Consider the following 72,089-nt stretch of genomic DNA (forward strand, 5'->3'; position numbering starts at 1 on the left):
CTGCATGGATCAGAACCGATGCATCGCCTTCACAACCTCTCCTCTACTTCTTGCATCAGATCCTCGATGCTGATGCAACTCTCCACACAAGGTACTGATTCAGCAGGACGAGGTTGTTCCATGTTGCTGACCCATGCTCCATTGCATTTGGCTTGAACTTTAAATTTACCCAGGTCTAGTGCGGTCAGCCCCAGTTGGAGCTTTTTGTTTCCTAGCACTATATTTGCAGATATTCTCTAGAAAAATCATATTTCAACTTCTACTTATTGGATTTTTGTTGTTTTGTTCATTAAATTAAGTTCTATTTTTCTAGCATGGCGTGGATTATTTTTGTTTGATGCTTTCACTGTTTTACTGTTTTAATTGTTGCACAAATACTTTATACATTGCCTCCTAAGTTAAGCCTGTCTGCTCTGTGCCAAGCTACCAGAGGGTGAACACACGTTAATGTAGGGTATGTATCTGACTTACCCTTACAGAATAGATTACTGCCTACTGTGGCTTGACAATGTACGCATCAAGAATTTAGGATTTGGTGGAACCAGGATTGTATGACATTTGGAATTGTTGATTCACTGTTTTTTTTACTCTTCATAAAACTTCAGAGTCCTGAAGATGGTCTCATCGACACTTGCAACCGGTACCAAAGCGTAGATGCACAATCCAACTCAGTATTAATTTCATAAAAACTATGGATCATTACCTTATCAACAATCTTTTCAGACATATTTTTCTATGGCTATGCTTACATGAATATTTGGTGCACTGGGTGCACAACAAGACTATCTATGTACCTCCGAAGCTCTTGGTTTCTGTACCCAGTTAAATTGATTTTGGATATTCTCATGCCTTTGAATTTTTTTCATTTATACATCAGTTGCGTTAATTTGTGTGATTGATTTCTATACATATTATTAATTGTTTAAATTCATTTTGATATTATGTCTGAGCATTCCAAAATCATTAAGAAAACATGTAAAAAACATCTTAGTTTCAAATAAGTCCCTTGTTGGCACCTTCTTACTTGCTGTAGTTATGGTAAGTGATTGTAGCATCTTTATTCAGCAAAATTCCGTCAACCTAACTGTTGGACTTGACCCTCTCTGCAGTCACTCTCAAACTTTTTGCCTTCACCCCTCCTGTTTTCTGAACCCAGTTGGCTTTTAGGACCCTGCACACTTTACTATTGCTAACCAGTGCTAAAGTACACTTGCCCTCTCCTTTAACCATGATAAAATTGGGTTGAACTCAATTGCCACATTTATTTACTCATACTTCCCTAATAAAGTAGCACTACATGAAACCAGGGCCTGTAAATTAAAAGCTATTAATTGGCCTGTAACACTTATTGTGCCACCCACACCATAGGCTCTTTTAAAACATTTCTTAAGCCTGCAATTACAGCCTGGGAGCAGTTTTAAACTGCCATTTCGACCTGGCAAAACAGAGCAGGAGTTGAACCTTTAAGATTTACATGTCCTGGTAGTGAGAACCTCTTGAATCCAGTTTTCACTACTCAAGGCCTATGTCTCCCATAAGATAACATTGAGTAATTTATTAAATTTCAAAAGTGATATTTTTGTGGTGAACAAGTAGAAATACCATGTTTACACTGAAATGAATTATATGCAAAAACTCTTAAGGATTTTAGAAAGTTGGCATTTTCTTGTCCTAACCATTTGGTGCCTGCAGCCTGTATCTTGGTTTACATGACTAGGTGTAGTTGGCAGTTGCCATCCTGCCAGGATATGAGGCGTGGAACTATGCACAGCTCCACTTACATTCCAAAGGAGCTACATGAGCATCGTTCACAAAGGACTTCGCACAAACCTTTTGTCAGCCCAGACATTTTGGAAACAGGCAAGGGATTCTAGAACCATCTATGGGGGAAAGCTCCACCAGTTTCTTCAACGTCAAAATACAGGGCAGTCTGACTGACCTGAGGGCAGAGGACTGCCAGCTGCTTGAGGCCTGCCTTACTCTCTGTGAAAGAACAGTGGGCCTAGTGGATAATATGTCATTTTGGAGACCAAAGACCCTTTAACATACACAAACCATGTGCAGAAAATAAAGACTAATTAATTAAGAAAGGCCACACAGAAACCCATAGTAAGTAAGGCTTGTACTAACCATAGTAAAAAGAGTAATAGAGAAATGGGTACCTAAGTTCTAAAGAGCTTGTACAGCATGGATATATCAGTCAGAAGTTGGAGATAGTCTTATGGCCAATTATTATGGCATGTTAGTTGAAGTAAGAAGGTGGACTTCATCCAGTCTTGGGTTAGAAAAATCTTTATGCAATTTAGTCATGATTCTTGTCTCAAACAGACAGCATATGTGCTCCTCCAACCGAACTATTGTTGCCTTCTTACTTCAATTTATTTAGTTCTCACACTCATCATTCTCAATAGAAAGGTCTCCAATCGTTGAATGATACATATTACTAACTTAAACACTGCGTCAAAAGTTTACTTTTCCACTACTGGATGAAGCCCGCTTTTGCAGCACAAGATCTCTAGGACCTAGCATGCCATCTCACCCAGGTAAGCCTTGGAAAAGCCCCAGGCTTTTTAGCAAAACGTGCTGGCGGAGCACAAACCTTTTCCAAAGGTGAGGACGAACAGAGAAAAGACCTCTCCAAAGGCAAATGTACTTTAAAGAATGAACTATATCATTGGATTCAAGAGATGGGTTTGGGGATTCAAACTATTACATGAGATGTTCTACTATATTTTGTATGCACTTTGTTGGACCAAGCTTTAATAAATAATCATATACACTTAGGTATCCTACACTCTCAGTTACTGAAATGCAGGTTGAACAGAGACCACTGAAGTCAACAATAAAACTTGTAAGGTATCCAACTGGGGCCTATAACCTGCAGGCCATGCAACCTCTCTTTGTATATACCACAAATACCCCAATTATTAAGTAGATTTGATTAACGTCAAGAGTATTTTTTTGCTCTTGAGAATATCATCCATCTTCTGACTTTGCTCCTTTCACACTTCTGCTCACTGCTTCATCAATGATGAATTGCATTTGTGCCCTCATGTACAAAGATTCCATTTAACTGAAAATTGTGACAAGTAATGATCCACAATTTGTGATTCCTTAAGTGCACTGTGAAAAAAAATGATTTGCTAAGAGTGGTTCCAATTTGTGTGCCAACTTCTAAAGAAACACTGATATTTTGATTACCAACCTATTTATTAATAGGTTAGTTCTCAAAATACCAATCCATAGTGGGTCGCAATTTGACCTGCCTCATTAAAATGCATGAGGTAGGTCACCAGTTGTGACCCACTACCATTAGCTACAATGATAGGTTTGGTGGCCTTCTGTTTTTTTGTTGTTTAGAGCAGCTCATGTTCGGTAAAGGGAAATGGTACGAATGTAAAAAAAAAGAACAATTATGCAAGTGTTTTTTATGAGAAGATAGTGGTCTCATGTACCACTGCCTGCTCCTAACATTTTTTTTTGTGAATATTCACAAAGGGGAAGGACTTCTTTGACCTGATCCCTTCGTCTTTGTGAATGGCTTAACACCTCCTTTGAAGAGATGGTAAAATATTAATGTTTTGTGACTGAAATTCTGTCACAAAATATTAACAAATAGCTTAAAGATGTAGGCCCTCATTACTAGTTTGGAGGTCCCATGACTGCCATGGTGGCGATAGGGGCCTACAATGCCCAGTAGCACAGTACTTGCCACACTACATAGATATACCTTGTACTCCTTACCCATACGATTCCTGCATGGCAAAGTTGCAATCCTTTCAGAATGTGCATAGTAATATCTTGGCCCCCTGCAGCCATCTACACTTACAGTATGAGGCAGCTGACTCACCAATGTCCTTGGTCATAGTGGCAGTCTATTACTTTTTGCAGTTCCCTGACACCTCAGGTATACTTTTGTTGATGGAAGGATCTGCTCACTCAAAAGATGTGTCATATGTCCTGACAAACTCTAACAATGGTTTAAGCCCCCCATCAGTCACTGTCTGCATGGTATTGGGAGACAGCATTGAGAAAAATGCTTCCAGGGTGGCTCATACCCATAGCCAATGTGTAAGTACCAATAATCTACACCACATCCTCCCACTAGTAGCCTACCCAAACTCATACATGTCTACCATTAGCCAGTGTGAGTGTGTGTTTACCCTCATGTGGCTGCTGTGCTGCCCTCAAGCACCCATCCACCTCAGGGTGGTCAGGGTCTGACAGGCACACCTCCCTCATTGGGAGGCCTCAGCAGTCCTTCGGGCCCAGTGTCTCACGACCTCCCACCGCTTTCTGGAGTGGGTGCTCCGCTGGGCATGTACCCCCAGGGTACGCACTTGCTTGGTGATGGCACGCCAAATACCCTTCTTCTGATGGGCGCTGACCTGCATGGGTGACAAAGACAGAAGGACAAAGTCATGTAGAGTGGCATCAGAACAACAGCAGTGGACTCCACACATCAGACACATCTCATGACCACACAAATGTGCACGTATGCCACTAACACACCAAATCCTTTGCCGTCTGCATCCACTTGGTGTGCATTGTCACAACACCATTCATACCCACACACATCACAAGCAGACAGGACAGGAACATTTGACTCACCTGTTGCTTTGGTGCCCCATAAAACTGTCCATACAGGGGTAGTATCCTGTCTACTAGCTTCTCCAGATCCTCCTGGGTGAAGGCAGGGGGTCTATCACCTGCAGGACCTGGCATATTGGCTTCCAGAGTCTGAACACAGCAGCACATGCAGCGGAGGTCTTGCTTGCATGAGTGTCAGAAGCCAAAGTGAGGCATGCAGCAAAAAATTGTAACGTCCGCTGCGTACATGACAGTTACCACCGGCAGTGATCATCATTGGCCCAAGTCTTCCATAAGCAACAATGTTAGCCAATGATGAGTTGCATGACGGTTGAGAGGGCCTACCCCCATGACGACAAATGCTGGCATAATTAGGTCACTTCAATCTGTCCTGTGCTTGCAGAACAGGCGGCTGCCATTTTACATGTATGTTGTGTATTGTAGGGGAATGATACGTGCGTCATGGATGATTTTAGTGAGATGTGTACAGATGACCTATGTTCACACATGTCAACATGGTAGACACATTTGATATTCATGCATAGTGTTGTTGGATGTACAGATACCTATGACACGACATGTGCAGTCACTTGCTGTCTCATAGACTAGGTAACTATATCTATATGTTCAACTTTGACATACACCTCATTACCTGTGGTACATGGAAGTTTCAAATGTATTGTGTCTGGCAAACTGTCTGTCTGGGCCTGGAACTGTCATCAACAATGGCATACAGGGTCACTCAATATGGCCATAAGTATTCAGTGTACTTCAGCGTTATGTTCATACTAGTCTTGTGTGCTACGGGTATTGTGGTTAATGGCTTGTGAATGGACAACATCAATTTGTGGCTATTCCTCTTTCCTATTCCTAGATTCAATGCAATGTAATCCTAGTAGTGACAAACAGCTTATATCATTTTACAATACTGTGAGGGCTGCTCCTCTCATAGATTAGCAATGGGAATTCCCTTGTATATTGTTAAGTGGTAATTTCTGATCTCAAAGGAGTATCATTGGCATGTTTAGTATGTTGGACTGGTAGTAAGAAATCCTGCTTACTGGTATTGTTGGATTTTACTTTAGTATTTTAAAAAAGCCACTGCCATTTGTCTGTGCTTATAACTCTAGTGTTTTGCAGCCTGACCTCAATCCATGTGAACAGCAGAGTGACAGCTCACTTTGTGCATACTTTCCAGACAGTCACAAAAAAGTAGGGGCTGGGAGTGACAGGAGAGGCATCTACTGATAGTCATCCTGGCCTGGGAGAGGGAGAGGTCGTTCACATCTTACATGTCCATAGGCTGTGTCCTGCCCTCAATCAAAGGGATGATTTACCCCCTAATGATGTCAGGAGCGGGGAGGGTTGGAATAGGTTATGCTACACTTCAAAGGGTCCCTTTGAAGTCACACCTCAAACAAGGACATTTTTTTAATACAGGGGCTCTGACTCCAAATGTTTTAGAGCACTTTTGTAACTGAATCTCTGACACAAGGACTGCTGAGCAGCACAACCTTTGGACTGCTCTTCTGTTGTTGCCCTTCTACCTACTACTTGCTGCGTGGTATAAAGGACTCACTGGATTGCTTTTCTGCTTGTTGCCCTGCTGCCCGCTGCTCTTTGACTGTGGGTCACCAGGCACTGTTGGACTACCTGGAAGAATTGCCATTGTTTGTCCTGATGTGCTGGCCTGCTTGTCCCTTGGTGTCCCCAAGTGTCCTTCTGGGACAGGACTGTCCAGAAATGGCCCGTGGGACTCTGAGTCCAGCCAACCAAGCCAAAGCCATCACCTCATTATTATTTCATCAGTGTATAGGGAGTGTTGTTTGCTACTCCCTGTCTGCCTCAAACTATGCATGGGGAGCGCTATACGCTTTCACTTCATTCTCAGGAATTAGAGCATGGTGTGCGCTGATTTCAGTCCTTTCCCTGTCTTCCAAGGCATGGTGAGTGCTTGTGCTATCCTGCAGTGTGAACAGTGTGAACTGGGAGGGGAGTGGCGCTGGAGTGCTCCTTCATTGCTGACTCCTGTCCTTTGCACATGCTGAGCGCTTGGTATTAGTTCAGCATCTGATGCAATATCAGTCAACTGAGGGGGCTCAATATTGTCCTTGGGGACGCTAACTGAGAGGAAGACTGCAAGGGTGGTTCCACCCTCCCCACAACACAGTGCTGCCCCTGAAGGGCGGGTCAGGCACAAGGACTATAATTGTGGCTCTACCCCAGAGTAGCACCACAAGGAACCAGCCTGGCGAAGCTGGAATTGGGAGAGGCTGGCCGCTGGTATGCCTGCAGTAAGAGGTCCTCTGGGACCTGAGAAACCCTGGAAGTCCCACTCTTGAGGACCGCCAGTTGCTGCACTGGCCAGCTGAGGAAACTGTGAAGCATTTCCCATGCCCCTGGTGAGTGCGTGGGGTGAGTAGGGTTGGGGGAGGCTGTGAATACATCCCAAAATCCTCTATTTCTGGCCAGGAGGACCCTATCCATCCCTGGGGGCACTATGCTACGTGGATATTGCCTCCATCAGGAGAGCGACCCAATTAGCAAAAGATTTACCTATTGAATGCCTACTGGTTCTTGAGCATGCAGAGCCAGCCCACAGTACTATACATGTTTAATAGGCACACAGACGTTCCTGTGCCCCATGTTTTTGGTAGTGAAAGCACTCACTGGAATGGGATCTCTGAAATTACCATTTAGGACTTAATAGGGGATGTTTTTGGGATCCTTGTGTTCTTTTATTTTCTTGTTTCGGTGACATAGGACACGCCATATGTTAATTCCTTAGTTGGTCGCATTTAATGCTCTAACTACCCACAAAAATTATTATGCCTATCAGGTTGTGATGTATATCAGGTTATGATGCACACCAGGTTATGATGTATATCACGATGAAGCTTGTCTTCTCAGGACAACCAGTACTATCTCCATAACCACGCAATATGCACAGTACTGATGATTCATGTCATTTTTGGTCTATGATATATATATATATTTGCAATATAAGAAACATATTTTTATATATAATCCTGTGTGGCTTTCTTTTGTATTCTATTTATTGCATCACTGGTGTGAGTGTATTGCACAAATGCTTTACACATTGCCTTTGGGGATAAGCCTGACTGCTCTGTGCCAAGCTACCAGGGGGTGAGCACAGGTTATCTTTGATGTGTAATGTACTTGCCCAGACTAGAGTGGTGGGTTCTGCCTGGCTCAGGTGGATACCCTAGCCAACCAGGAACCCCATTTCTAACAGTCTTAGTGGTGAAGGATTGTTTTTGACTCTTTCTACTGTGAGTGGGTCATTTGATGGGGTGGTGTCACAGACGTTTTGGAACTCTGGACTGCAAAATTCCTCTAGAATCTTGTGAAGTTTCTAATGAGGGCAGTCAATGTCAGTTATGCATGTAGAATAGGTTTGTCTTTCTGTGATTTCAATGGCTCTTCAATAGGCTCTGTGATAGTGGTGTATATTGTCTCTTTCATCTCTTTGTTTTCTTCACTTGTTTTGTAGTATGTCGAGTTGTGTTTGTGTATGCATTATTTTGCTGTTGTTATTAATCTATTTCGTGGTTAATGGTAGCTGTGGCTTTATGAGTATGTGTTTGCCCAATACAATGGAGAACTAGCTGTCTAAGGTGTGTATGTCTTGAAGTTGCATATTTACTGGGGTTCTTTCGAGATGGAAGTAGAATTTTTGGAGTTCTAGTTTTTGAGTATTTGTTGTTGTTGTTGTTGATATGTGTGTTAGTCCTAGAGTGAATTATATTGTGGTAATTTCAGGTTACTAGGGAGTTTTTGTCACTGTGGCCTATCCCAAAGGAACAAATTTGATATCCAGCGGAGTGAGTAGGATTAGGAAAATATTTTTTTGGAGGTTGAAGGCCTTAAGGTTAGTTGTGATCATCCTGACAGGTTAATAATTCTTTAATTTAGAACATGTTGTGACCAAAGTGTACACATTGTTAATTTCAAACACCTCTAAACTAAATGATAAATTTGAACCAAAATGGGATTCAATCCATCACGATACTAATCCTTGCCATGTCCTCATAAATACTGAATCTCCCCACCTGCCAAAAATGATCCTGGCTCTGGCTCAATATAATCCACTGATGATACAGACTATACATATTAGGCTTACTATACATGAAATTATGTTGGAGCTGTGTGAATGACAATGGAGACGTAACATATGCCTATTGACTGTAAATATTTACAACCACATTGAAATGACAACAAGTCACATATATGCAATGTATGTAATGACCAACTCAAGCTAGACATCACTATGAATGCTTTAGGAATATCCAAGTCACCTTCATTGCCAACCCTGGCTGCATCAGGCTTGTCCTGTTGGATCTAATCCTGACTAAGGGGATAAAACAATACTATGAAAATGAAAAAATGGAAAAACACAAAAAACCTTTTTAATATATAGTAGGAATCGCTGTGCTTCAAAATGAAAGCTGGCATTAAGAAACTCAATATTTCTTGCAAGGCATCCTCCACCAAATGTTTATGGAACAAAATTCATAGATGTTTGTAGAAAGCTGGTCCAACACAACAGCATCAGAATTTATAATTAAGTGTGGCCATTCCCTGCACATTCGAAGTTACACTGACTCTTACTTATTACTATAGCTTAACTATACCTTAACTTTATACTTCTTACCAATATGCTCTCAACTTTTAGCTTCTTTAGGCAACCTTGTCAATTGATATTATAAAATTAGTATTACCCAAGCATAGGTTTTCATAGGTCCCAAATATTGACCCTTAAGTAGTTAGCAGTTTATGACTTGCAGTATGTATATTAGTAGATATGTCGTCCTGTATCTATAGTAGTGTTATAGAGGGTGGTGACTGAATGTGCCACCAGGCAAACAGACACTTGATACGCTTGCTCAGGTTCTATGGCCTGTCTGCATTGTCTCATTCTTCTGGACTTTTGAACTTGTCACCGAACTGGCACCTTACAAATTCCTTTCTTTCATAGTTTTTTTAGGGTCAGACATCAGTGGATAGGCTGGTCGGGACAGGGTGTTTACATATTGGAAAATACCAAATGCATTACTTTTTTTACACAGCAGTAGAGAATGTACAAACAAGAAATAGGTTTTAACCACTTCCTATGAGTTATCGATAAATATATGCAGAATGCCAGGGCACACCGTAAGTAGTCCTGTGATCCAAGTGGTAGTTCAATCAGAGTCGAAGCCCAAAACGTCGATGAAAGTAGGAATTTATTCACAAAATGAACGGGTATGGTCAATTTCAAGCCAATGACCCTATGTATCACAATCAGTTCAATATACAGCCAACAGCCGACACGTGTTTCATCTCCTAGACTTTATCAAGGCTGTGGAATAGATAGACAATGTATACATATTGGTATAATAGTACAGTGACTAGTACAGGATGTGAAAACAAAGTCTATCAAAGCTAAAAACTTAGGGGGATGCTGAAAGAAAGACTATATATATATAAAAAATAAAAAAAACATGTGTGATTGCATAACCAGCATATAAGGAGTATGTGAAGGTATATAGAGAACAGGATGCGCATAGAGCGTGTAAAGAAACAGGAACACAAAAATCTTGTGCAAGATGTAAAACCGAGAATAAAGGCAATCATACCAAAGAGTGAGCAACATTCAATGCGATATATTGTGCAAGCACTAGTGTGACCTGATCCATGCAGCGAGTGTAGTAAATAGACCACATGTGATAAAAGAAAAAATATCAAGGAGAGCCATAAATTATAAACGGTGTGTGTATAATCAAACCAAACGGTAACTAGAATACCTTAGGCGAAAATCGATGAATATGTAAGTGGGCGCTGTGGAAAGGTGTGCCTTCCAGAGCACATAAAGTTTTGGCCTCAGAAAGGGCCAATGACATCCAAATAGTAAAAGTGAAGTTGGCCCTGATAAGCCTGAGGAAAAAGAAAACATGAAAGCGACAAAAAGATTGAAGGAGGTCCAAGGAGTAAGGTTAATTGGGTAAACGGTGGTGACTTAAGTGATACAGATACAAACAAAAACCGTATGGAACGTAAGTAGTGCTGGTACGGTCATAATGCATGGAGTGCATCAAACTGACTTAAACAGTTCTATAAGGAAAAAAAATGATAATGTAAGAAGAGCGATTCCATTGTAAGTATGGATGGCCAGGGCTTGAAAAACTATAAAATAGATTGCATGGAATCGTCTCCAAGCGTGTCTATATGGGGACCTGTGAGAATAATATAGAGCGTGCTGAATAGTGTGAGGGTGGGATTGAGAATGAGATTCTGAAATTAAGGCGTAGTGCCTTGAACCCTAATTCAAATACATTAGAAGAAGTGCACCGCTGCAGAAGGGGTAACATGTGCGGGTGTAAACCGTTATGCACACACAATGTACGGAGGGACGGTAACGCATGTGGGAGTAACAGTAAACACCAAAGTTTGCAGCACGGCAAGAGGTCATGAAGAGAAGCAAAATAGACAGCCATAAGCTTGTTTCTTACCGGTTGTCATGAAGTAATGCCGTGCTGATAGGCGTCGGTGAGTGAAGTAATCCACAAGCAGTGTGAAGGTTGTTCCTTAAAACACATGCGGGCACAGAGATAGAAAGAGGACTACATTAAATGGAGAGGATGTTTGAGAGGCAAGCGTGGGTGCCATTTTGAAGAAGGTTACAAGTAAGTCACCAGTGTATAGAAACACATACACCAAAGTGGGATGCATTATAAAGTATAAGTAAACCTATGATTATCATGGTGGAAAATAGATGCCTGGATTTAAAGAAACCCAAAAGGTTAAAATGAAGTAAAAAAACAAACAATTTGTATGAGGTAGACACATTGGCCCATATTTATACTTTTTTAGCGCCGCATTTGCGTCATTTATTGACGCAAAAACGACGCAAACTTGCAAAATACATTTGTATTTTGTACGTTTGCGCCGTTTTGCATCAAAAAGCGGCGCAAATGCTGCGCTAAAAAAGTATAAATATGGGCCATTGTCCGCAGTACAGTAACATGCCCAAAATTGACATGGGCATGAATGTCCCCCAATTAAGTCAAAAGTAATGCTTGTTAGAAACTCAAAAACTAGAATATATACCAGAGAGCATAATAAATATGTAGCATTCGTGGAATGTGAACACAATATGTTTCATACAGAATTCTGGAAAATAACAGAAGAGAATATCTAGAGTATAACACAGTGTGAATCAAAATGATAGGCCATCAGAGAGGTACATTACAGGAAAATATTTAGGTCCTTTTCAATGTTAATGCCCTCCTCCACTGCTCTGAGGCTAATGATACAACTACTTTCCAAACGTCTTAGAGTGAGAGTCCTGTTACCACCTCGGGGTGATGGGTTGGCCACATCTATCCCATGTGCGGTTATGCCTAGAATTTCCCGCTGCCAGTGATTTGTGTTGTAATGTACCGCAAATGGGTAGTTGGCATTGTTGTTGCGAATAGCCCTGACGTGTTCCTGTATTCTCTCCTTCAGTGGTCGAATAGTGCTACCAATGTAAATGCGGTTACAGATGCAGACCAGACAGTATACAACAAATGTAAGTATTAAAATTGATAAACTTGTTAATTTTGTATGTGACTGGAGTGTTATATTGGAAATTCACCATTTTATCTTTAATATAGCAGCAAATGTTACAATGTCCACATTTGTGTGATCCCAGTGGGGGTGTGGGTAGCAAGGTATCTTTAGGGTCTTGTGGCACAAAACTGTGACAAAGGCACTTGCGTAGAGTGGGACCCCTACTGTAGGGAATGTTGGGTTTCAATGTAAGATTCTTGTTAAGGCAGCTATCTGCTAACAGAAACGGCCAGTGTCTCTGTAAGAGTTTGTGTATCTGGGAACTCAGTGCATTATAGGGAGTAATAAAAGCAAGTGGCCTATGTGTCTTCTTCTTATTGGGTGGCACCAGTAGGTCTGACCTTTTGACATGGCTAATTCTGTTGTTAGCTTGGATCAAAAGGTTGCGGGGTAACCCCTTAGGGTAAAACGGGTATTTATTTGTTTTAGTTCTTCCAGGAAAACAGTATCTTCGCTGCAATTCCTTCTAATCCGGGTAAGTTCCCCAAAGGGTTTTGCATTAACTTGTGGGGCAGGGTGGGAGCTCTTGGCATGTAAGATGGAGTTGCATGCAGTTGGTTTTCTATAACGTTTTGTGCAGATTTTGTCCCCCTTGATATAGAGAGTGAGGTCTAGAAAGTTGACTTGGGTCATGCTGTGTTCCCCAGAGAGAGTAATGTTAAAGGTGTTGGTGTTGAGATGATGCAGAAAAAGACCAAATAGGTCCAGACTACCTGACCAAAATAAAAGAACGTCAGCTATATAACTGCCCTAGTAAAGGATGTGTTGTGTCAAATCTGGTGAGCATTCCTTCCATATATGTGACAGTTAAAAAAAAACCATGTACAGGTTGACAAAGGACGGGGAAAATTTGGCCCCCAGGGCAACTCCTTGGATTTGTCTGTACCATGTCCGTTGTGGACAAATATATTGTTGTCCAAAACCAATTTAATTAAGTCGATAAGCATATTCGAGTGTTCCAAGAGGGTGGCATCACGAGTATCCAAAAAATGTTGAATGGCAGTCAGACCGATCCCTCTCGGTATGCTCGTGTAGAGTGAAGTGACATCTAAAGTAACTAGATAATGTCCCTCAGTCCATTCAAAGTCACTTATTTTACTGAGTAGGTCCTTGGTATCCCTGATTATGAGGGAAGGTTGGTCACAAACAGTTGTAAAAAAATGTCTATATACTCTGAAATTCTCTCAGTGGGTGAACCTGTAACTGAAATGATGGGTCTGCCAGGCGAAAAAGAACCTGCTTTGTGTATTTTAGGTAGAATGTAAATGCAAGGGGCACTTGGATTAGGGTTAAGCATGTATCTGAATTCCATGCCTATAATAAGGCATCTGTCCCTCCAAAAGACTAGTCTCTGTTGTATAAGGTCACTGACATCACTCAGTGGGTTGTGTGATGAAGACAGATATGCATTAGTATCATTAAGCTGTCGATCTATTTCACCGATATACTCCAATTTATTCATAAGGACAATGTTTCCCCCTTTGTCGGCTTCCTTAATGACTATGTTTTTCATGATAGTGAGGGAGTGAAGGGCATTCCTTTCCAGACCAGTAATATTGTGCACAATATTTTTGCGACCTGTACAGTATTGATTTTGGTAAGCTAGGTGTGAATATGGAGGAAGTTTTTAAACCACTCTCTACAGCCGGATAAGGATCAATCTCTAGATCAGTTAAAATATCCATCAGAGAGGGAGAAAAATCGGAGATGTGTTCCAAGGATAGTAAAGTTTGGATATCTTTTACATCTTTAATGGCTAAATTACTGACTGGTAATGGAGATGGTGTGTGAGAGCCAGTCACAACAGTTTTACCTTCAAAAAATTTACAAAGCTTGCATTTGCAAATAAATTTAAACAAGTTGACATGTAATTCAGTAAAGTTAGGTAATGATGTAGGCACAAAACCCAGACCTTTGCCAAGGATTTTATTTGTTGTTCACTAAGTTCCACATTGGTTAAGTTAACAATTGCAATGTCATTGTTCACATCTGAGCATCCTGAATGATCAGTGTTAGTTATTTCTGATTGCGGGAGGTGGATCTCGTGATCAACCCCTCTCGTTCTTTTGTTGTATCTATCGATAAATGATAGTTATACCTCACTTTCATTTGTTTCATCCCTCAAGCACACATACCCCAGGAGACTGCAGAGAAATCATATTCATACACCACATAATAATTGTCAACTCGTATCTGACAATGTCCTGTACATTCCACCACACATAGTCCAGTCCTTCAGTATGCAATGCATAGCTTTAAATTAGTCATCAGCCTCTTGTAAGTGGAGAAACTTTGGTACTCACAGTGATCTATCATATTAACTATTGTACACCAGGATCGAGATAACATCCCACTCTCTAATCCTCTATCACGCATTACTCTCCTTTGTCAAATGTGTCAGTGCTTCAATTTCAGCACCCACCCACTATTGCAATTTCTTTTCCCACTCTGCCAGTGATGTGGTCTTAGAACTGACATCCTTTGCGTAGTCTCCCCTATGTTTTTTGATTCTGCTTCCCAAGGTTTTACTGTGTGCTGGACTCTGTTTTTGCTGGTTGTGTTATTCTGGGCAGTTTACCACTGCTGGCCAATGCTAAAGTGCAAGTGCCCACTGTGTGAAATGTATGCTTGATTGTCTTTTCCATGGTTGGCATATTTGATTTACGAGTAAGTCCCTAATAAAGTGCACTTCAGGTGCCAGGGCCTGTAAATCAAATGCTACTAGTGGGCCTGCAGCACTGATTGTGCCACCCACATGAGTACCCCTGTAGACATGGCCCAGACCTGCCACTGAAGTGTCTGTGTTTTGCTGGGTTAGCCTGCAGTTGCTGCTTCTGCATGTAAGAGGACAAAGACTGGACTTTGTGGTATATTCCTGCTTGTGAAATATCTCCAAGGGCTTGGATGGAGCTTGCCTACTGTTTTGAAGTCTCAGGGTCATCAAAAGACTTCCTCTGCCAGCACTTGGACTCTTTGCTTAGACACCTGCCCTGCCAAGTGGTGCCCTATCCAGTCCCTTGGCCCGTGAAAGGTGAGGATGTTAGAATCGAGGTGGCAATCCATTCACAGGAGCAGTGCGGGGAAAATGTTGATGCACCACCTGCAACGCAGCTGTAAAAATGATCCACCATCTGCATCGTGACTGGGAAGTTGATGTCCCACCTGCATCACAGCAGAGAAATCGACGCATCACCTGCATCACGGCTGGAGAAACGGTGCAACATCTATTTGCGGCTGCCGAAAACAATGCAACCCCCACGCAGCGTGAATTTCCATCACAATGCGGCTGGATTTCACACACATCATCACTGGGTATCAAAATCAATACAAACCTGAATGGATCCGGGGTGCCTGTCAGGAAATCAAAGCATTGCTCTCTTGCAAAAGAGAAAAACTATGCATTGCCTAACCATCTGGAGAAGAAACAATGCACGGCCTCACTTGAGACTAAGAAATCAACGCATCGCTAAGTTTTCTGACAAACGCTCGCCCATGAGGCTTTATTTTTGACGCAAACCAGTTACTTTGTGTAACAACAACATTTCCATGTTTGTCTATGGAGTAAGATTCTATTATTTTAAATCTTCATAACTTTACTTGTGTATGTTGAATTTTTGTTTGATTTTGAGAAATATTGGCTATTTTTCTCTACTGGTGTGGTATCCATTTTGTAGTGTTTTAACTGTGTTATTGTATGTGCTGGTACAAATACTTCACACATTGCCTTTGAGATAAGCTTGACTGCTTGTGCCACGCTACCAAGGGGGTGAGAAGGGATTATCTTATGTGAGTATCTCCCTTGCACTGACTAGAATTAGGGTCCCTGCTTGGACAGAATGCAAACTGACTGCAAACCAGAGACCCCATTTCAAACATGGGGCTTCCATACTCCACCAACACATCGATATTAGCTGCTTAGTTAACAACACAACAAGGTCTGCCAAACAACTGAGCTCTTGATCCAGTTACAAAACCTAACAAGGAGATTTAATGGCCTCTTTCCATCTTTCCATTTGCAGGTCTGCAAACTGCTCTTTGCAACTGTGAATTCCAGCCCAGTAGGAAGGCAGCATACTTCCCCTAAAAATGCGGAGCAGGCCTGCATTCCCCCATTGTACATCTGTACTGCCATTTGTTAAATTTTGTTTTGACCAATGACTTTGTGTTTCACCACTGCGCATATTAGTTGCTCAATGTTCACCAGTAGCACATGGTATGTTTTGTTCAGATTAGCCGCCTATGGGCTTTGACATTGCATTAGTCATTACATTCTGTATTCTGCCTATTGGCTTTGACATGGCATTAGCCATTACTTTCTGTATTCAGTTGAGCCGCCTATGGGCTTTGACATTGCATTAGCCATTACATTCTGTATTCTGCCTATTGGCTTTGACATGGCATTAGCCATTACTTTCTGTATTCAGTTGAGCCGCCTATGGGCTTTGACATTGCATTAGCCATTACATTCTGTATTCTGCCTATTGGCTTTGACATGATATTATACATTGCATTTTGTATTCAGCTCAGCTGCCTATGGGCTTTGACATGATATAAGACATTGCATTTTGTATTCAGCTTAGATGCTTATTGGCTTTGACATGACACTAGACATTGCATTTGATATTTAGGTTAGCTGCCCATTGCCTTTAACGTGGAGTTAGATCTTGCAGTTGAGAATCCAAGCTGTATTTTTCCAAGCTGTGTTTTTGCACAAGATGTTTTTCTCACAGTAGACTAGACATGATAAGAGAGGGTACATGGGTGTTGTTTTTCTTCGCTTGAGCTTGGGAACAGGAGTAGTCTTGGAGACCTGGCCAGTCTCCAAAAGGCTTGCTCAGTTTCCCAGGTCTGAGAGGAGGGGGCACACCTTTGTAACGAATGTAACAGGCTGCAGAGGGTCAGATTCGAATCTGCCGGACCTCGTGCTGGAGCTTGGCGCCAGCTGCCAGCAATCCCGTGTGGGTAAATGAATCTCTTTCTCGCGGCTGACAAGGGGTCATCAGCTTGCAGACCTTAGAAAGATGAAGCTGTAAATAGTTTCCCACACGGTGAAGTATTTGTTTTGCTTTGCATTCAATATCTTATAAATATAACCTGCTGTGTATATTGCAAACTGATATATTTTGTTTGATTAACGAGGACTGGAAAGCTACTAATTCATCATTCATAAATATTGTGGTTGGGGAAGAATTAACAAAAATAAAAGTCTTCTTTGACCTCAGAAGTGCATTTTTGTTGTGTTATGTTAGTGCTTAGAAACCAGCTAAGAGGAAAGCACTACAATTGGTACCAGGAGTGGGGTCGGTCATTAAGAGGTGATTAAGAGGGTGTTGACGAGTTGGTAGATTTCTAAGTGCACACTTTAAAAGTGTAATTGTTTTTGTTGTTTGGAGAATTACAGAAATTGTTTTTTTTTTGGAGAATCACAGTAGCACGGCAGACCATGTCTGAGAATGCATGTGTTGGTAAACTGCCCGATGGTGGTAAGAAAAACTGTGAATTGTTTTTTGTTTGGAGAATTACAGAAGCACAGCAGACCATTTTTGAAAATGCATGTGTAGCTAAAATGCCTGATAGTGTTTTGAGAAATAATTTCTGTTGTACATATGTAGAAAAAGTGTCTTTTGGAAGTAATGATGACAGAAAGGTCTGGATACCTTTATCTGCTTACAGAGAAATGCAGGAGAAATGTAGGAAGTTGGAACATGAAAATAGGAATTTACGTGAGCAAATTAGCCAGGATACAATAATTCAAAATAATGCTGAAAGTTATAAAAATGTTGGTTCTTTCTTTTCCCATTCCAGTAATGAGGGGGTTAAGACAGCTCTGAGCTGCACTGAGTTTTCGTGTGAGCCAGGGTTTTTGGCAGCCAAAGCGCATTCCTTAACTGATAACACGAAGAGAGCTCAGAATGTGATTTACGAGTTACCGTTGCAAAATGCACAAGTAAAACGAAAGATTTTAGAGAAAGAGACACCGAGTTTCATTAGCTTGTTTGATTTTTGGAAAAAGAATAGCTCTCATTTGAGAGAAATCCTAACACTTTTGTATATGGTCACTGTGAAAAATTATATGCAGTTGCGCGCTTGTGATTTGGCAAATGAAATAATGCAGACTTTAGGTTTCTGCGCAGTGCAAGAAGGAAATACTTATGTACATGTAACTCAAGAACAAGGAAAGAAAATAGTGCCCCTAGCTAGAATCATACAATGGATCTGGTACTTGCAAGACAGGGCTAGAGTACCACAGATAAAAGAGTTACCGGTGAAATTGTGTGCACCATTTGAATTCGTGTCTACTGAAGATAAAAAGCATGTTTGTTTTACTAATGATTCATTGACTGAAATGTTGTTTTCTGGCACAGGAGAAGGAATGGAGTTGTATAATGTGTGTCAGATTTTAAAGCAAGAGCTACGTGAGATGTGTCATTTTTACGCTGATTTTTGGTTCATTGCTAATGTTTTAGCACCTAACTGGTTCAATTACCTTGCAGATGTTAATGAGAAAAATGCAGAGAGAGAAGTGTACACCCAGAATTCTGCCTTAGTGGGGATGGCTAAGTGGGTGCCCCAGAAATGTGAACAGCTGAGAGAAAAAGCCACTTACAGGTGGGCAGAGATGAGAGAGATGCACATTTCCCTAGATTTGATAAAAACTGTGCAGCACGCACAAAAGCAATCTGTCATGCAAGCAGTCACAGAGCAGTTGGGGAGAGGAAAGTTCCCAGAACAGAAATGGCAAAGTGATCAGGTTTTAGGGAGAGTGATTGCTGCAGATTACCAAGGAAAAATCGAAATTATGCTGATACCTAGAAAAGAATCTGATTCATTGATACAAATTGGAGACAGAATGGCCCAAATTGACAAAAGTGCAGTGAATGGAGGTTGGGTAAAGAAGGAGTCTGCCCCAGCCCTTCTGACAGTGCAAGAAAAGGGAAGCTGTGGCGCAGCAGATAAAAACCTCAGTGCTGATGTGTGGGCTGAAGCCCCAAGTGATCCTCCAGAACCTGCAGCAAATGTAACAAAGGGCCCCAAAAACGTCCTGCTGATTATAAAACAGGGAAAGAAAGAGGAAGGGTGCAGTTTAAATGAAAAATGTTATTTGCAAGAAAAGTCATACTTGTTTCTTTTGCAGATCCTACCACGTTTCGCCACTGTCCCTGAGTGTGCTGTGTGGTCCCCCTTCCGGTGTGTGCGTGTGGGGTCGGGGAAGGGACCGAATCCCCAACCTGAACCTGGCTGAGTAAAGTGCCAGCACCATGGATCCATTTTGCGCAAACTGCGCCTTCAGTTCAAGTTCAACTTGTTTGATTGCATTCTTCCACTGGAACTAAGCTGTGTTTTTTTTTTTTTTTCCCTCTCGTATGGAACTCTGACTTTTGCTTACCTTCCAGAAAACCTTTCAGGTGGACCGTGCACCTTTACATGAGCAGAACTCATGCCACATCAAATTGCTAACACTGTTGAATTAGAGACTCACTCAGAGTATAAAAATTGCCCAGTCTTTTCTATGTAGATGTATCTGATGTGAAAGGTTATAAGATCAATGTGTTAATTCACTTCTATTGCTTTACAGGGATTGTTTTGATCATTCAAATCTGACTTGCTGATAATGTTTTTTTTTCTGTGCTGATGTTTTTTGTTTTTTTTTTGTTTGAAACAAGAGATATGTGAAACAAAAATTCATTGGTCAAAGGGCGGAATGTACTGCCATTTGTTAAATTTTGTTTTGACCAATGACTTTGTGTTTCACCACTGCGCATATTAGTTGCTCAATGTTCACCAGTAGCACATGGTATGTTTTGTTCAGTTTAGCCGCCTATGGGCTTTGACATTGCATTAGTCATTACATTCTGTATTCTGCCTATTGGCTTTGACATGGCATTAGCCATTACTTTCTGTATTCAGTTGAGCCGCCTATGGGCTTTGACATTGCATTAGCCATTACATTCTGTATTCTGCCTATTGGCTTTGACATGGCATTAGCCATTACTTTCTGTATTCAGTTGAGCCGCCTATGGGCTTTGACATTGCATTAGCCATTACATTCTGTATTCTGCCTATTGGCTTTGACATTATATTATACATTGCATTTTGTGTTCAGCTCAGCTGCCTATGGGCTTTGACATGATATAAGACATTGCATTTTGTATTCAGCTTAGATGCTTATTGGCTTTGACATGACACTAGACATTGCATTTGATATTTAGGTTAGCTGCCCATTGCCTTTAACGTGGAGTTAGATCTTGCAGTTGAGAATCCAAGCTGTATTTTTCCAAGCTGTGTTTTTGCACAAGATGTTTTTCTCACAGTAGACTAGACATGATAAGAGAGGGTACATGGGTGTTGTTTTTCTTCGCTTGAGCTTGGGAACAGGAGTAGTCTTGGAGACCTGGCCAGTCTCCAAAAGGCTTGCTCAGTTTCCCAGGTCTGAGAGGAGGGGGCACACCTTTGTAACGAATGTAACAGGCTGCAGAGGGTCAGATTCGAATCTGCCGGACCTCGTGCTGGAGCTTGGCGCAAGCTGCCAGCAATCCCGTGTGGGTAGATGAATCTCTTTCTCGCGGCTGACAAGGGGTCATCAGCTTGCAGACCTTAGAAAGATGAAGCTGTAAATAGTTTCCCACACGGTGAAGTATTTGTTTTGCTTTGCATTCAATATCTTATAAATATAACCTGCTGTGTATATTGCAAACTGATATATTTTGTTTGATTAACGCGGACTTGAAAGCTACTAATTCGTCATTCATAAATATTGTGGTTGGGTAAGAATTAACAACAATAAAAGTCTTCTTTGACCTCAGAAGTGCATTTCTGTTGTGTTATGTTAGTGCTTAGAAACCAGCTAAGAGGAAAGCACTACAACATCTCAAGCAGGTATCAGACACAATTGGAAACACTTTGTGGAACAACATGTACCAACATTCCATGCCACAGTCCGTCCGTTTGTCTGTACAATTTCCCATTCTTTGTCCGAAATAGCCACATCAGAATTTTCTGTCCACATTTCACTTTCAATTCTGTCATCTCTATTAATGTTTTGGTAAATCTGAGTTACCGCCATACATGATGTACCCGGTCCTATTAAAGTGGACATCACACTGAGTACTCAGAGGACCACTCTTGAGCCCCAGGTAGTTTGTTTTGCAAGAAACACATTATTAAAGGGTACAAATTGTCCGACACCTACCTTGTGTGATTATCTGAGTTCCTAGAAGATATAGAGGTGCCCTCCCTCAAGCACGCCCCCAAAGGTCATCACTCGAGCGACATCCCAGCAGCCACCTGTATCCCACCTTGAAGTACATGAAAAGCTTGTAGTACCCACAGTGACATATTCAGTGCAAATGGTGTCAGAGTCGCCATACTGGCCATTGCACTGGCTATACGATATTTTGCAACCAGCATCAACTTTGCATATTTGCTGTGCCTATCCTGTCATTCAAGCAGAAAAGGGGAGCTTGTCCCTCTTGCCTCATAATAGCATATTTTATGGCCAGTTTGGTTTCCAATAGCAACCTTTCCAGCTACTCAACTGAGCTGTCAGATAGTAAAGTTCTATCTCTGGTGCTTTTACTTGTTCCTCAACTATGATGAGTTGCAATTTTTTAGGTGCACAGACTACCTTCGCCTACATTAGGTCAACCAGCAGGCTATTAATTCTGCTGAACAAACTTAATGGTAACCTGCAGTGGTGGCCGCTGCAAATCTTAGGGGGAGAGGGGAAGGGAGATGGAGGGGGTGAAAAAAAATGACCTTCACAGATACCGCCGTCTTCTCATCACTCCTCTTCCCTCAATGTGGTACCCCAGCATTTACTGGGACACCAGAACAGAATCACCAGCAATACTGATGCTGCTTTCCTGCTAAAGCTAGCATGAAAACAGCATCAGGATTGGTCTGAGCAACTTGGACTGCTGCCCAGGCACAACCCTGGGGCCTGTGCAGTTTCTCCAGCCCAGCAGTTAAACACAGGCTGGAGAAACCTAAGTCCCATGTGTGTTTGGCCGACATGAGAGTGCCGGCCAAACACACATGCATACTTAGGTGCACTTTCTCTTGCCTCCCCTCCCCTCACCCACTTCCGTGGCCCAGCCCCTCCCTTCACATGCTCCTTGCTGAGCCAGCAGAAGAAACAAAAAACAATAGTTTTATTTTTCTTCTGCTGGCTCAGCCAGGAGGGCAACTCTCCTTTGCTATTGTGAATGAGCCACCCCTAGTATCCTGACTGACAGAGTCACAAAATATTAAACTAGTTATTGTACAATATTCACTTTCAATATGGTACTCTGCCCTTATGGGGATAGAGGCAACTTTTGCCAGAAGCCAACAGATGTTTTAAGCCACCTGATAGCACTCAGATACCAGAACTGCATTGATATATTTGCACACCTAAATATTTAAAGGTATGTTGTTCCAAATGTAGATTGGCAGGTGGGTTCACATTGCTGGTAAGACTTTCCCTGCGTTTGAGTGGGTACAGACAGGATTTATCCACATTAACTCTCAAACCCGCCACTTCTTCAAATTTCTTATCTTTTGCAAGAGCTAGCACTATAGTTTCTGAAACATTCTTCAAATACAGCAGAATGCCATCTGAATATAGCAAGATGACATGTATTTCTTCCCCATTGTTATTCGCCATAGCTCTGCTCTCTGTCTTCAATTCGCAGGAAAAGACTTCATGGCCAGAGCAAACAACAGAGGGGGAAGTGGACAGCCCACCAGAATCACCTACTCAGTGGGCCACATAATCCAACCTATCCGACCTGTTTACCCCCTTATTCGAGGTTGCTCAAATTGCAGTCATGTACATTGAGGGACAAATAATCTCACTGTCGGGTATCAAAGATTTTTTCATGTTTATGAATGCAGTTACTGAATCGTGCTGCACCTTGGAAATTCAGCCATAACATGGACAAGCTGTATAGATTTCATTGTTGTATTTCTAGTAGGGATACAGACTGAACTGGCTGTATCAGTTTTATCATCAGCAGGGAAAGCATGCTTACCATGGCCTTGGCCAATATATTTTATAGTCAATAATAAGTATTGACAGGGGCCAGCGGGTCTTAGCCTGTTTTAGGATCATCACCAAAATTGCCTCTCTGGTCTTACCTGGAAGTGTCTCCAGTGCACCTGCCAATTCATATAATTTGTGAGGTTTCTGTGTCAAGGCCGTGGCATACAAAGCATAAATATCTGCAGGCAATCTGTCTCCTCCTAAAGTATTACCACTTGCCATCCCTTAGATGGCAATTTCAATCTCTTCCCTCTGTGCAGCAAATCATGCACACCTAACATAGTCAGTCATATACTTCCCATTATCACCCACCCCCGCTTTGAGCAATATGGGTCATGGTAATATTCTGACACTACAACACTGATCTGGGCTTGTGCAGTCATTATGGCACCATCGGTGTTTCCCGTAAGGCCATCATCTCCCCAGTGTATTCTTCATGTTCAACAAGTCACGCAAGCAACCACCGTATATATGTAGTACATATTACACATCCGATCTGTTAGGTCACAATGTTTTGCCTTAGGCTGCTGTAATTGCTCACACAGAAGAGTCTCCAGAGACACCCCACTATCTGGCCTGCCAATATCCTCTCCAGTGTCATTTAATTTCTGACATCAGACTGAACTAACCCAGTTTGATGTGGTGATACATATACCACATATTGATGCTTTAAAGGCAATCCATTTCACCCTATAGTCAGCCAGTGAAGCCTTGTTTAGGTAAAATCATTGGCTGACATGAGTCTCCACTACTTCTCAGAACACCCTTTATTCTATGGCCTCTATCCCAGGGATTTTCAACGAGTAGCTCAGAAGCTACTGAAATCTCACCAGCACCCTGGAAGTTACTCACTGAAGTACAGCCGAGCACAGATGGTCTAGCTTTATTAACAAAGGCAGCAACATCTCTGAGTCACATCCAGCTAAACCAATCACAGGGTTAGATGCTCACACACACACACACACACACACACACACACACACACACACACACACACACATAGAGACTCATACACATTCATACTATATCAGCCTGCATTACCTGCAACATGAAAACTTGTTTCCACTCTCAATTTATTAAAGTGACATGGAGAATGCTCACTTTGCAAGCTTCACTTTATCGGACATACAGTGTGAGTAAAACTGATACAAAAAGGGTTAGTAATAGCCAGAATGTAGTCGCTAGAGTGTGGGACTATCTGAAAAAGAGTGGAAGTGTTAAAGAACCAAGCATTACAAACCCTGCATCATAGGAGAGCAAAAGTCTTCTTAAGTGGGCACAGGTGATAACCTTGTTTATTGTAGATGGTGGGATGTATGTATTTTTGTTTAAATGCTTCTGTACGCATGGGCACGCTTGTGTGTATTTTTATGTATGTGTTGTGTATGTCTGGGATTGGTTGCTTCCTTGAAAGACATTTGTCTGTTCCTGGAAGCCCTTCTTGTTGTCAGGGATCACCAAGTGTATCTGGTGTCCCCAGTTCACAGAATTAATTTCTGGCCAAAGTATGTATATTTCTGGCATAATTAAGGCAGTGGCACAATGATATTTAAGATTGATATATGCTGGCCATCCTTGGACTAATCATGGCATAAAGGCAGCTATCTTTGCCATATTGTGAGTATGTTTGGTCCATTGGTGGCCATCTATCACATAACTGCGCTAATTCTCAGAACAATTATGTCCAGGGCTCACATGACTTGAGGGTCCTAAGCTTTATGGTGGCACAATGGCACTATTGCCCAGGGATGGCTCCTCCTTAAGGGAAGAAGAGCGTAACCCCAGCAAGCAGCAACTGCTGCAAACCTTTTGCTAAAAGCCATAACAAACTACATTTGTTATCATTTGTAGAAAAAGGGGTGGGTACGAGCACTGAGGGGGGAGTGCATCCCCTCACAGAGCATGCATGTTTGGCCGGCTATCTTGAGCCAGCCAAACAGACATGTGCAGTAAGGTCTCTCTGGAGAGAGCCTGCACAGGGTCCCAGTCTACCTGCTTCCTTCCGAAGGGTACTTTGCAGCTATCAATTGCAATAGGCTGTGATTGGTGTTGCTGGAATGATGCTCGCCAGTCAATTCCCAGGCCACCAATGCCCATGCAAGATTTTATGATTCAGCTGCTTACATGGAAAGCAGGATCAGAAACAAGGTTTTGCTTCTGTCAATGATGCAGAGTATTCCTCAGCGGCCCATTGCCCTAGTTATGATAAGTAATCTCCTAACAGGTGTTTAGAAAACACAATGCTTAATAGCTCTGTGCATTTGTCAATGGTTTTGTAAATAATTAATTTAATTTAGTTTTAAAGCACTGTTCATTTGTTTTATTTTGAGGCATGAGGGTCATTCTCCTGATGTTAACCTTTTGGGTGCCAAGGACATGTTATGTCCTCAGCTGCACCGCTTGGCTCCCGAGTATGTAACCGTTATGTGCTGGTATGGGCCCTCGGGAGAGGCGCTGGCCTGGCACCCCCCCTCCCATGGGCAGGGATGGAAGGGGAATCGATTCATACCTCAAACTTCCAACTTTGCTTGAAATCACACATTTTTGTGATGGAACCTTTCGGAATCTGCAGGAATCCACAACATTCAGTACTCAGTACTGTCTCATATATACTAATTCTGCCCCACTTGTCAACCTAAAAACGTCTTTTCCAAACTGCCCTTTGGACCCACTTTGGTTCTCCCTCATTTTTTACATGTTTTTGGCTCTTCCCTGTCACAGTCACTTGTCCCACCTACACAAGTGAGGTATCATTTTTACTGGGAGACTGAGGAGAACGTTGAGTGGTGAGAACATTGAGTGGTAGGAAATTTATGCCAGTGCAGTGATCCCACACAGAAATGTGTGAAAAATGTGATTTTTTAGCTAAATTTGAGGTTTGCTGTGGATTCTGGGTAAGAAACACTGGGGGATCCATTCAAGTCACACCTCCCTGGACTCCCTTGGGTGTCTAGTTTTCAGAAATGTTTGGGTTTAGTAAGTTTCCCAAGATGGCTGGTGAGCCCAGGACCAAAACGCAGGTGCACCCCGCTAAAACAGGTAGTTTTGTATTTTATGATTTTGATGTGTCCACGTAGTGTTTTAGGGCATTTCCTGTCATGAGCACTAGGCCTACCCACACAAGTGAGGTACCATTTTCATTGGGAGACCTGAGGGAACACTGGGTAGATGGAAGTTTGTGGTTCCCCTCAGATTCCAGAACTTTGCAGCCCTGAAATGGGATGAAAGAGTGTTTTTTTGCCATATTTTGAGGTTTGCTAAGGATTCTGGGTAACAGAACCTGGTGAGGGCACCACAAGTTACCCTGTACTGAGTTACCCTAGGTGTCTCGTTTTAATAAATGTCCAGGTTTGCTAGGCTTTTCTAGGTGCTAGCTGAGCTAGAGGCACTTTGCGAAAAACAGGTCAGTTTTCATTGGAAAAATGTGATGTATCCACATTGTGTTTTGGGGCATTTCTTGTCACGGGCAGTAGTCCTAACCACAGAAGTGAGATACATTTTTATTGGGAGACTTGGGGGATTTCTGGGTGGAAGGAAATTTGTGGCTCCTCTCAGATTCCAGAACTTTCTATCACCAAAATGTGAGGAAAAGGTGTTTTTTGGTCAAATTTTGAGGTTTGCAAAGGATTCTGGGTAACAGAACCTGGTGAGAGCCCCTCAAGTCACCCCATCCTGGATTACCCTAGGTCTAGTTTTGTAAAAAGCACAGGTTTGGTAGGTTTCCCTAGGTGCCGGCTGAGCTAGAAGCCAAAATCCACTTTCCAAAAAACACATCAGATTTCAATGTTAAAATGTGATTTGTCCATGTCCGTTTTCTGTTGTGGGCATTAGGTCTACCCACACAAGTGAGGTACCATTTTTATCAGGAGACCTAGGGGAACACAGAATAGCAGAACAAGTGCTATTGCCCCTTGTCTTTATCTACTTTTTTTTCCTTCCAAACGTAAGACAGTGTGTAAAAAAGATGTCTATTTGAGAAATGCCCTGTAATTCATAAATGTCCAGGTTTGCTAGGCTTTTCTAGGTGCTGGCTGAGCTCGAGGCACTTTGCGAAAAACAGGTCAGTTTTCATTGGAAAAATGTGATGTATCCACATTGTGTTTTGGGGCATTTCTTTTCGTGGGCACTAGTCCTAACCACAGAAGTGAGGTATATTTTTATTGGGAGACTTGGGGGATTTCTGTGTGGAAGGAAATGTGTGGCTCCTCTCAGATTCCTGAACTTTCTATCACCAAAATGTGAGGAAAATGTGTTTTTTGGTCAAATTTTGAGGTTTGCAAAGGATTCTGGGTAACAGAACCTGGTGAGAGCCCCACAAGTCACCCCATCCTGGATTACCCTAGGTCTAGTTTTGTAAAATGCACAGGTTTGGTAGGTTTCCCTAGGTGCCGGCTGAGCTAGAAGCCAAAATCCACTTTCCAAAAAACACACCAGATTTTAATGTTAAAATGTGATTTGTCCATGTCCGTTTTCTGTTGTGGGCATTAGGTCTACCCACACAAGTGAGGTACCATTTTTATCAGGAGACTTAGGGGAACACAGAATAGCAGAACAAGTGTTATTGCCCCTTGTCTTTATCTACTTTTGTTTCCTTCCAAATGTAAGACAGTGTGTAAAAAAGATGTCTATTTGAGAAATGCCCTGTAATTCACATGCTAGTATGGGGACCCAGGAATTCAGAGATGTGCAAATAACCACTGCTTCTCAACACCTTATCTTGTGCCCATTTTGGGAATGCAATGGTTTCCTTGATATCTATTTTTCACTCTTTATATTTCACCAAATGAATTGCTGTATACCTGGTATACAATGAAAACCGATTGCAAGGTGCAGCTCATTTATTGGCTTTGCGTACCTAGGGTCCTACAAGCCTTATATATCCCCGCAACCGGAAGAGTCCAACAGACGTAAAGGTATGTTGCTTTTAAAAATCTGACATCTCAGGAAAAAGTTACAGAGTAAAATGTGGAGAAAAATGTCTGTTTCTGTACCTCAATTTCATTTTTTTATTTATTTCAGCTGGTATTTTCTGTAGGAAAACATTGTAGGATCTACACAAATGACCTCTTGCTGAATTCAGAATTTAATATACTTTTCAGAAATGTTTAGCTGTATGGGATCCAGCATTGAGATTACACCCATTTCTGTCACTAATTGGAAGGAAGCTAAAAGCACCAAAAAAACGTAAAAATGGGGTATGTCCCAGTTAAATGCCAAAATTGTGCTGAAAGTGTGCTTTTCTGATTCAAGTCTGCCTGTTCCTGGATTCTGGGAAGATGGTGATTTTAGCACCGCAATCCCTTTGTTGATGCCATTTTCAGGGAACAAAACACATGCTTTCTGCAGCCCTTTTTTCCCATTGTTTTTAAAAAACAAAATGTTTGCTGTATTTTGGCTAATTTCTAAGTATCCTCCAGGGGAAACCACAAACTCTGAGTACCTCTAGAATCCCTAGGGTGTTGTAAAAAGGGATACAAATTTGGTGTGGGTAGCTTACGTGGACAAGATGTTATGAGGGCCTAAGCGCGAACTGCCCAAAATAACCCAAAAAAAGCCTAGCACCTAAGGGGGAAAAGGCCTGGCAGCGAAGGGGATAAAGGTGCAATAATTAGGTTACATTAAAAAAAAGACAAATGTGGCTGAAGATTGTTTTGACAAAGGAGGCAAGCAGAATCTCCATAAAATAGTTGATTGTCTACAAAGTTGATCAGTCTACAAAGGCAACTACATTAGAACAATCTTGAAATATAAAACCAAGGCCATAGCTGAAATTTCTTCCCAAACTTTAGGAGTTGCTTTTTTTAATTGTATGTTTTATTGAGCAGGATGCAGAAAAAAGACATTACGTACAGAGCATCCAATATATTCATCATCATCAATATAGCTTAACAGCAATATTATCCGTACAGGCGTTAAAGTACTTTACCTATTTAGGAAAACAGAATCCTGTTTGAATTTTAAATGTGCACAGCAGCAAAATGTTAAAGTGGTGGACAAAAACAACAAAGTGCCTTGTGCAACCCAGCACTGAACAATGTCAACTCATCCATATTTTAATCTGTCTGTATAGCAGCAGACGTTTAAAGTGCAGTACTACCTGGATTGAGAACCCAGTATACGGTTCATCATGTCACTTAGAGGATATTGTAAATCATAATAATGAAGGAAATCAAGGAAGAGATCCCTCACATATAAAACACATCCATTCATGAAGCCAGTGTTAAAGCAAAATAAGCTCAAAATCATAAGACCTTACCTAGCTACACTTCCTTTAGGATAATATGACATAGCAAAGACACTCCGTGTTGCATTGAACCTCCGGATGGCCCCTATCTGCTCAGCATAAGCCTTTTCAGAGGATTGAGCCCTTATCATTTTGTTATGCCAGTGAGAATATAAGGGGACTACATCTGTTTTCCAGTTTTGGAGGATCAGTGAACAAGCCACTCCAACCGCTACTGAAATAAAATATTGTTGGTATTTATGCAAACCTTGTGACATGAACCAAAAAGTCCAAGCATCAAAGATGGAGAAACTATCATGCACTGTGTTAGAAATGGTGCCTCTTGTTGGCAGTCAGTTTACACCCTGTCCAAGTAGGAAACCTCATTCTAGTCAGGGTAAGGGGGATACACAGCTCAGATAACCCCTGCTCACTCACTTGGTGGCTTGGCACAAGCAGTTAAGCTTATCTCAGTGGCAACTTGTAAAGTATGTGCTCAAACACAGACAGTAACACAGTGAAAACACCAGAAAAGGACTCCACACCATTTAGAGAAATAGCCAATATATTTCTAAATCAAACAAGACCAAAGCCACAAAAATCAAACATACACAAGCAAAGATATACATTTTTAAAGGAAAAAGAGTCATAATCCATAGAACTCAATGGATGTATTGTTTTACTACGAAGTTCCTGCTATGCGTAAAAAATAAAGCTGCACAGGGGAGCGTGCATTGGAAAAGCAAGCAATGCATTGATTCCTTACTCGCAAGTGAGGCCTTGAATTGATTCTTTCCCCGCTGGTATATAGGGGGCTGGAGACTGCATTGTATAAGGACGGGAACATCTCTTTCAGGTGCAGGAGCCAGCTCCTCTTTCCATACTTAAACCAAGGAAGACTCATCAGGATATGCAGGACACACCTCAGTTCCCTTTGTGCCACTGTCTAGAGGGAATTCACAAACAGGCCAACTGTCAGTCTGACCCAGACGTAGATTCCACAGGCAGGCAGAGGCCCAAAATGGTTAAGCAAGGAAGTGCCCACTTTCTAAAAGTGCCATTTTCAAACAGACAACTTAAAAAGTAACTCTACCAAATGACGTATTTTTAGATTGTGAGTTCAGAGACCCCGAACTCCGAATCTCTGTCTACTCCCAATGGGAAACTGCACTTAAAAGATATTTAAAGGCAGTCCCCATTTTAACCTATGAGAGAGATAGGCCTTACCACTTCTGTGAGTTGCACACTTAACAACTGCAACTTTGGTAGGCATCTGCAATACATCACATGTTCCCCATTTCTGATTGGAACACTAGATGAGATCATGAAGCCCTCTCTGACCACTGCTGTCTCAAGCCATAGACTACAACAAATCTGTACTGACTATATATAAATACAGTTGCTCTTACCTGGGCTGATGGACTGTATGCTCTTGTAAGGGCAATCAGTTCTGCAACTTGTGCTGAGGTAACACCTCAAAAACATGAAACTTCCACAACCTCTTGAATTGTACAGACAGTGAAAGCTGCTCTTAAAGTACCTTTATTGGTTCTCAGACATGAGCCATCCAAAAACATTACATAATCAGGCTCAACCAAAGGTTGATCTTTTCTGCCTGGCCTTGGCTTAGTGCACACATTTGTGACATCTACACAATCATGTTCAACCTACCCATCATCAGTTTTAATTTCAGGAATGGGAAGCAAAGTTTATGGATTGAATGACTAACAACTTTTCAGGATGATTTTACAGCAGCAAGGATCTGCTGCTCGTACTTTGTCATATACTTTGTTTATTTGTTTTTATTCTGGTAATCAAGAGCTTGACAGAGTGTGGGACCTTAACACTTAAAGGATGTCCCATCGCATGTTTTCACATCTCTCTATACTGAAACTCGCTGTGGTGACCGCTTTAAGGCAGCCAGGCAGTACTGTGGTTACAGGGTAATCAGAAAATTAGCCACAGGTCTTCAAGAATCCCCATGCATTTGAGTAATTACTGAGAGCACACAGCCCTCTCTCTCACTGCAAAACAATGTGAACATCTAACTGTAATATGGCAGAGACTTTGTTTTGGCGCTACTAAAACATTCTAGCATTAGGTGTCCCATGAACATGAATCAGACACATCTTTTTGTGTCAGCCTCAGTAAAAACATATCCACTAGGGAAACGTGTGCTATCCACTGTCTACAGTAGTCAACCATTCCCAGGACATTCTGACTTCTCTCTGTGCTCTGGCTGGATTCATTCTCAAATTGTTTTCTACTCTATAGTGACACTTTTCCCGGTCCTTTTTCCATGAAATTTCCCAAGTATTGGACCTTTGTTTGACAGTATTACACTTTACTTAGAGACACCTTATGCTCCTTCTCAGACAGGTGATTTAACAATACAATGATATTATGTCTACAAGCTCCTTGTGTGCTTGACGTCACAAGTAAGTCATCAATATATTGTATAAGAACTGAATGAGAAGGCATCTGCAGAGATTTAAGATTTTTCTTCAAGATTTAATTAAATAATGAAGGACTCTCACTATACCCCTGTGGAACTCTGCACCATGCCAAAACCTTCTCCATAAATACAAATCAAAATAGGAATGGATTGTCCTCATGCAATCGGATGGAGAAAAGTCTGCAATGGTAAACAATTCTGCAGTGCACAGAATTCGAAAAAGGATTCATGACCATGGGACAATATTGAACAACAACATAGTTAATCTTTTGGAGATCTTGAACAATTCAATATTTACCATTAGGCTTCTGCAAGCCCATGATCAGAGATTTGCAAAGGCTGTCAGTGATTTCTCTTAGAATTCCTTTCCTCAGTATGTCTTTGATTATTGCTGTTATTCCTGTCACTGTCTCTGAGGTCAAATTGTATAGTGGTGTTCTCAGAAAGACTGCATTGGGCTTCACCTTAATTCAAACTGGTTCTACACCTTTGATTATTAATATGTCTTTCCCTATAAAATCCCATACCTCTGCATTCAATGTCTTTCAAATCAGAAGGTAAATCTTTTGCTGTCCTCACTGAAAATGGTCCTACAGTTGCCAGGACATTTTATGCTAGGACATTTTAAATTCAACAGCTTCATCATGAGTTTGAAGATCAATACAATCCAGTGTACATTAAATTGTGCACTATAACTTGCACAATAAATCTCTTCCTAGGAGAATTACAGGACTTAAATCACACACCACAAACAGGTGTATAACTTCAAATGAATACATTGTTACAGGAACTTCTTCTGGAACTGAATTTGTGATCTGTTTGTTTGTAACTTCTACAACGTGGATCTTCTTTCCCAGGTCTGGGACTTCCGCTGTTCTAACAGTGTAACGGGAAGCTTCATTGTCAATAAGAAATTATACTTGGTGGCCATTTTCCTCACCTTCTACAAATAGTCAATTCTGGTCTACCTCTAAGAATGTGCCAAGTATGCAATCTTCTTCCTACCTCAGGCACCATCATTGCATATTGTCAGAGCCAAAGCTCTCACTGTTCGACATAGGGAACTGTTGCAATGGATTCTGATTTTGAGTCTGGAATGGGTATGGATTTGCTCTGGGCATCTGATTTAAATTAAATCTAGGGTTTCACATATTTTGTGAGATCATTGGGCTTGTGGAGCCTGCATTATTGGAAACAGTGTCAACACTGGCACTTACATTTGCTGAACGGGTACATTCTGCATCTGCTCTAGATTTCCTCCTTGCATTTGACAATCACCATTCATTCTACTTGGATTCAGGCAACACTCCCTCTTCCAATGCCTAGTTCTGTTAAAGAAATAACATTTCTTCGACACTGCAACATGCAAACCAGAATTCAGACCAACAGGAATTCCCCAACCTCTCCCCTGTGGAACACTCATACCTCCTTGAACACCTTGAATACCAACTTGATATTCAACAACTTTCACTCCACCAGAATTCCTTTCACATAATTGATTTCTGTGCCCATTTGGTCTGTGCTAGCATAAATTTCTCCTTAAGTTTCTTCTGTTTCATTTCCCGTTTGTCACTACAATATTTCAGGACATCATCTAACAGTTTTGCCTGCTAGAAAATCACACTCTGATGAATGTACGTACTGATCTCTGGTCCCAACCAAAGAACAAACTGTGACACAAGGAAATCCCATATCACTCTTGTCGGGATGTTCCTACCCACTGTGTTTCTCAAACACCTGCTGCAATCGCTCACAATAAACATGCACTGATTCGTTTGGCTCTTGTGTTATTCATTTTATCTTTACCCAATCAATGTCTTTTGCAGGAACCTTTCCTTTCAGAAAGGAAATCTCCTCATTGTTGGAAAATGGGTTATTGGTAAGGGCAGTTAGGTACCTACACCTAGCAACAAGCCACTAACCTCCACTTAGGTCCAGTTAGGTCTCAGTAAATTAACCCCAGCTCAACCCTTGGTAGCTTGGCAACGAGCGTCAAGGCTTAACTTAGGAGACAGTGTGTAAAGCATTCAAATATCACAAAACAGTAATTAAATAAAACACAGGAAACAGTTGAAAAATCCAAAACCAATTCATAAAAATAGTTTATATTTTTATCTTTAAAATGACACAAAAACGAATAAAATCGGATAAGGGGAACCGGAGATATGAATTCTTAAAGAATTATTATTTTTCTAGCGCTTAGAAACAAAAAGCGCCAATCGGGTCATCTGGTTGCACCTCGACCGGGGCAAAGTCAAAGTTTCAGGCCGACCGCGATGGAGCCCTGCTCGGCTACAGGTCGCGGGAGGCCTCGGTTAAAAAGTTACCTTCTGACTTAGTCTTTATTTTGAAGATTTTCTTCAGCGGGACGAGCCTGCCAGTCCAATCCGACCTCCTGGAGCCCTTCTCCGGATACGCGATGCTGGATTCCTCGGTGGAGATTTTTACCTTCGGACTTAGTCGTTTTTTCGAGGTGAAAATCCTTCGACCGGGGTAAACCTGGATCTTGATCCGACGTCCATGGAGCCCTTCTCGGATACGATGGCTGGGAGGTCCCGGTCAACTTTTTACCTTCGGACTTAGTCTCTTTTTCGGAGATTTTTCTTTACCGGGACGAACCACCAAGTCAGGCCGGGTCGCGGTTGAGGCAAGCCGGCTAGAATTTCCGTGGCGGATCGGTCCCTCTATGGAGCTTTTTTACAAAAATTCTCCAATCTTCTCCAAACTTCTGGGGCTTCACCCAGATGTTCTTTTAAGGTTCTTTTGGGGTCCACAGCTCACCCCAAGGGTCCAGAAGTTCTGAGATGGTCCTTGGGGGGTGCGGACTACAAATCCCAGAATGCACCTGGCGCAAACTCCTTTTTGGCCACTGGACAGTGGTCAGCTGGTCACTTTCTTCAGGAGTTGGTGCAGGGGACTCTGGATAGCAATTTTTCACCTGTAGCAAACAGGGAGTCCCTCCTTGAACCAGTTGAAGCCAGGCAAAGTCCTTCTTGTGGTGAAGCCCAAGTGTGCAGCTGGTGCAGTCCTTCTGAGTGCAGGTTCCAGGTGCAGGCCAGGGGTCCAGCAGGGCAGTCCTTCTTCTCCTTTAGTTCTTCCTTGTTGGAATCTGATGGGGATCTGAGGTGTGGGTGCAGGTCTGCCAGTTTTATCCTTGCTCCTGGGTGAAAAGCAGGGGGGTCCTGGTTCTCCAATCAGGTACAGGGTCGTCCCCCTGTGATGACCACTTCCTGGGAAGTGTGGCAAAAATCCATCCCAGAAGGCAATATTCTCTAAAAATCCAACATGGCTGAATCTGATTTTTGGAGGTTACATCTGGCTGAGCCCACCCACTGGTGTGGCTAAAAATCATAAACACACCCCTCTCCTGCCCTCTCTTAATCTAATCAAGGGGGCACCTAGTTGTCTGGGGTTGCAGGATGTGGGGGTGTTGCTGGTTGCTCCAAATGTCCTTCTCTGCCTTTGAAGACCAGTTTGGCAGCCCTCCCCCTTCCTGCCTCACCATCTGCTGAGGGGAGATTCTCTCCCACAGGCACATTCCTTTGTGTGAAGCCAGGCCACTTCACACCTCATCAAGGCAGCTTGGCTAAGCTGCTGCAGGCTGGCCAATCAGAGCACAGCAGCAAAAACAATGCAGGGCTGAAATTGGCAACTTTTTAGGTAAAGTCTAAAACTTTTTACCTGAACAAGTTATATTAAATCCAAGAACTGGAAGTTGTGGGATTTATTACAACAATTAATTTGATACCAAATTCTTGGTATGCAACATTTAAGGAGACGTTAAAATTTAAAATAAAGTCTCCCCATTCTAGCCTATGAAGGCCATTTACTTCAATGAGGGAAAAACGAATTTGGCTGTTTTTACCTCACCAGGGTTTATAAATCTATTTTTATAAAGTCCCTGCTTATAGTTACATGGCACCCAGCCCTAGGGGCACATAGGGCACACCTTAGGGGTGACTTATATGTAAAAATAAGGTAGTTTAAGACTTTGGAACTACTTTTAATTCCAAAGTCGAATTTGCATATAACTTTAATTTAAAAGCAGCCAGCAAGGCAGGCCTGCCTTTAAAATGACACTGGGCACCTCAGCAGTGCACCTAGATGTGCACCACCTATGCTGTGGTCCCTAAACCTACATGCCGTACCATATACTAGGGACATATAGGTAGGTTAACTTAGCCAATTATAATTAGCCTAATTTGCATATCCATTTTACACAGAGCACAGGTCCTGGGACTGGTTAGCAGTACCCAGGGCACCATCAGAGTCAGGAAAACACCAGCATAAAGTAGAAAATGGGGGCAAAAAGTTAGGGGGCCTCTGCAATCAGCCCTGTTTTCTCACACAAGCCCCCCCCAGCCCACACGCCCAGGAGACTCAGCCCAACCCTGGGAGAGTCTTCCTGGCTTGTTAGGCGAGGAAGACAGTGAAGAAAACTGGCTGTCCCTTTGCAGGGCCTACTCTGCCTTACATCCTCCTGTCATGGTCACTCCCTCTGGGTAGTGAAGCCATCCCAACAGTGAAAGGTCCCATCTCAAACTGAAACTTCCCTCTAGGGGGGTCTTCCTCCTTTCTCTCTGCCAACTTGGGTAGTGAGGTGCCCACCTCCCCTACTCCTAACTTTGCTAGGGCAACACCTAGCTTACCCAAAGAGGTCACCCAACACTTGAGCAACCCCACCATGACCAACAGGGTCAGGGGGCCTACTTTGCTATTGGCCCTGGGGTCTGCCTCCCAGGCCAGGTACAGTGCTGCCAGGAAGGCTAGCACCCAGCAGAGGCTACTGACAGCTGTCAGTACCCAGAACCACACCCTAAGCTCTCCACTGACAGGTGGCTGAGCTGCTTTAGGGGCAACTTTGGGGTCCTGGCACCCGTCTTGCTGTCTAGAGTAGGGGCTACCACCTCCTGTGGCAGACACCCTCCTTCCACTCTCCCTTCTGTCAGTGCAGGGGCAACACCCTGCATCTGGACAGCTGCCTGACTACTCAGGACTTCCTTGGGGTCAGGGGAGGCCTCACCAGTGCCAACTCTGGGCTCTCCCCCTACTGGGGCAGAAGGCCTTTGGCTCCCTGGAACTCTCTTTAAGAGTGGCCTACCCTTCCTTTTCTTCTTTCCTTTTCTTGGGGACCCCTGTCCCCTAACTTTAGGGACTGACTCCCCAGGACTTTGGGTTGGGGGGGCGCCCTGGGTGACCGCCCCATCTGGGACCAGACCCACCTCTGGGAGGTCATTGCCCAGGATACAATCTAGGGGGAGGTCAGCACTGACTACCACCCTAAACCTGTCAAGGATACCCTCCCTCTCTAGGGGCACTATGGCTACAGGTTTGGAGGTGACCTCCCCTGTGGCTATCCTGACTTTCCTTGTCTCTCCTGGGACATACATGTCTGGGGTCACTAACCTGTCACTCACTATAGTGTGACTGGCACAGGTGTCTCTCAGGCCCGTGGTAGGGATCCCATTCACCTGAATGGGGTGGAAGTGCCTACTTCCACCCTCAGGGATCACCAGCTTACCATCTGGTCCTGTCTCCCAGCTCAATGCTAGGAGGACTTCATCATCTGAGGAGTCCTCCTCCATGGCTACACTGGACAGCCCAGTGCTAACCACCTTCTTTGGACAGGCTGCATCTCCTCTGAAATGACCTGTCTGCTGACAGTCAAAGCAAGCCCTACTGTCCAAGAGCTTTTTTAACCCTGGGTCTCCCTGTCTCTGCTTGTCAGAGTGGGAGTGGGATTTACTCTCCTCCTTCTTAGGGTTCTGGGGTACAGAGGGAGTCTCTGTGGTGGGCTTACCACCTCCCTCCTTAGGTTTTTGGGGACCTGACCCCCCCTTCTTGGAGTCTCCCCCCTGGGACTTGACAACCACCCTGGTTCTCAACCACTCATCAGCTGCCTCCCCTAGCTCTCTAGGGTTGGTCTGCTTAGAGTCCACTAGATGCTGGCGTAACCTTTCTTGGGTACAATTGGTCAAGATGTGCTCTCTCATGATCAGATTGTATAACCCCTCATAAGTATTTACTTTGTTACCAATAATCCAGCCCTCTAGTGCCTTAAGTGAGGTGTCTACAAAGTCAACCCAAGACTGGGTATTGACCTTCTGGATGTTCCTGAACTTCATTCTATACTGCTCTGGGGTCAGACCAAACTTCTTGGTTAAGCACCTCTTCATACTAGGGTACGAATCTGCCTCCTACCCCCTTAAGGTCAGAAGCCTATCCCTCCCTGAGTTGGGGACCAACTCCCACAAAATGGAACCCCAGTATTGAGGCCTAACCCTTCTCATTTGGAGTGCCCTCTCAAAGGCCTCCAACCACTTGTCTATATCATCCCCCTCTACATAGGCAGGAACCACCCCCTTGGTTAATCTGGGGCAAACTCCCCCACCCATGGACACCTCAACTTCTCTGTCGCTGCCACCATCTCTTTTCTCTTTCTTTGCCCACTTTTTCTTTTCTAGGGCCAGCTTGTCTGCTTCCAAAGCTATGTATGCTAGCTGGGCTTCCAGCTCTCTTTCCCTGATGGATGGGTTCTCTCCTCCTGAAGGGACCCCCTTCCCACCACTAGCTTTGGGTCTGCCCCTAGTGACTGTATGTACTGAGGACCGGTCTTCCTCATCCTCACTTAGGCTCAGATGCCCTCCCTCCCCTGAGTGGTTAGAGCTAGCATCCTCCCCTGTTTCTCCCTCCTCTGGAGCTTCCCCTGGGTCTACCTCTTGGGCCTCAGCCCATGCTGTCAGGGATTTGATCAGGACTTGCTTCCTGAGGTCAGTGGTTGCAGGCAACCCTCTTTCAGTACACAACCCCCTAAGCTGGACTACTGTCAGTGTGGGTAGGCTAGCCAGATCAAGCTCCATGGTTCCCTAGTTTTGTGTCAACAAAACCTTTTTGCAAAAATTGGAAACAATAATTTAGAAAAATTACAAAAATTCAATAATAGAAATTAATCAAAATTAAAAATGTTTTTTTTTTTTAAACAATTTTTGCACTAAGACAATTTAAAGGATTTTTAATTTGTTTTACTTAAAACTGTAACGTGATACTGAACACAAGTACAGGATCCCACCCCTGCCACCAAAAATGTTGGAAAATGGGTTATTGGTAAGGGCAGGTAGGTACCTACACCTAGCAACAAGCCACTAACCTCCACTTAGGTCCAGTTAGGTCTCAGTAAATTAACCCCAGCTCAACCCTTGGTAGCTTGGCAACGAGCGTCAAGGCTTAACTTAGGAGACAGTGTGTAAAGCATTCAAATATCACAAAACAGTAATTAAATAAAACACAGGAAACAGTTTAAAAATCCAGACCAATTTATAAAAATAGTTTATATTTTTATCTTTAAAATGACACAAAAACGAATAAAATCGGATAAGGGGAACCGGAGATATGAATTCTTAAAGAATTATAATTTTTCTTGCGCTTAGAAACAAAAAGCGCCAATCGGGTCATCTAGTTGCACCTCGACCGGGGCAAAGTCAAAGTTTCAGGCCGACCGCGATGGAGCCCTGCTCGGCTACAGGTCGCGGGAGGCCTCGGTTAAAAAGTTACCTTCTGACTTAGTCTTTATTTTGAAGATTTTCTTCAGCGGGACGAGCCTGCCAGTCCAATCCGACCTCCTGGAGCCCTTCTCCGGATACGCGATGCTGGATTCCTCGGTGAAGATTTTTACCTTCGGACTTAGTCGTTTTTTCGAGGTGAAAATCCTTCGACCGGGGTAAACCTGGATCTTGATCCGACGTCCATGGAGCCCTTCTCGGATACGATGGCTGGGAGGTCCCGGTTAACTTTTTACCTTCGGACTTAGTCTCTTTTTCTGAGATTTTTCTTTACCGGGACGAACCACCAAGTCAGGCCGGGTCGCGGTTGAGGCAAGCCGGCTAGAATTTCCGCGGCGGGTCGGTCCCTCTATGGAGCTTTTTTACAAAAATTCTCCAATCTTCTCCAAACTTCTGGGGCTTCACCCAGATGTTCTTTTAAGGTTCTTTTGGGGTCCACAACTCACCCCAAGGGTCCAGAAGTTCTGAGATGGTCCTTGGGGGGTGCGGACTACAACTCCCAGAATGCACCTGGCGCAAACTCCTTTTTGGCCACTGGACAGTGGTCAGCTGGTCACTTTCTTCAGGAGTTGGTGCAGGGGACTCTGGATAGCAATTTTTCACCTGTAGCAAACAGGGAGTCCCTCCTTGAACCAGTTGAAGCCAGGCAAAGTCCTTCTTGTGGTGAAGCCCAAGTGTGCTGCTGGTGCAGTCCTTCTGAGTGCAGGTTCCAGGTGCAGGCCAGGGGTCCAGCAGGGCAGTCCTTCTTCTCCTTTAGTTCTTCCTTGTTGGAATCTGATGGGGATCTGAGGTGTGGGTGCAGGTCTGCCAGTTTTATCCTTGCTCCTGGGTGAAAAGCAGGGGGGTCCTGGTTCTCCAATCAGGTACAGGGTCGTCCCCCTGTGATGACCACTTCCTGGGAAGTGTGGCAAAAATCCATCCCAGAAGGCAACATTCTCTAAAAATCCAACATGGCTGAATCTGATTTTTGGAGGTTACATCTGGCTGAGCCCACCCACTGGTGTGGCTAAAAATCATAAACACACCCCTCTCCTGCCCTCTCCTAATCTAATCAAGGGGGCACCTAGTTGTCTGGGGTTGCAGGATGTGGGGGTGTTGCTGGTTGCTCCAAATGTCCTTCTCTGCCTTTGAAGACCAGTTTGGCAGCCCTCCCCCTTCCTGCCTCACCATCTGCTGAGGGGAGATTCTCTACCACAGGCACATTCCTTTGTGTGAAGCCAGGCCACTTCACACCTCATCAAGGCAGCTTGGCTAAGCTGCTGCAGACTGGCCAATCAGAGCACAGCAGCAAAAACAATGGAGGGCTGAAATTGGCAACTTTTTAGGTAAAGTCTAGAACTTTTTACCTGAACAAGTTATATTAAATCCAAGAACTGGAAGTTGTGGGATTTATTACAACAATTAATTTGATACCAAATTCTTGGTATGCAACATTTAAGGAGATGTTAAAATGTAAAATAAAGTCTCCCCATTCTAGCCTATGAAGGCCATTTACTTCAATGAGGGAAAAACGAATTTGGCTGTTTTTACCTCACCAGGGTTTATAAATCTATTTTTACAAAGTCCCTGCTTATAGTTACATGGCACCCAGCCCTAGTGGCACATAGGGCACACCTTAGGGGTGACTTATATGTAAAAATGCCTTTAAAATGACACTGGGCACCTCAGCAGTGCACCTAGGTGTGCACCACCTATGCTGTGGTCCCTAAACCTACATGCCCTACCATATACTAGGGACATATAGGTAGGTTAACTTAGCCAATTATAATTAGCCTAATTTGCATATCCATTTTACACAGAGCACAGGCCCTGGGACTGGTTAGCAGTACCCAGGGCACCATCACAGTCAGGAAAACACCAGCATAAAGTGGAAAATGGGGGCAAAAAGTTAGGGGGCCTCTGCAATCAGCCCTGTTTTCTCACACTCATCATATTTATTCATTACTAAAAGAGATGGTGCATTAGTATGTACATCTCTCTGTGATTCTTTATGTGGCCATTGTACAGCAATTTTACACTCAACACACAAATCATTTGCAACTACAACATCAAAGAAAGTATTCAAATCAGTCCACTACACCCTTGAAATGTTCATACATCCGTTAACTTGTGTGTAGCACTGTACAGGATTCTGTCAGTTTTCTCAGTTTGGGAAAACTTTTTGTGAATGCTACAAGATGGTCTCTTCTTCAAGGCACATGGACATAGCCTCCATCTGGTTTCTTTCTCTTTGGAAAAGCCGAAGCTTTGGAGGGGCCTTGCACTCGCTTACTATTCAATTAAGCTGCCTTTTTTGATGTTTCTTCACCCATTTGCTCTGTGACTTCTCAGAATCACTCCATTTACAAATTATTTTCACTAATTCAGTATTGTGTAATATCATCTCTGAAGAAAACATTGTCTCAATAGCTTCATCGTCCAATTATGCCCTGAAACTTTTCTGCAATAGGACACTTTTTGAAAGATCAACTTCATATTTTTGATGCAATTCAGTTAAATTATCATGTGTAGCAGCTGTACGCCTATCGTTTTCTTGGTATTGATTAATGTAAGCTTCCCTTAATGATTTCTTCAAATCTATTATCAATCTCGGAATGCTTAATGGTCTTTCCTTCTCTGTTTCCTGTGTAATGACCACCTGATTTCTGCGTTCTATGGTTTCATTGAGCCTTGGGGGAAAAACTCTATCCTATTGAGCAGGCACAACATGCTCTTGCTAAAGACCTAAGTATTCTTTTGTTTGTTATAGTTGTATAATTTGGGAGCTAACACTTTTTGGTCTATAAATCTCCTCTTTTGTTGTGTTTGAGTTACGTGAACAGCTGTGGTTGCTGGCCTTTTTCATTTTTCTTGCTTTTCTCCCACCTCTATCGATGTTGCTCTGGTATTGTGTGACTTTCTGACTCTCCTAACATACATTTCCAGCCATAAATATAGCTGATTTTTCAGGCCTCTTTTTCGGTGACTCCTTAGTCCAATCTATTCTCATTACTCCAAGTCTAGTGAATACACCAGCTACCCATTCTCTGGTACATTCAGATGATTGAGTGCAATTACTCAATCTAAAAAAAGCCCACACTAACACTTCCCTACATGAGACAATCAAGACGAGTATATAAGGGGTAACTGTGCCCCTATAGGCTTTGTTTGTCATAAATCCCCCAGAGACTTTTTCTTGAAGATAAGATGTTCAAGAAGGACTGGTCCCTGATTCCGTGGCATTGTATAAGAGTCTGGCTCATGCTGATCATTAGCACCGCCAAGAAGGTTGTAAATGCAATCTTGGTTGAGATCCAGGTCCTTGAGACCCATTTAGAAACCATTGTGTCAGCTACACTTCACAAGAAGAATATGGGGGATACAAACATAACCAATTGAGACTATAAAGACTCCCTCATGACTTCCAAGATCAAAAAATCTACAAAGGACTTGGCACACTGCTCACTTGAAAAGGAATACCGTAGGAAAGTGCCCCTCTGTGTATGCTCACTTCCTCACTTTTTGCCTTAAGGCTGATGTGTATGACTCTGTTAGTGCACAGGAAGCCTGCTAATGAGTCCCAGTGCTCATGCTCTCCTCTAAAATGGATTTGTCAAGTTGGCAATTCCTTGATTGGCAAATACTTTACCCCCTAAAATCCCCTGGGCAATGTCACTCAGGTGTGAGAAAGCAGCCTCTTTCTAGCATGGTTACCCCCAATTTTGGCCTGTTTGTCAGAGTGTTTGACAGTGTCACTGGGATACGGCTAACCAGGCCCCCAGTGCTTGTGCTCTCTGCCTTTAAATTTGGTTGTTGGATACTGCTAACACAGTATTCCACTCGTAATTGGCATACTGGTGGCCCCTTATAAGTCCCTAGTATGTGGTACTTAGGTACCCAAGGCGTTGGGGGTTCCAGGAGATCCCTATGGGCATTACTTTTACCACCCATAGGGAGCCCATGCAAAGGCTTCTACAGGACTGCCATTGCAGCCTGTGTGAAATAGTGCATGCACCATTTCACAGCCATTTACACTGCACCAGGTCACTTATAAGTCACCCATATACCAGGCCTTCCAACCCTGAAGGCTGGGTACAGAGTACCTGTGTCTGAGGGAACCCCTGCACTAGCAGAGGTACCCCCATATCATCCAGGACCATTTTCCCGGACTTCTTGAGTACAGGGACGACATTTTACGTGTGCCCTGGATAAGGTCAATACCTATGTCCAGCTTCACAATGGTAACTTTGAATATGGCCATGTAAGTTGTCTAACATCTTGGAATTATACCCCAATGCTGATTCTAGCATTCGTTTTATAATTCTGTGTACTCTGGGGGCTCCACAGTGGACCCCAGTACTGCCACATCAGCCTTCTGAGGTTTCCCAGGCAGCCTCAGCTGCTGCTACCTCACAGACAGGTTTCTGCCCTCCTGTTGCTCAAGCAGCTTGAACCTAGGAAGGCAGAACAAATAATTTCCTTTGGGAGAGGGGAGTTACACCCTCTCCCTTTGGAAATAGGTGTCACAGGCATGGGAGGGGTAGACCCACAGAGCGTCTGGAAATGCTTTGAAGGGCACAGGTGGAGTCCTCCTTGCATAATCCAGTCTACACTGGTTCAAGGACCCCCAGTACCTGCTATGGCACAAAACTGGACAAAGGAAAGGGGAGTGACCACTACCCTGTCCATCACCACGCCAGGGGTGGTGCCCGGAGCTCCTCCAGAGTGTCCCTGGGTTTTGCCAACTTGGGTTCCAAGGTGGTGGGGTACTCTGGGAGCATCTGAGTGGCCAGTGCCAGCAGGTGACATCAGAGGCATCCCCTGATAGGTGCTTACCTGGGTAACTGACCAATCCCCCTTGCAAGGCTATTTAGGGTCTCTCCTCTGGGTGTTTCCTCAGATTCGGATTGCAAGACTCCAGCAGGAATCCTCTGCAACCTTTACCTCACCTTCTATCGACGAAACGGCATCTGGACCCTCCAGTGTGAGAAAACAGGGCTGATTGCAGAGGCCCCCTAACGTTTTGCCCCCATTTTCCACTTTTTGCTGGTGTTTTCCTGACTCTGATGGTGCCCTAGGTACTGCTAACCAGCGCCAGGGCCTGTGCTCTGTGTAAAATCAATATGCAAATTAGGCTAATTATAATTGGCTAAGTCATCCTACCTATAAGTCCCTAGTATATGGTAGGGCATGTAGGTTTAGTGACCACAGCATAGATAGTGCACCCATAGGTGCACTGCTTAGGTGCCCAGTGTAATTTTAAAGGCAGGCCTGCCTTGCTGGCTGCTTTTAAATTAAATGAAAGTTATATGCAAATTCGACTTTGGAATTAAAAGTAGTTCCAAAGTCTTAACTACCTTATTTTTACATATGTCACCCCTAAGGTGTGTCCTATGTGCCCCTAGGGCTGGGCGCCATGTAACTATAAACAGGGACCTTATAAAAATAGTTTAATAAGCCCTGGTGAGGTAAAAACAGCCAAATTCGTTTTCCCCTCATTGTAGTGAATGGCCTTAATAGGCTAGAATGGGGAGACTTTATTTTAATTTTAAAAGTCCCCTTAAGTGACAGATACAAAGAGTTTGGTATCAAATTAATTGTTATAATAAATTCCAGTTGTTGGATTTAATATAACTTGTTCAGGTAAAGAGTTTTAAACTTAACCTGAAAAGTTGCCATTTTCAGCCCTGCATTGTTTTTGCTGCTGTGCTCTGATTGGCCAGCCTCTTGCAGACTGGCCAGGCTGCGTTGATGAGGTGTCAAGTGGCCTGGCTTCACACTAAGAGATGTGCCTGTGAGAGGGAATCTCCCCTCAGCAGATCGTGAGGCAGGAAGGGGAGGGCTGCCAAACTGGTCTTCAAAGGCAGAGAAGGACATTTGGAGCAACCCAGCAACACCCCCACTTCCTGCAACCCCAGACAACTAGGTGCCCCCTTGATTAGATTAGGAGAGGGGTGTGTTTATGATTTTTATCCACACCAGTGGGTGGGCTCAGCCAGATGTAACCTCCAAAAATCACTTTCAGCAATGATGGATTTTTGAGGAATGTTGCCTCCTGGGATTGATTTTTGCCACACTTCCCAGGAAGTGGTCATCACAGGGGGAAGGACCCTGCCCCTAATTGGAGAACCAGGACCCCCCCTGTTTTTCACCCAGGAGCAAGGATAAAACTGGCAGACCTGCACCCACACCTCAGATCCCTATCAGATTCCAACAAGGAAGAACTACAGGAGAAAAAGTGCTGCCTTGCTGGACCCCTGACCTGCACCTGGACACTGCACTCTGGAGGACTGCACCAGCTTCACACTTGGGCTTCACCACTAAAAGGACTTTACCTGTCTTCTACTGCTTCAAGAAGGGACTCCCTGTTTGCTACAGGTACAAAGGAGCTGCCCAGAGTCCCCTGCATCAAGTCCTGCGAGCAGAGCCCATCTGACAGTGTACAGTGGCCATTTGAGGATTCTGATGTGGTGCATTCTGGGAATTGTAGTCCCAACTCCCAAGGAGCAACTCAGTGCTTCTGGAACCTTGGATCAAGTTGTGGACACTTCAAGGACACAAAAAGGACCTATGGAAGAAGATCCAGAAGTTTGGAAATGTTTGGAGCAACTCCATAAGTTGAAGAGGTGCATTGTGGGAGTTGTAGTCCCAGACCCCAAGAGGCACACCAGAGCCTCTGAACCCTTGGCTGGTGCTGTGGACCACTTTCCTGAATCAATCACTTCTGAAAGTAAGTGTGACAGTGTTACCTCATGGGTGGCCTGAACTCTGGACTTAGGGCCAGATGTAGTAAACTCCAATTTTGCGACTTGCAAATTGCGAGTCTGACCGACTCGCAATTTGCAACTCACAAAATTGGATGCAGAAAGGTGTCTCAGACACCTTCTGCGACTCGCTATGGGGTCACAAAGACCCACCTCATCAATATTCATTAGGTGGGTCGCATTTTGCGACCCCATAGCGAGTCCCTGCACTCACAGTGATGGTGGTCTGCTGTAGTCAGCAGACTTCCATGTCTGTGACTGCTTTGTCAATAAAGCTGTTTTTTTTTTCATTTTGCAGCCCGTTTTCCTTAAAGGAAAACGAGCTGCAAAATGAAAACTAAACCGAAACCATTTGGTTTAGTTTTTTTCACTGTAGGCAGTGGTCCAGAAGAACAACTGCCTGCTCTAAAAAAAAATATATTTTTCGGCATTCACAAAGGGGAAGGGGTCCCATGGGGTCCCTTCCCTTTTGCAAATGAGTTACCACCAGTGTGACACTGGTGGTAACTGCGAGTTGGTTTGCGACCGCATTCGTGGTCACAAAGCAACTCTGAATGGCGATGTGGTCGCAAATAGTAAGGGAACATGCCTTCCCATTTGCGTGTCACATTCCCAAATTGCGAGTCGGTACCGACTCGCAATTTGGGGATGAGCATCGCGTTCGGCCTTTTGCATGCCGCAAACTGCGTTTTTCGCAGTTTGCGACATGCAAAAGGCTTCGTACATCTGGCCCTTAGTTCCTTTCCAGTGTGACTTTTTTAACCCTTTGAGCTCTAGTTGCTTCCATGTGCTAGAAAGCATTAATTCTTAAATAAATCATATCTCCGGTTCCCCTTATGCGATTTTATTAGTTTTGGTGTCATTTTATTGATCATAAATTGATTTTGGATTTTTAAACTGTTTCCTGTGTTTTATTTAATTACTGTTTTGTGATATTTGAGTGCTTTACGCTTTGTCTCCTAAATTAAGCCTCGTCGCTCGTTGCCAAGCTACCAAGGGTTGAGCTGGGTTTAATTTACTGAGACCTAACTGGACCTAAGTTGAGGTTAGTGGCCTATTGCTAAGTGTAGGTACCTACCTGCCCTTACCAATAACCCATTTTCCAGCATCCAGGAACTCTACAAACTGCAACAAAGAAGCAAAGACAACTTCTGCAACATTGTATCTCCAGCTCCTGCCAGCAATTGCAACTGTTTCCAGGTCGTGCATCTTCTGAGGACTGCCTGTATTCAGCCTGCACCAGAAGAACAAAGGAATTTCTCTTGAAGTGAAGGAGTCACTTTCCTGCTTCAGCAGGCACCACTTTACAGCGATGACCAGTGGCCTGGGTCCCCTTTCCTGAAGAAGTGCATGGATCCAGCAACATGGGTGGTGGACTGAATTGATCCTGACGGTCCTGAAGTTCACCCGTCCAACTTTGGTTGATGTAACAACTTACCTCTGCACTCAAGACAGTACCGCTGTGCACGGCATGTTTTGCAATTGCCAAGGCTTGTTGGCATCCTTCCACAAAGTTCTTCATGCATTGTGCAGCTCCAGCACTCCTTTCTGTGATGCACAGCCTCCTGCGTGGTTCTCTGGTGGTGTGGGATCCCTTTGTGTAGTGCTTCATGGGCCTTCTTTTGCACCTTCTTTGTCCTCATGCTGTGGGACTCTTGTGCATGCTGTCTGGTCTTCTGAGGGCTCTCTGAGTTGTTGGAAGCCCCTTCTGTCTAAACCAAGTCCCTCTTGGTCCCGGGCAGTGCCATTTTCAGCTGACCATGAGCTTTGCATGTGCCAAGGCTTGTTGGTGGAATCCCGCAACACAAACCAGACTGAAATCATCCATCCGGCGTGGGACATAATCTGCACCAACCAAGGGGCATATTTATACTCCGTTTGCGCCAAATTTGCGTCGTTTTTTTAGACGCAAATTCAGCGCAAAACTAACGCCATATTTATACTTTGGTGTTAGACGCGTCTAGCGCCAAAGTATGAGTAAAGAGCGTCATTTTTTTGCGTGAACGCCTTCCTTGCGTTAATGAGATGCAAGGTAGGCGTTCCCGTCCCAAAAAATGACTGCGACGCAAATGCGTCGTATTTATACTCCCGGGCAAAAATCACGCCCGGGAGTGGTCGGGTCAAAAAACCCCACATTTGCGCCTCTTTTTAACGCCTGCGTCAGGGCAGGCGTTAAGGGACCTGTGGGCTCAAAATGAGCCCACTGCTGCCCTCCCATGCCCCCAGGGACCCCCCCTGCCACCCTTGCCCACCCCAGGAGGACACCCAAGGATGGAGGGACCCATCCCAGGGACATTCAGGTAAGTTCAGGTAAGTATAAATTTGTTTTTTTTTATATATTTTTTTTGGCATAGGGGGCCTGATTTGTGCCCCCCTACATGCCACAATACCCAATGACCATGCCCAGGGGACATAAGTCCCCTGGGCATGGCCATTGGGCAAGGGGGCATGACTCCTGTCTTTACTAAGACAGGAGTCATGTAAATGGCGTCTGGGCGTCGTTAAAAATGGCGCAAATCGGGTGGAGGCGATTTTTTAGCGTCAACCTGACTTGCACCATTTTTAAGACGCCCTAACGCCATTTTTCCCTATGCCGCCGCTGCCTGGTGTACGTGTTTTTTTTCCACGCACACCAGGCAGCGCCGGTCTGCTTGCGCCGGCTAACGCCATTCAATAAATACGGCGCCCGCATGGCGCTTCAGAATGGCGTTAGCTGGCGCAAAATTTTTTGATGCTAAACTGCGTTAGCGCAGTTTAGCGTCAAAAAGTATAAATACGGGCCCAAGAATCCACATCAATCTTCTTGCAGTACTGACTGTTCTTCACTGGTGGTCCTTCTTTACACCTTCATCCCGGTTAGCAGGGTCTTCTGTTTTCCCTGGACTCATCAGTGCTTCTTGGACTTGGTCCCCTTCTTCCACAGGTCTACAGGGCCAAGAATCCATTGTTGGTGTCTTGTAGTCTTTTCTGGTTCTTGCAAAATCTTCTAGCATGTGTTTTTGTGTGTTCTAGGAAGGTTACTGTGATTTACTCCTGCTTTCCTGGGCTCTGGGGTGGGTTCTATTACTTACATTTGGTGTTTTCGTACACTCCCAACACCCCTCTACACACTACACTTGCCTAGGTGGGAAACCGTCTTTTGCATTCCAGTATTTTAGTATATGGTTTGTGTTCCCCCAGGCCCATTTTTAGCCATTGTGATTTTCACTATTTGCACTGTTAATACTGCATTCTAGTGTATATACTGTGTATTTTACTTACCTCCTAAGGCGGTGTAGTCTCTAAGGTATTTTCTTTCATGTGTGTGAGTACTGTGTGACTACAGTGGTATTGCATGAGCTTTGCATGTCTCTTTGTTGGGCCCTGGCCGTTCATCCAGACTACCCCTAGAGAGCCTGGCTTCTAGACACTTACTGCATTTTACTAATAAGGGACAACTGGACCTGGTATAAGGGCCAGATGTACGACCCTGAGTTTTGCGACTTTACACTGCGATTCGCAATGGGGTCGCAAATTACCTACCTCATGAATATTCATGAGGTAGTTCGCAATTTATGACCCCATTAGGAATGGCCGCCCTCACAGGGTTGATGGCCTTCTGGAGACAGAAGACCACCATGTCTGTGACTGCTTTTAACTAAAGCAGTTTTTTAATTTTTTTTTATGCAGCCCGTTCCTTAAAGGAAAATGAGATGCATTTCAAAAACAAAAATGAAAAGTTTCCTTTTCAATTTTTCAGAGCAGGCAGTGGTCCGTCGGACCACTGCCTGCTCTGAAAAAATATTTTCACTGCCATTAGCAAAGGGGAACGGGTCCCATTTTGGAATGGGTTAGCACCAGTTTGAAACTGGTGCTAACTGCGATTGTTTTGTGACCGCATTCAAAGTCACAACAAAATGCTACATCACGCTGTGACTCGCAATTAGAAAGGGAACGTCCCTTCCTAATTGCGACTCGCAACCCTATTTTGTGATTCGGTAAATAGATTACTGAATCGTAAAATAGGCTCTGTACATACAAAAATGTTTTTTTCCTGTCGCAAACGGTTCAATTCTGCAAATCGTGCCCTTTGTGACAGGAAAAATAGTACGTACATGTGCCTCCTAAGTACATTTGGTAGCCACTACAAACCAGGCCAGCCTCCTACACCCGCGTACACAGGGCATAGGTGATAAAGAGGTCTCCAATGCTGCAGCATGAGATTGTGCCACCCTAGACAACCTACACAAATTGCTGATGGTGGGCCTACCATTGCAGACTGCCCGAGCAGTGCCTTAGAGGTGCAGCCCCATGCACTGCCTTACATATATGTCATACACCCCTAAGGAAGGACTCTGGAAGCCCATGAGGCAGGATGCAGTATATTTAAGGTGCTGATATGTAAGCACAAACTCATATGTTTCTATAGTGTCTTTACCATTTAAGAACTCTATAAGTGATAATCGATCCATAGGATATCATAGGACTTAAGCCCGGACAGACCTTGGATGCTAGCTCCATGATGGTGCCACCTAGATATGTCAACTTTGGTGTCAAACAACGTGCTTGTTCTCCCCAACATGAATCTGGCATTGAGGTATGACTGGCATGCACCCAACTTCTTTGTGGTCTGGCCGGTCAGCCCATGTTTTTCCCATACCTCCTGCAGCCAAGACAGGATTTTGACTGCCTGCTACATAGTGTGAACACTCCCAGGAGTCAAAAATAAAAGCTGAGACAGGAAGGAGGTCACACCTATGTCCCCCCAGCTTGGCTATGGATGGATTCTTCAGGTCAATGAGATTCGAAGGCTTCACTGCCCCTGATCACCACCTCTGCTGTCCCTCAGTTGAGTAAACATCTTTTCCCCTGCCCCAGGCACATTTGCTCATGGTCAGGTGAGAAATTAGCTATGCAGGTCAGTGCACACCCCCAGCAGGCTGACACCCCTCTAGGGTGAAAAGCCCAGTCTGTGCACTGAATATTGTTTTTTGCTGTCTAAGGAGTGGCAGAATAGAGGGTTCTGGGTAGCAAAAGGTGACCCACCTCTTCAGATGTGGTCACCTCAGGGGCAGATTAGCTGTAGGAGGTAGCTGCCCATTGCCCATTAACCTCCACACCCCTAACTTTTCTTAATTCAGGATTTAAGGAACCCCCCTGACACCAGAACATTAAAGAGGGAAACTATGTCCCTGAGGCAGCAGACTGGGAACTAATTCAACAACCCTCATCCTTGACTCAAACTCAGCACCCCCGACCACGACTTCTTTGGACTAGCGGCTCTTGTCCCCTGCAAATTGCAGGTAAAAAGACTCACAGGATCCGAAGATTCACCTGTCATCATGTCCACCATGGGATCAATTAAAGCCAGGTGGTCCAATGTCTTCTGGGAGATGTAGTCTTGCCTGCCCCAAAGATTTAGGTTACTACATTGCTCACCCGGATCCTGTGAAGTTCCCAAAGCTTTTCACCATCTTTACCACTGCCAAGGCTTGTTGGTTGCCAGTCCGGTAACTGACACCCACTCACGATGCTACAGCAGCTGGACACACTATGCAGCCTGCATCCCACATCAACAACCCAACCACTGCTGAGTTTTTGCATCCCTTTTCCAGCACACCAGTGTAAGAGATAAAATCAGCACCAGCGTGAGTCCCATTAAGCTGACAGGCAGAACAACTATGCACCCGGATGCCACAGGCAAGGTAAAACTCAACTGACTGTTGTGAACTGATCCTAGGAACTGCACAACCTCAACCCAGCAAGGGTTCCATGTAACTTGTTCTTCTAGTATTGTTTTGCTACAAGTGGTATTTCTCCATTGACTTCAAAGCAAAGTTTAAATGCCATTTTTGCTGTGATGTAATTTTGCTTCTACAATTCATAACTCCAGTTGAAGTTATGCAATTCTGTTCATTTTGGTGTCTAATTTAAGACAGAGATAAGCTTTAGTTTTATAAATTGGTGTTAGATTTCTTTTGAGTCAAGCCAATGTCTTATCATCCATGTTGTTACTCTGAAATGCTGAGCACATGTTCCTCTAAGTAAAGCCTGACTGCTCTTTGCCACACTACCAGGACTGAGCTAAGGATTTACTTGAGTGAATCTGAAGACCATCCTTGGGGTATTGTGAGAATATTACATGGTGAGGTCTAAACCCCACACCACATAATACTCCACTTTCCTACATATACCATTACATGAGCAAAAACTTTAGTCCACCAGACATGAACCAGAAAGGGAGAGAAATGGTAGGGGTCACAGACAAGGCTCTAAATTTTCAGAAGCAGGTGACTGGTCAGGTGGTCTGACTCTGGATCAAGTAGATCCAGTCACTTTGGCCCACAAAGGAGAGTTTGAGGCAGGTGAAGTGAACAGTAATCTAGACCCCTCACCCACTAATGGTGACCCCGACCCCTTGGGATTACCCCATGCCACAATTTGAACCTCCTCATCCTCCTTTTTACAATCCAACTTTTTTAGAACAGGACCGAGGCAATAGAGGGCACCAACAGACTCACATACAATGGAGCACCCCACTGTCACTCTGCCACACATAAAGTATCACTAAAGAGAACCCACAACAAGGCAGGAGCAGCAAAAAGATCTAGTTGTCTACTTGAGCAGTAAAGTATTAACATCCCTAGAAACCTGTATGCTCCTCAAAGGGCTTGGTTTCAAACAATAGTAGCAAATTTCAAATTCAGAAAGAGCTTTCTTTTTCAAGCCATCACTGTGCTTGACACTGTGGATGAGTAACCAAACACTTATCTGAGTACAAAATCAACTTCCAATAATCCCTCCCATATGATCCAGCAGTGATACTGGCATTTGAAAAGGCAGTATTGAAAGATTTTAGAAGCAACAACAAATTTGCCAAACAACCCTTCTACAGTCTGTCTAAAGAGGAACAGTCAGCCATCAATAGCCTCAGCACAGATACTTCTATCCCAATTAAAGTGGCTGATAATGGCTGCACAGCTGTTATTCTTGATATTGCATCCTACAGGGCAGTGTGCCTCAAACAGCTAAATGTGAGTTTTTACAAACAACTGAAGTATAATGCAGCAAAATGGCTACAATCCACCATCAAACTGATGGTCAAGGAAGCCAAAGGTCAGGGTTATATAACAGCAAAGGAATTATGGTTCCTGCGGAGTATTTTCTTAAATCACGTTGGGTCCATTTTTATGTGGCAAAGATCATTTTCTGACCCCTTAGATCTAGCTATGGGTCCTTTTTTCAACTCTCTCTTGCTGAAGTATTGCTCCATTGAGCAGAGTGAACACATAGAGGGTTCAGGCCCACCTCTAAGAGCCTTGCTAATTGCTTATGGTTCCCTGCTATACCTTATGTGTCCCCACTAGGGTCTCCTCCATATGACAGCTATGGATCCCTCTATATCCAGAGATGATTACATATATATTACCTACTGGCAGTCGTCACTAAGTAGTTATAGTCAGGACCATGCTACCATAGAAAAAGTGTTTATTGACTTGCACCATTTGACAAACCTTCACAAAATTGTCCATAAAAGTGTGCCAATGATTCTTGTTGTGTATTGGAAGTTTCAGGGTGATCCATTAAGCAGGGGGCGAGAAAAAGGGGTGGTAATAAATATGCATTTCCCATGGTAATTCCCGTAGGAGTTTTGAACACGACTATAGCCCAAACTGCTTGATGGAATTACACCAAATGTGGAAGAAAGCTAGATTGTGCTTTTACTTATGCAGTGTAAATCCATGCATTTGTTTTTGAGATATTAAAGGGGAAATAAATGTATACATCTAGGGTCAAGGATCCCCCGACGACTTTGTGAATAATAAAAACTTAAGCACGAGCTGAAAAGTCCTTGCCATGCATTGCTAATTACCCCACAAATTACGGCACTCAAGACATCTTTGATAACATCATTGATAATATCAATGTAATACTTGCAATAAAATGTCTGATGAATAGAACTGTGCATGGCGGGGGCGCAAGTTATAGTTACCTTAGGGCATGAGTTATAGGTACTGATGATAATATAACTATAACAGGTTACATTCTGTGTTTTTGTATGTATACAATGTGAGCCTAACTGTATGATTCCGGTAACGTTTGTTTTTTTAAGTATATATAAGTATATATATAGATATACCTATATCTATACATATAGAGGGTAATTGTCCTTAAAAATAATATCCCATTACAGTTAGGTTACTTGTGTTTCTTCTCTCTTTCTGTTGCTAAAGATCCTTTGTGTGTTATAGTGATAAAATGTGGGAGCTAACACCTGCTGGACTACAAAACTCCACTGGCCCTCTTTTGTTGTGTTTGAACAACATTAGGTGTAACAGATTATGCAACATGCTTTATCAATGGTTATGGACTTTCAATTTTACTTGAATTTGGGTCAACAGGGGCTGTAGCTGCTGTCGCATGAGAAGTTGAAGTTGCCTTAGTATTAATAGCAGGGGCAACATAAGGTTGTGAACAGGCAGCTAACAAGGCATGTAGAATTTAATCCCCTGAATCACAAATAATGTCTGTTTTCTTTTCATCTTTCTCATCTTCATTTCCTTGTGTTTTATTATTTTTCAACTTCTCAGATTTTTTTGTAGTAATCGCTGGGTACAGTCTGCGTCCTTTAACTATATATTTCCTCCACCTTTCCTGTTTCTCATCCTATCTAGCATCTGCATATTTTCGCATTGCTCTCTGTGCCTTATTCTGATTTTGTATCTCTCTCTAGCACGTGCTGTTTTCTGCCAAGCATTTAATGCTTCGTACTGTGTAGGTCTAGGTGGTGGCTTCATTTCACTTAGCTTTTCTCTCACTCTTTCAATGATTCTTAATTCAAATGTAATATATCTCAGAAAATTCAAAGGACCCTAATTTTCAGGTATCATGCACCATTTACCAAGTCACAAATATGAATGCAGCCCTATACACATTGCCGTTTAATGTTCTGCTGTACCCTTTGGAGGTGCATTTTCAACTTCCTGTACTGTAATTGTCTCACAAAATCACTAAATGCTTTAAAACATTTCTTGATTTCTGATAATTCAACAAACAGCAAACAATTGAATTCAAATCTCTAATGTTTTGATTCTATTTTGCATACATCAGTTTCTTAGTAAGCCTGTCTTCATAACTGTACAACTCTACGTGAACACAAAATAAACAATCTTTGTCTGCTTCTCCAAAGAAAACCAAAGGCAATTCAAAAACCAAAATAATTAACATTTGACACCCTCCGACTTTTGTCACTCACAATAATTTTTACACAACCTACAAACAGGATATTGCAAAACACTTTCCATTGGTTTTGAAGCCCTCGCAGTCACAAATTTGGACTGTGCTCTGAAAGCGTATGAGCTTGGTATAATGGTGGTGACAGGCATGCCTTCAGAATCTCCCACAAACTTAAAACAGTAATGTATCCCATTACAGTTTATGTTGTGATGGTAGTTTTCCAACTACAATAGGTAAGAGTGGTTCCCTTCGGCCCAGAATGACAACAAGCTGGCATACCTGCTTACTAAATAGAAGAGTGGACATATTTAGGCAAATTATATCCTGTGTTCTTGGATGATGGCTAAGCATTCAGAATGCAGTATACAACGGGAAGATGTCATACTCTTAGCAAGTGTTGGTTCTCTAGCCACTGGCTGTTCCCTAGCTTTATCTTCACACTGTAATATAAATCTCAGCTACACGTATTAACAGATATGCAAAAACGGATGCTGTGAATAAAAACAAACTCTTAGATTTAGGATAACTCGTGTAGAAAAGGTCTAATCAGACCTGAAGGATCATAGATCACAGATCATAGATGCATTTCTTGGATTAATTATTCCTTTGCCTGATTTCTGGCTTAACCCAGGTAGCACTCTGGAGAAACCAGTATATTTCCATGCTTATTTGAAGGAGTAAAGAAAACATACCTCATTCAAACAGACACTCTGTTAGACCTGTTAGCCTTAGGGTGATCTTACGCAAAATGTTGTCTTCATCCTACCATTTTGCTGAATTGTATTTTGTTGGCCTTAGGTCTCTGTGCACTTTACCACTGCTATTCAGTTCTAAGGTGCTGCTCCAGGTTGCTAATTAAAACTTGGTACCACTGGCGTACACCCAATTGGCACATTTGGCCCTTATTTATACTTTTTTAGCGCTGCATTTGCATCATTTTTTGACGCGAGAGCGGCACAAACTTACAAAATACAACTGTATTTTGTAAGCTTGCGCCGATTTTGTGTCAAAAAAGGGTCACAAATGCTGTGCTAAAAAAGTATAAATAAGGGCCTTAATTTACTTATGAGTCCTTATAAAAGAGGTGTTCCCTAGGCCTGTAAATTAAGTGCTACTAGAGGACCAGCAGCAATTATTGAGCCACCCACTTAAGCAGCCATTTCAAATATGTCTTAGGTCTGCCATTGCAGCCTGTATACAGTTTTAAACTGCCAATTCGACTTGGTAGGATAAAGCTTTCGCCAGGCCTAAACCTTCCTTTGTTATATATATGTCACCCGTAAGGTAGATCCTAAAGGCCCATAGGGAAGGTGCATTGTATGTAAAGAGTAAGACATGGGTGTTTAAGATTTACATGTCCTGGTAGTGAAAAACTCATATATTCGTTGTTTCACTACCAGAAGGCCTACCTCTCCCACAGGATAACACTGGGTTGCCTTATTTCATTTAACAAGTGCTAACATTTGATTAAGCAATTAACAAACACACAAAGGGGGAAGTTTAACCCTAGCCTTCTACAGCAATAATTTGTAATAAACCTTCACTAGATAGATGTGCCTAAACAATTGTATTGATTGGAAAAACACAACTAAACAAAAGTATTGGTTAGAAAAATTGTGTATATACATCAGGAACTTTTTTTGGTTCTGAAAAACAAACATGCACAGGTGCTCCTAAAAGTGTCACAGTGGAATGTGAGTGATCAAGTGAATAATAGAACACAAGTGCTATACAAGATGCAAATATGTACGTGTGGCTGATAAGGATGGAACAAACAGCACTCAAAATATGATTGAAGGAATCCTCAATCAAATTTAACCAAGCCCCTGCAACAGTTGTTGAAGTTTCAACCCACATTACACAATGATTTAGAGAAGGTCATCATCAGGATCAAAATTATTTGCAGGAGACATCAACTGAGGTAAGTCACCACCACCATCCAAAGATCCACGTGGTAGGACGTATTGCCCTTGATGTTATGGAGAGGACTAAATACAATATGCGGTGCAGAAAGCACTTGCACAAGCTCTAGCCACTAATGGAGAAACCACAGGTCTATTCCCAATTAGTCATCCCGATAAGGCTTCCTAGAGAAATGAGGGGTGTGCTTGAGCCTGCCAGTGGAGGCTTGTGCATAAATTGATAATGCCAAGGCCTCATGCCAGAAGACAGCTGTGCTGGCCTCTGTACTTCCAAGGCTGAAGTACACAGGCCTGTGGTCTTTCCATTAGTGGCTCGAGCTTGCGCAAGTGTTTGCTGCACCACATATATGTCATGCCATAACGTCAAGGGCAAATTGCCTTACCGCACGGATACACTTTTTATCCGAATGATGACCCTCGTCTAAGTCATTGTCTTATGTGGGTTGAAACATCGACAACTGTTGGTGTGGACTGGATTTTAAATTTGATTGAGAATTAATAATTGGCTTACCATGGGTCCAGGGTTACTGGGTAGACTCATATGTTTTGAAAATGTGTGATTGAGAGCAGGTAAACATTTTGTGTCTGGTGTCTTATAAATTGTCATTTAAAGCCCTCTTTAATGGTAAAGTCAGATTTTAAGTTGCAATTTTGAAAATTCCACTTTATGAAAGTTGGCATTTTCCTGCCATGCTCTAACTATTTGTTGTCTGTAGCCTGTTACTGGGCTAAATGACTGGATGTGGCTGCCAGTTTGTAGGAAAGTCCTCCTTTTTGCCCTTTTCACCCCAAACATTTTGGACAGATAGTGGTGGTTACTGACTGTTGGCTGTGCCCTGGGTACTACTTACCAGTCCCAGAGCCATTGCTATGTGTAAAGTGGATATGCAAATTAGGCTAATTAAAATTGGCAGTAACAACCTACCTATAAGTCCCTAGTATATGGTAGGGCATGTAGGTTCAGAGACCGGAGCATAGAAAGGTGTACCTGCTGAGGTGCCCAGTGTCATTTTAAAGGTAGGCCTGCCTTGCTGGCTGCTTTCAAACTAAAGTTATATGCAAATTTGGCTCTGGAATTAAAAGTACTTCCAAAGTCTTAAACTACCTTACTTTTACATATATGCCCTATGTGCCCCTACGGTTGGGTGCCGTGTAACTATAAGCAGGAACCTTATATTGTTTTATAAGCCCCGGTGAGGTAAAATATCCAAATTTGTTTTTCCCTCACTGTAGTGAATGGCCATCAGAGGCTAAAATGGGGAGACTTTATTTTAATTAACAAAGTGCCCTTAATTGGCATCAGATACCTTGATGTTGGTATCAAATTAATTGTTATAATAAATCCCAAAACCTACAATTGTTATATTTAACAGAACTAGTTCAGTTAAAGAGTTTTAAAGCTCTACCTGAAAGTTGCCAACCTCAGCTCTGTAGCGCCCTTCTCTGATTGGCCAGCCACTGGTAGCCTGGGCAGGCTGCCTTGATAAGGTGTGAAGTGGCCTGGGCTGAACACAAAGGATGTGCCTGGGGGAAGAGATCTGCCTCAGCAGATGGGGAAGCAGGAAAGGAGGAGGGATGCCAAACTGGTCTTTAAAGGCAGGGAAGGACATTTGAAGCAGACCAGCACCTCTCTCACAATCTGGAACCCCAGACAATTAGGGGCCTTCTCTTGATTATATTAGGAGAGGGCAGGAGAAGGGTGTGGTTAGGATTTTTAGCCACATCAGTGAGTGGGCTCAGCCAGATCTAACCTCCAAAAATCACTTTCAGCTGTTTTGAATCTTTGAGGACTGTTGCTCAAGGTGTTCATTTTTGCCACACTTCCCAAGAAGTGGACATCGATGGGGGAAGGAGCCTGCCTGTGGAGCAAGTATACATATGGCAGTGCTGCACCCACACCTCAGATCCCTAGAAGGAAGAACATCAGAAGAAGAAGGGCTGCCCTGCTGGACCCCTGACCTGCACCTGGACACTGCACTCTGAAGGACTGCACCAGCTGCACACTTGGGCTTCAGCACAATAGGGAATTTGCCTGGCTTCAAATGGTTCTATGAGGGACTCCCTGTTTGCTGCAGGTGAAAAATAGCTAACCAGAGTCCCCTGCATCAAATCCTGAAGAAACTTACCAGCTGACCACTGTTCAGTGGCCATTTTGGACTTTGAGCCAGATGCATTCTGGGAATTGGAGTCCGCACCCTTAAGGAGCAACTCAGAGCTTCTGGAACCTTGGAGTGGACTGTGGACGGCTAAAGGACCTTAAAAGTCCTGCCGGAAGAAGATCCAGAAGTTTGAAGAAGATTGGTGAACTTTTTGGAAAACGTTCCATAGAGTGACCGGCCCACCACAGTGAGTCTTGCCGGCTTACCTCAAACACTACTCAGCCTGCCTTGCAGGTTCGTCCCACTGAAGAAAATCTCTGAAAAAGTGACTAAGTCTTAATGAAGAAAGTTGACCGGGACCTCCCATGCAGTGTATCGGAAGAGTGCTCCAGGGACGTCGGATCAAGATTCAGGGTTGGCCCGGTTGAAGGATTTTCATCTCAAAAAATCATCTAAGTCTGAATGTAGAAATCTTCACCGAGGTCTCCTGCGACCCGTATCTGAGTAAGGTGTCCAAGGAGGTCGGATCGGACTGCCGGCTTCATCCCGCTGAAGAAAATCTTTACGAAAATGACTAAGTTTGAAGGTAAACTTTTGACCGATGCCTCCCACTTGCTTCAGCCAAGCAGGGCTCCATCGCGGTCAACCTTAAACTTTGACTTTGCCATGGTCGAGGGACGACCAGATGACCAGATTGACGCTATTCATTTCTATGCTCTAAAAATGTTTTATTCTTTGCAAAAATCATATATCCGGTTCTCCTTATCTGATGTAATTCATTTTGGTGTCAAATAAAAGATACAAATATTTAAATTTTTTATAAATTGGTTTTGGAGTTTTAAACTGTTTCCTGTGTTTTATTCAATTGCTATTTTGTAATACTTGAATGCTTTACACACTTTGGCCCTCATTACAACCCTGGCGGTCGGTGTTAAAGCGGCGGTAATACCGCCAACACTCTCGAGGTAAAAAAAATTGAATCACGACCATGGCGGAAACTGCCAACACAGCCAGCCAGTTTAACACTCCGACTGCTGCGGCGGTAGAAACAAACACTGCAGCGGTAACCGCCAACAGACAGGCGGAGGACAATGTACCGCCCACTGTATTACAAGGCACCAATACGCCAGATTTTCCGGTACGGTACCAATGCCATCAAAAGCACGGCAGAAACAGGACTTGGAACAGAAACCACTCTCCTCTCGACACCCAACGAGGAACCAGGATGCCATGGAGCCCGAGTTACAGGTGTTGCCAATGTTGGTTTACCTCCTCTTCTACCAGGAACTTCAAAGACGGCGGCGACGACCACGGTGAGTACTGCACCTTGCACACAGGGGACGGGGGAAAAAGAGAGTGACAGACACACTCAACACCCCCACCCTCACCCACAACACCATACACACAAATACATGCATCAACATTACATTTACACCACTTCAGCCCCTAGAATAACGCAAGGACAAAATGTAATGATTGTAACGAGTGTAATCATCGAAAATCCAGATAGGGAAACAGGTCTGTAAAAGAGCAATATGTACAAATTGTACAGCAACTACACAAGTCTGGATAGTGTTCCATTCATTGTTCGAGGACCAGTGGTCCCAAAAGGCATGAGCGAAGCCCACACATGATACCTGCCTCAAAACGGAGAGAACACTGTAGGGGCATCAGGTCGAAAATAAACAGGCACCTCAGAGGGGAAGGGGAGGCGGGCACCTCAGCTGGATGATGGGACAACGCCACTGCTCCATGAGGGGGCTCCATGCCCACAGATTGGTCCTGGGGATTGCAAAGCCACAGACTCACAAGTCTCTCAAGTGGGTGGTTTGCCCACTGCTTTATCCTGGGGAGTGCAAAGCCACAGTCTCTCAAGTGGGTGGTTTGCCCATGCATTGGTCCTGGGGAGTGCAAGGCTACTGTCTCTCAAGTGGATACTGTTCTCCACTGGTTCTGGAGGAGGCCTGGTGCCCAGAGTGCTTCATCCTGCCAAGTAATGGGGTAATGGATGCTTTTCTCCACTGGTTCTGGAGGGGGTGTTGTGCCCAGAGTGCTTCATCCTGCCAAGGACTGGGGTAGTGGATGCTTTTTCCACTGGTTCTGGAGGGGGCTTTGTGCCCAGAGTGCTTCATCCTGCCAAGGACTGGGGTAGTGGATGCTTTTCTCCACTGGTTCTGGAGGGAGCATGGTGCCCAGAGTGCTTCATCCTGCTAAGTAATGGGGTAATGGATGCTTTTCTCCACTGGTTCTGGAGGGGGTGTTGTGCCCAGAGTGCTTCATCCTGCCAAGGACTGGGGTAGTGGATGCTTTTCCCCACTGGTTCTAGAGGGGGCCTGGTCCCCAGAGTGCTTCATCCTGCCAAGAAATGGGGTAGTGGATGCTTTTTTCCACTGGTTCTGGAGGGTGCGTTGTGCCCAGAGTGCTTTATCCTGCCAAGGACTGGAGTAGTGGATGCTTTTCTCCACTGGTTCTGGAGGGGGCCTGGTGCCCAGAGCGCTTCATCCTGCCAAGGAATGGGGTAGTGGATGCTTTTTTCCACTGGTTCTGGAGGGGGCGTTGTGCCCAGAGTGCTTTATCCTGCCAAGGACTGGGGTAGTGGATGCTTTTCTCCCCTGGTTCTGGAGGGGGGCTGGTGCCCAGAGTGCTTCATCCTGCCAAGGACTGGGGTATTGGATGCTTTTCTCCACTGGTTCTGGAGGGGGCTTTGTGCCAGTTCTTCATTCTGCCAAGGACTGGGGTAGTGGATGCCTTTCGCCACTGGTTCTGGAGAGGGCTTTGTGCCCAGAGTGCTGCGCATGATGTGTGGCAGTTCCCATTCCCTCAGCTGGGTGTGTGAGCCTAACAGTGGATCTGCCCTGGCATGTCTGCCCTGGCCTAGGGGAACCCACAGCCCACTTCCCCTACCCAGAAACCTCGTAAAGCGATCAGAGTCAGCTGAATGAGACTGCACTCACCCCCTTGTGGCTGCTGTGATGCCCTCAAGCGCCCATCCAACTAAGGATATGCCACCACCAGGATCCGATACTTCAGGGGGGTCATGGTGCAACGGGCACCCCTTCCACATTGGAAGGCCATCCCCAGCTGGGCCTCCGCCGTCTTCTTGCTCCAGCGGTGCAGGTGCTCCCATCTTTTGCAGCAGTGGGTGCACCGTCTATGATAGACCCTCAGGGTCCGCACTTCCTTGGCGATGGCATGCCAAATACCCTTCTTCTGGTGGGCACTGACCTAGAGGAAAAGTGAAGTAAGAATGGATTTTACTCCCCCGTCCGGTTCTTCTTATTCATTGGCCCCAAAACTAAAATCCTGGCCCAGAAACACTCACATTTACCATCCTCATATGCTGGCCTCTGCCCCCACTGTATCTTCCATCCACGCCACTCCATACATTCATGTCCCATCCATCATGCTCACAGTGTACTTACCTGTTTGTCTGGAGGACCATAGAGAAGCGTGTACTTGGGGGAAGACCCCAGCCACCAGGTTGTCCAACTCCTCCGTGGTGAAGGCAGTGGCCCTTTCCCCAGACACTGTAGCCATTGTCGCTTCCAGACTCAGGTCACAGCAGCACTTGCAGTGTAGGTCCTCTCCTGTTGAAGGTCAGGTATCAAGTGAGTGAACAGATAGAAAATGGCGGTCACGTCCGCAGTGGTGCGTACCGTCACCGCCGGCGTAGATCGTCATTGGCTCCAGGAACCCATAGGGCCCAATGACAACCAATGCTGATTTGCGCTGTGGTGTTCGTCCGCCTACTGCAACGCTGCACAATGCCAGCTCAGTTACCTCATTTCCCCTTGTCCCTCCTTACAGGTCAGGCAGCCGCCATTTCAGGGGGGCACATGGCAGAGCAACTAATTGTGTCACAGCACTTTTGGGCATGAATACGGACAGACAGCGCAACACAACAATTACATCACGATTGTTCGAAACACCCTTGTTCAAGCTTTGTGGTGTATGACCCTCTGCTCACCCTTCTCCTCCATAGGGCACGTCCGCTGGGGCAGATGATGAGATGTCGTCATCCTCGGGTATACAGACCCCTGGTGGACCTGTCGACAATGGAAGACAGACACATCATTATCACCTACAGACTTGATATGGCCACAATCCAAGAACTGTGTGCCCAGTTGGAGCCAGACCTGATGTCAGCTATCCGCCATCCCACAGGAATCCCCCCTCAAGTGCAGGTCCTGTCAGTACTCCATTTCCTGGCAAGTGGGTCCTTTTAGACAACAGTGGCCACGGCATCGGGGATGTCACAGCCAATGTTCTCTAGTGTGTTGTCCAGAGTGTTGTCTGCCCTGCTGAACCACATGCACAGCTACATCGTTTTCCCTCAGGTGGAGGATTTGCCATCAGTGAAAGGTGACTTCTATGCCCTGGGACATATCCCCAACATCAATGGTGCCATTGATGGTACACATGTGGCATTTGTCCCCCCCCGCAGGAATGAACAGATGTACAGGAACCGCAAAAGCTACCATTCCATGAATGTGCAGATGGTGTGTTTGGCAGACCAGTACATCTCCTATGTGAATGCCAAGTATCCTGGCTCAGTGCATGACGCTTACATTTTGAGAAATAGCAGCATCCCTTATATGATGGGGCAACTCCAGAGGCACCGTCTGTGGCTTATAGGTGAGCCCATGGTCCCCACCCAATATATGTTGACGTATGGGCATGGGGTTGCCCCTAAGGGTCAGTGTGTGTCTAACAGTTGTCCCTCGATATTTACAGGTGACTCTGGTTACCCCAACCTGTCATGGCTACTGACCCCAGTGAGGAATCCCAGGACAAGGGCAGAGGTATGCTACAATGAGGCACATGGGCAAACTAGGAGGATAAATGAGCGCACTTTAGGCCTCCTGAAGGCCAGGATATGGTGCCTCCATCTGACAGGTGGCTCCCTATACTACTCACCGAAGAAGGTGTGCCAGATCATCGTGACATGCTGTATGTTGCTCAACCTGGCATTGCGTCGCCAGGTGCCTCTTCTGCAGGAGGATGGGCCTGATTGCATGATTCTGCCTTTTTACCTCTGTGTATGGACCCTGATATTTCACTTTGGATTTCCATTTCACAGATCTGGGTACCACTTTCTGCCTTCTGCTATGTTTACTGATGCCCAACAACTGTTGAACATTGGTATTTGAAAATGAACATTGACATTGCTATTTTTCTGAGAGGTTGCAATTACACATTTGTGAAAGTACAGACTGACTCCAGATTGATTTGTGATTCAAGGGTGTTTATTTAAGTGCTAATAAGTAGAGGGGGCTGTGCAATGGCTGGGGTGATGGTGGAGGGATGTCCATGGTAGAGTCCAGTCTACCTTTATCACTGGTGCATTGTCCAAGAAGACATAGGAAGTGGAGTAATGTCAGGTCAAGGTTGTAAGGGTGATATAGTGGGACAGAAGGGTGACAATCAGGAGAGTCTTATTTCCTGGCGGGGGTCTTGGCGATGTTCTCTGTCTTGTTCCTGGATCTCAGGGACCGTTTGTGGGCTGGCACTCCTTCTGCAGAGGGTGGGGTGCTGGTGACATGTTGTTCCTGTGGGGGGCCTCCTGTCCACTAGCGGAGGTGGAGGGCTGTTCATCGTTCAGGCTAGTGTCAGGGGCCCATTGGTGTGCCACTGTGTCCCTCATATTGTTGGCCATGTCTGCCAGCAACCCTGCAATGGTGACCAGGGTGGTGTTAATGGACTTTAAGTCCTCCCTGATCCCAAGGTACTGATCCTCCTGCAGCCACTGGGTCTCCTGAAACTTGGCCAGTACCATGCCCATGGTCTCCTGGGAATGATAATATGCTCCGATGTTGTTGGAGAGTGCCTTGTGGAGAGTGGGTTCCCTGGGCCTGTCCTCCCCCAGTCACACAGCAGTCCTTCTAATTTCCCTGTTATCCTGTGCCTCTGTCCCCTGAACCATGTGCCCACTGCCACTGACCCCAGGTCCCTGATTGTCTTAGGTTTGTGGGTTTCCTGGGGTCCCTGTAGTGGTGGACACATTGCTGATTGACGTGTCCTGGGGACAAAGGGATGGGCCCGCTGGGTGGGTGCTGTGCTGGTGTTTCCTGAGGGGGGAGGTTCAATGGTGGTTTGTGACTGTGGCAGGGGAACCGACTGTCCAGAGGTCCCTGATGGGCCAGGCTGGTCCTCTTGATCCAGCCGTGCAGAGCTGCTGTGATCACTGTGGGCCTCTTCTGTGGGGGGATTGGATATGTCCGGCACCTCCTGTCCGGTGATGTTGGGTAGGGGTCCTGTTGGGGTGCAAAAGTATAGTTATTGTATCTGTGTGTGCCATCTTGTGCAATGGGTGAGTTACCCTCTACTCCTGTGCTTGCCTTCCTGTCTTTGCCCTTGTGTGATTAGTGATTTTGGGGCCTGGGATGGGTATCTCTACTGGACATGCTTTGGTGATGAGTGTCCATGCATTGGTGTGACATGCAGGCCTTGGTTTTGGGATGTGTGGATTGTGATAGTGGGGTATCAGTGGGGTTTGTTTTGGGGTGATGGGTATGAGGGTTGGGCTAGGAGTTTGTGATAGCATGCAGGTAGGGTGGGGGGATATAGTAGTAAAGATATGACTTACCAGAGTCCAGTCCTCCTGCTACTCCTGAGAGGCCCTCAGGATGCATGATTGCAAGACTTGCTCCTCCCATGTTGTTAGTGGTGGGGGAGGAGGTAGGGGTCCACCACCAGTCCTCTGTACTGCTATCTGGTATCTGGATACCACGGAATGCACCTTCCCCTGTAGGTCGTTCCACCTCTTCCTGATGTCATCCCATGTTCTGAGGTGCTGTCCCACTGCATTGACCCTGTCGACAATTCTCCACCTTAGCTCGATCTTCCTTGCAATGGGGGTCTGCTGCACCTGTGACCCTAACAGCTGTAGCTCTACCGGATGATTTCCTCCACCCTGACCCTGAGCTCCTCCTCAGAAAACCTAGGGTGTCTTTGAGGTGCCATATTGTAGTGTGGGTGATGTGTGAGGTGCTGTTTGTTGTGCTGTGTTGTGTGGCTGTGTGTTGTTTGAGGTGTGTGGATGTTGTATGAGTGATGGTGGTGTGTGCCTGTGGATGCTAGTGTTGTGTTTGCTATTCTCTCTTTCTCTGTGCTTCTTCCAAAAAAGTAGTTGTAATAGTTTGTGGGTAATGTGGGTGTGTGTTTTATAGTGTTGTGAGTGTGTGGGTGTGGTGTGTGAATGTGTATTAGGTGTTTGTATTTGAAATTGTCCAATGTGGTTGTGTTTTGTAAATGTGTGTGTATTTTGAGCGCGGCTGTGTGTACCGCCAATGGATTACCTTGATTGAAAGACCGCTGCATTGATTCGTGGGTCGTGATACTGTGGGTGTATTCCTGTTGCCGTGACGGTGTAGGTTTTGCTATCGCCAGTTTATCACTGACCTTTGGTGTGGCGGACTTGTGTGGGTGTCTGTATTGTGGCGGATTACGAGATGTGGGTCGTAATACCTGTCGCGGATTTCTGCTGCGGCCACGGTATCTTGACGGCCGTCAGCATGGTTGTAAGCGGGATTTACCACCAGGGTTGTAATGAGGGCCTTTGTCTTCAAAGTTAAGCCTTGTTGTTTATTGCCAAGATAACAAGGTTTGAGCTGGGGTTAATTTATTGAGATCTAACTGAACCTTGTGGGGGTTAGTGGCCTATTGCTAAGTGTAGGTACTTACCGGTCCTTACCAATAATCCACTTTCCAACACAGTTGGTCTTTGCTTATTCATGTGAGACATCCACCCAACAGAGAGATTGCTTTTGCCTAGGTTTGCCATTGCTAGTAGGATGGTGGGGCTGAGCTGGGCAGATCCCCACTTGCAACTAAATTGGCTGTACTCTACCTTCATGCAAAGGGTTTGTCACTGCAGCATTGTTCACTTTCTGGAACTGCAGAAAGGCTCTCATAGGACTTGCTGCTGCTGTGGAAAGCTGTGTACTTCAGATGACTACTTTGCTGCACCTGAAATAACTGCTCTGCTGCCTGGTGCCTGTTTTGAACCCTCAGAAGCCTGCCTTGCTGCTTGAACCCTGCTACACTGCTGAACGCAAGATTGATTCCAAGGGCCAATGGCTGTCCTCCTAATCAGAGCCTCCAGGACACAAACGGCTCCAACCATCTTGAACTCTCGCCTGGAACCAGCCTGAGTGAGTCCTAACCCCCTAAGTGGTGCCCCTCCAGTTCTGGACTAGCCCTGAATTATGCTCCATTGTGGCTGGCCTTATTTTTTTACTTTGACCTGGTCCCGTGTAACTATATGTAGGTGGTTGAAGCTTTTATCTTTTGGATGCTACTTTTTACTTTAAACTTTAAAAATGCATAACTTCAGTTGTAATAATTGGAGTTATGTCTTTTTGGTGTGAAATCATTTATTAAAATTGACTTAATTTTTTCAAATTAGTGTGGCATTTTTCTTGTGTTGTGTTTTCACTTTATTATTGTTTGTGTGCTGAATACATTTTTTACACATTTGGTCTGAGTTAAGCCTGACTGCTTTTGCTACCCGAGGGATTACCACAGGTTAATTTAGTGACTTTTGTGATTCATCTTGACAGGGATTGTGGTGGTTGCTTGAGCAGGGTAGCATCTCACTCAACCAACATTACAATTTCTTACACACCCCTATTCTTCATAGGTTGCACTCAAATTCCACAACTAAATGGACCACCACCACCTCAGAGATAGACAGACTTAAAAATGTAAAAACTTAAAAACGTTCACTTTGGCATCGGATCCAATTGTCAAGGGGAGTTAGAGTGAGGACCTAGGGATCTACATTAAAGTTCATTCAAACCATCCCATCTGATAACCTTAGATCCTACATAGTTTACCTAACTGAAAACTCCTGTCTCAAAAACAGGATTTCATGCATATTTGATGCTCTCTGCCTTTGCCAGCAATATTTTCATTTATTTACTCAGTTGAGAGAAGGGTTGATATCAAGGTTATGGACTTATTGCTACAGCCAGTATTACTAGTAATACTACTGTGGAACTACTAATAATACTACTCCTTATACTGCTACTAACATTACTAATACTAATACTATGTTTCTAACATGAGCTAATACAATAATACATTCAGAATAACCAACCTAGAACAATGGTGCACACCGTCCAACAACTGAATTATCCTAGAATTGCTCTAAGTCTTGGTGGGCACCTGAGTTGTGTGAACTGAGTCTTTTGGCTTCTAATGGCCACTACACTCAACTCACACAAGTATTCACGAGAAGCACACATCAGACACATCCATCTAATCAGATACCACTTGATCTGCATATTGCTAGCAAAATATAACTTTTCATGCAATAGAACCTTTCATGTCTACTGCCATTTTCTTTGCAATTTTAGATACAATGAGTTTTCTTAAATATATGAACTTTCTTGCTCATCTCTGCAAGAATAATTTTTTGCAGTCTTCCTAGCAATTGCTCTTGGTGCAGTCATTTTTATCTGGTCCATATGTACATTTCTTTTGAAGCAATAGTCATCCCCTTTGATGCTGGCCATTCTCCAGTGACACAGGAAGTGTTGTTGTTATGCAAGACCATGGAGATGGGCATTGGCCTTAGTTTGCAAAACAATGTTGACCTATGACAATTTAATTATATGCTGTTGATCTAATGAAAGACAGAAAGACTGTCACATGAAGAATTTTACATATGTTTTTTTAAAATAATTTTACAAACTTAATATTTTTAAAAGTAAGTGTAAATAACATTTAGAAAAAATTAAGGTGGTCATTACAACCCTGGCGGACGGTGTTAAAGCGGCGGTAAGACCGCCAAAAGGCCGGTGGTAAACATTTTACAATTACGACCGTGGCGGAAACCGCCAACAAAGACAGCCACTTTAACACTCCGTCCGCCACGGCGGTACAAACAAACAGCGCGGCGGTCACCGCCAACAGACAGGCGGGAGACAATGTACCGCCCACACTATTATGACAGGCCAATCCGCCACCTTTTCCGGGGCGGATTCACCGCGGATAAAAACACGGCAGAAACAGGCATTTCGAAGGGAAAAAGCTCACCTCTACACACTCCACGAGGTAGGAGGGCACTATGGAGCCGGAACTTCATATTCTCCCAGCGCTAGTCTTCCTGCTCTTCTACGAGAACACCAACGCCGGCTGTGAAGACCACAGTGAGTACTGCACCTACGACATAGGGGAGGGGGGAGGCAAAAAACAGGGACACACCCACTCAACACCCCAACCCCCACCCCGACCCTCACCCACTACAACACACACACCAATGCTTATCTATACATTACAGTAACATCCCCCAACCCCCCTGGAAGAATGCAAAGACAAAAGGAAATTAGTGTAACTATTCAGTAAGCAAAAATATAAATATATATATATATATACACTATAAACAAAATATACACCACGATTAGTAGTCCAGGTTTTGCATCATTCATAGTCTGTGGACCACTGGGCCCAAAATGCATGGGCGAGGCCCACACAAGATACCCGAACATGACAGAGAGAACACTGCTGGGGCATCAGATAGAAATACAACAGGCACCTCAGGGGGAAGGGAAGGGGGGGCACCTCAGCCGGATGAGTGCACGACACCAGATCCACGAGGGGCCTCCATGCCCATTGATGTATCCTGGGGAGTGCAAAGCCACAGTCTCTCAAGTCTCTACAGTGGTTGGTTTGCCCACTGTACCATCCTGGGGAGTGCAAAGCCACAGTCTCTCAAGTCTCTACAGTGGTTGGTTTGCCCACTGTACCATCCTGGGGAGTGCAAAGCCACAGTCTCTCAAGTCGATGCATGTCTCCACTGGTTCTGGAGGGGGACTAGTGCCCAGAGTGCTTCATCCTGTGCAGGACAGACGGAGTGGATGCATGTCTCCACTGGTCCTGGAGGGGGACTGGTGCCCAGAGTGCTTCATCCTGTGCAGGACAGACGGTGTGGATGCATGTCTCCACTGGTTCTGGGGGGGGGACTGGTGCCCAGAGTGCTTCATCCTGTTCACGACAGACGGAGTGGATGCATGTCTCCACTGGTTCTGGAGGGGGACTGCTGCCCAGAGTGCTTTATCCTGTGCAGGACAGACGGAGTAGATGCATGTCTCCACTGGTTCTGGAGGGGGACTGGTGCCCAGAGTGCTTCATCCTGTGCAGGACACATGGAGTGGATGCATGTCTCCACTGGTTCTGGAGGGGGACTGGTGCCCAGAGTGCAGCACTCACCCTGTGACAGTCCCAGTTACGTCACTGCCCCTGCCGCAAATGGGCTAGCGGTGCTTTCCATGGCGATCTTTGCCCTGTTCAGCGGTCCTTGCCCTGTTCAGCAGTGCTTGCCATGGCGGTCTTTGCCCTGTTCAGCGGTCCTTGGCCTGTTCAGCGGTGCTTGAGTTGCCAGTTTCTGACCTGTTCAGCGGTGCTTGAGTTGCCAGTTTCTGACCTGTTCAGCGGTCCTTGCCCTGTTCAGCGGCGCTTGCCATGGCGGTCTTTGCCCTGTTCAGCGGTCCTTGCCCTGTTCAGTGGTGCTTGCCCTGTTCAGCGGTGCTTGCCATGGCGGTCTTTGCCCTGTTCAGCTGTGCTTGCCCTGTTCAGCGGTGCTTGAGTTGCCAGTTTCTGGCCTGTTCAGCGGTGCTTGAGTTGCAAGTTTCTGACCTGTTCAGCGGTCCTTGACCTGTTCAGCGGTGCTTGCCATGGCGGTCTTTGCCCTGTTCAGTGGTCCTTGCCCTGTTCAGAGGTCCTTGCCATGGCAGTCCGTCATTGCCCAGCTGGGCTGTGGCTGGCGGTCCTTCATGGGTCAGCTGGGCTGTGGCCTGCCGGGCCCTCCTGGCCAGCTGGGCTGTGGCTTGCGGGGCCCTCCTGGCCAGCTGGGCTGTGGCTTGCGGGCCCTCCTGGACAGTGACGATGGGGCTGGCGGTGGCCTCCTGGGCAGTGACGATGAGGCTGGCGTTGGCCTCCCGGGCAGCGACTATGGGGCTGGCAGTGGCCGCCTGGGCAGTGATGATGGGGCTGGCGGTGGCCTCCTGGGCAGTGACGATGGGGCTGGCGGTGGACTCCTGGGCAGTGACGATGGGGATGGCGGTGGCCTCCTGGCCAGCGGGGATGATGGCGGTCTTCTCCGCCATGCTGCTCCTCCCAGACTTTGGAGGTTTCTTCTGCCCCTTCCCCACCTTGGGAGGAGTCACAGCTGAGTCCACACTCCCCCCGGGACCCCTGTGAGCGGCTTGGCTGGCTGGAGTCTTCCCCCTCTCCCGCCGGGCACTGTCCAACTTCTGGTGCTTCACAGGGGGGGGGGACTGGCTGTGCTGTGGCTCCGTGCCACACTGGCTGCCCTGGTGGCCGGTGCACTCCACATACCTGTAACAACAGGCACCACTGGTCCCGGATATTTTTTGGCTGAGGTGCTAGTACGGGACCTATGAGTTGGATGGGGGGGTGGTGGGAAATAGGTTAAGGGGGACAGGAAAAGTTGTTTGGACACACTGGGACGGGTAGCTGGAGGGGGTTTGGGAGTGGAGGAAGAGGTGGTGGTTGTAGGAGGTGTAACTTTTGTGGATTTGGGTGCAGGTGCATGCGCTGGAGGCGGATGGCTGTTGGGTGGGTGTGTGCCTGCGTTTGTGTATCTTCAAAGGGGGCGTCACAAACACACTGGGAGAGGAC

This window comes from Pleurodeles waltl, chromosome 5 (assembly GCF_031143425.1).
Source record: "Pleurodeles waltl isolate 20211129_DDA chromosome 5, aPleWal1.hap1.20221129, whole genome shotgun sequence".
NCBI classification, from domain to species: Eukaryota; Metazoa; Chordata; class Amphibia; order Caudata; family Salamandridae; genus Pleurodeles; species Pleurodeles waltl.